At 43.1% G+C, this 72,089-nt stretch overlaps 1 protein-coding gene and 3 long non-coding RNA genes across 4 annotated transcripts; all 4 read right to left on the reverse strand.

Moving 5' to 3' along the window:
* Positions 1-9,452: 9,452 nt before the first annotated feature.
* On the reverse strand, positions 9,453-16,934 carry LOC138802055 (TATA-binding protein-associated factor 2N-like). Its single transcript, XM_069985192.1, has 4 exons — positions 16,835-16,934; positions 11,811-11,849; positions 10,239-10,615; positions 9,453-9,590 (listed from the first exon to the last, which is right to left on the reverse strand). The coding sequence occupies exons 2-3, from the start codon at positions 11,836-11,838 to the stop codon at positions 10,260-10,262; spliced, it is 384 nt and encodes a 127-aa protein (XP_069841293.1). The 5' UTR covers positions 11,839-11,849; positions 16,835-16,934; the 3' UTR covers positions 9,453-9,590; positions 10,239-10,259.
* A 7,620-nt stretch (positions 16,935-24,554) lies between these two features.
* On the reverse strand, positions 24,555-32,827 carry LOC138800897 (uncharacterized). Its single transcript, XR_011364538.1, has 4 exons — positions 32,747-32,827; positions 30,854-30,882; positions 27,359-27,599; positions 24,555-24,704 (listed from the first exon to the last, which is right to left on the reverse strand). It is a non-coding gene; the product is annotated as an uncharacterized lncRNA (long non-coding RNA).
* A 15,468-nt stretch (positions 32,828-48,295) lies between these two features.
* LOC138800898 (uncharacterized) lies at positions 48,296-53,249 on the reverse strand. The gene is made up of 4 exons (XR_011364539.1): positions 53,142-53,249; positions 52,595-52,623; positions 51,577-51,785; positions 48,296-48,435 (listed from the first exon to the last, which is right to left on the reverse strand). It is a non-coding gene; the product is annotated as an uncharacterized lncRNA (long non-coding RNA).
* Positions 53,250-67,262: 14,013 nt separating this feature from the next.
* On the reverse strand, positions 67,263-71,298 carry LOC138800899 (uncharacterized). The gene is made up of 3 exons (XR_011364540.1): positions 71,251-71,298; positions 69,918-69,944; positions 67,263-67,928 (listed from the first exon to the last, which is right to left on the reverse strand). It is a non-coding gene; the product is annotated as an uncharacterized lncRNA (long non-coding RNA).
* Positions 71,299-72,089: the final 791 nt, after the last annotated feature.

The following is a 72,089-nucleotide window of genomic DNA, read 5'->3' on the forward strand; positions in this document are numbered from 1 at the left end:
GCACCGAGTTTTGCGAATCTTTTTGTCGGTAGCTTTGAACATACTATCATTTACCAACATCCATTTTTTTCCAGATGTCAACTATATGGTAGATATATAGATGATGTTTTTATTATTTGGAGTGGCTCTGAGGAAGAACTCTCACAGTTCATTGCAGATATCAATCGGAATGAGTGGGGTCTTGAGTTTACACACAATATTTTTTCTAATAATGCTGAGTTTTTAGATATTTTAATTTTTCATGAACAACAACAGATTTTAACCAAAACTTTTTTTAAATCAGTGGATGGGAATAGTTACTTACATTTTGACAGCGCCCATTATAAAAAATGGATAGTCAACATCCCGTTCGGACAATTTCGCCGTATTAGAAGAAATTGTACTAGAGTAGAAGATTATAGGGACCAAAGTAAAGTACTCACTAAGAGATTTTTAGCTAAAAAATACCCACGATCGCTAGTCACCAACTCTAGGACCAAAGCAGCTGGCCTTAGTCAACATCAGTGCCTCTTACCAGGTAAGAAAAATGATCCTACAGCCAAAGATTTTAATCTAAATTTTATTACAACCTTCACATCAGATAATGCTAATATTAGATCTATTCTTGCCAAACACTGGCACGTACTGCAGCGAGATCCCTTTCTAAGGGACATTTTACCCACCCGCCCCGGGGTTACATTTAGACGAGCAGCAAGCCTGAAGAATATATTAGCCCCGAGCAGACTCAAACCCGTCAAGAAGAAAGGGAGTGAGGACGGTGGTTTCCTCGCCAACACTAGGGGCAGTTTCAGGTGTGGGGTCAGTAAGTGCAAATGCTGCACTAATATTGCCAATAAGATTACCAACTTTAGCTCTAGGGTTTCTGGTGAATCGTTCAATATCAAATCTTTTATGTCCTGCAGTTCTTCTTTTGTGGTCTATTTAATCACTTGCTCCTGTGGGATTCAATACGTGGGGCGCACTACTCAAGCACTTCGTGTGAGAATTAATAAACATAGGTCTAATGTCGAACGTGGTTTTCTACTACATAGCGTCTCTAGACATGCTGTCAACTGCAATAACTCTAAATTCTCATCATTTACTGTACTACCCATTGAACAGATACCAGTGGGTGGCCAAAGATATCAGAATCTTAAGAGACGTGAGAATTATTGGATCTACAAATTGAAAACATTGGTACCCGAAGGTCTAAATGAATATATAGAAAATGTATGCCAATAGACATGAGAATGATTTTATATGAAACGCCCCCCCCCCCTTTTTAAAACTAACTCAGTTATTGTGATTGATTTAGTTCTATATATATAATCATGTTTACTATATGTAAGACTAGCCCCCACCAAGGGTGTTTATAATTTCATTTTATAATGGTGTCTATTTTAAACTTGTTACTATATGTATTTTCCATCAGGTGTGAGGCTTTGTTCCAGCAAGGGTCTCTATATTTATACTTCTATTTATACACCTATAGTGTTCATTTTAGTTAGTTTTAACATGTATCCCTTTTTATCATATGTCTAACTAGCTCCCAATAAGGGTGTCTATAGTTTAATTTATATAATAACAATGTTAACATTGGCTAGTTACAGCATGCTCTGTTGCTGTTTAGTTAACATCATCAGTGGAACTGTGTGGCTGGGTTTAGACCTTGCGTCTTTTTGTAGCTCCCTGGAGGACATGTTCTGTTACCTGGACATCTCCGTTGTCCGTGCCTCCCCTGGGCGTCTTGATCCCGTGGCGATCCACCGGTGGTCCGGCCCGGGCCGTAATACTTTTCCTGTATTCTTCAGTTTGGTTTGTGTTATTGTTTTGACAATCTGGTCTCCCTCTGGAGCGACTGATTTGTTAGTCTGTGTAGACTCCTCCCTCAGATGTGTACGTAACCTTTGTGGGCTGGCTCCTCCTATTTTGTACAGCGCTATGGCGCTATGGTGATTCGTAGCTCCTGTGGGCAGGTCCCTCCTATTGTGTACAGCGCTATGGCGCTATGGGGATTCGTAGCTCCGGTGGGCAGGCTCCTCCTATTTTGTACAGCGCTATGGCGCTATGGGGATTCTTCTTTTGAAGCTTCCCGTGATATACGCAACTAGCGTACGCAATTTGCGTATAGAATGAGTTCTATCGATCCAGCTCAATGCTGGAGCCGCACTGAAGTTGAGCTCCGATTTACATAAGAATGATACACCTAAAGATTAATGAGATTATGTCTAAAACGTTGTTGTTCTAGTTTGATTATTTTTATAAAACTGTTACATCTACATGATTTGTATGCCCCTCCTCTCCCTCCCCCTCCCTTTGGGAAACGGGTGTGTTTGGCGGGTGTTTGTCTCCTTTATAAACCACAACACTACTGGACTATACTTTATGCACTGTTCTGATGAAGGGAGATTATGTAACTCCTGAAACGTGTAAACTTTGTGCTTCTTAATAAATATGTATTTGTTTTTCACCATCTTGGTGTAGCCTTGGATATTTTTGGAGACAGCGCTGTTTACAAGTATCGAAGTTTTTTTCTTTTAATTTTATTGTCTTCAACACGGGCCCCTGGTTGGGAGTATCCCGTTTACGATACACTTGGCTGCAGTCTTCAGCTTCCATTGCTACCTCATTTACACGGAATCCTGGATAACCCAGTGGGGTGATATGCACACAGCCCAAGGGGCTACTAGGTGAGTGCAATTGTTCACTCTTTGTCTGATCAGAGTCTGCCACAGTAAGACACGAGGCGCCGGTGCCCTTGTTTTTTTCTGTTTTATCTTATAGTCACAGCCCAGCAGGTCACTGACCACAGGGGAAAGGGCATAGCTCGCCACTCTAAAATAAAAGCAGGTGTGTCTTCATACTTGTGTGCCCACTTGGTACTGGCGCCACGACATTATACCATCTTGCTGAGCTATATCTCGACCAACCACCATAGAACGGAGCCTCCAAGGTCATCAGAAGGAATCAGACAGCACAGAAATATTGTCTTCTTAATGTTGCAAATAGAATAAGCAAAATTTTTACCAATCTTTAAGATTCAGGCATGTCTCTTCAGTGGTGGCTTACCTTCTATAGTGGCAACCACCAGGGATTGTGGTATAAGAGGAACTTCTTCTCTAGCTTTTCATAGCACTATTAAGCTTCCACTAGGAAAAGCTCTCTACATACAGATTCATACTGCTAGGCTGTTTTTACACCCCATTTGTGATGTATGTGTCAGGAACTGGCGTGGAGGGACACAGTCGGTGCAGTACTTTCAGGAACTGGTATGAAGAGACACAGACAGTGCAGTCCCTGATACTGAGCCTACTATAGCTGTCTGTACCTACTTGCCATACTCTGCCCTAGGCGGCAGCGAGCAACTGGGCAACGTTCCTTATACTACAGTCGGTGATAACACAAAACAAGGCAAGACAGTACAAACACAAAAAAAAAAATAAGAGGGTCAGCGGTCCAAGTCGGCAATGTACGGGAAGCTAAAGTTCAAAATCAGAATCCAGAGGAGGGGTTGAGGTCACGAAAGCCAAAGGTCAGAATACACAGAATACAAAGGTCAGGTAACACTAGATCAAGGCACTAGGAACTAGGCTCTATCACAGGCAAGGGACCAGTGTAGGGGAGGAAACTTTATAGGAGAAAGAGTGAATTCACTGACAACTGACTGGTCAAGTCAGCCGTCAGTCACAATCAAAAAACAGTCACAGCTGATGCCGATCGGCCGGGGGCAGTGAAACCCTGGCCGCAGCTTACATCAAAAGAAAGGGCCACAGCGCTACAACAGCAGGGCGGCTGCTAGGGACATCATTGGCGTGCCCCTAGCAACCGGCCCTGCTTATCACTAAGGACACTGTAGGTGTCTCTATCAGTCGAGCCTTGGCAGCACTGGAAGCCGGGGGCACGGGTGGCTCGCATCCTAACATTATGTTTGCCAAATATGTCAGAAAATATCCTGACGTGTACAGGACATGTGACCATTGACCTCCCCATCACCTGACGGTTGCCAAAAGAGTACTATTGGTGTTTCCCTTTAGTTGCTGGATGGAATAACAAAAACCAAACAGGATCCAGAAATAATAGTGCACTCTGCTTTTTTTTTTTTTTTACACAGAAGTTAATGAATGACAGATTCCCCTACATGACATTCCCATGGAACAATAAAACACAACAAAAATGCAACAGCTCATGGCAAGATACAGACCCACTACAAACATGAAAATAGTTAAAAGCAGCCCCCCCCCAACTGCCAAAAAAAACTTCCACAAAAATAATGAGGCTCTTGATTACCACTTGAAAATGGTGTTAACTACCCCACCACGTTACGGTGGCCTCATACGGGGCAGTCCTACACTGTACTATGCCCTCTTTATTAGTTCAATACTAGTTGTATAAATCCATTTGTAGTAGCTCCCCATAGCAGTTATGTGCCCCGTTTTTAGGTTAGGTAAGCAAGAATCTAGATGTATAAACCCATTTGTATTAGCTCCCCATAGCAGGTGTGAGGTTAGGTAAGCCAGAATCTTGACACCATTTCCCGTTTTGATTTACAGTGTGTCCAATGTAACACAAAACATTGGGGCAGATTTACTATTGTAAATGTACACAAGAAATTGGTGTACATACCTTGTATCAAAAGTATTATGCTTTTTAGAATTTTTTTTACCAACAAAACACAGTAATCACTGACCTCAAGGAGAACAGCGAAAAAAATTCCAATGAAGTACTCAATCAGGAGTCTCCACTGATGCCCCCAAAAATTTAAATATGCAAAACAAGAGTCCGTGGAGCCTCAGTTGCCAGTCTCAAAACACGGGATTGCCAGATATCTCTAGCCTGTTGCCGCGGGGTGCCTCCATGATGGGGAGAGCACCACACCACCCTGACAAATAGCCCCTTAAGTCCCACTCGGTTGCGAGTATTGGAACATAAACAGGGAAACAACAGGGTGGCCCCTTTTGTCAATGTCTAACTCAAGGTGCGAGTATTGCGATCATGACAAGGGCTTGCCAAGGCAGGCATCCACCCACAGACAGCCGTTTCGGGGCAACTAGGCGACGTTCCTTATACTACAGTAGGTGATAACACAAAACAAGGCAAGACAGTACAAACACAAAAAAAAATAAATAAGAGGGTCAGCGGTCCAAGTCGGCAACGTACGGAAGCTAAAGTTCAAAATCAGAATCCAGAGGAGGGGTTGAGGTCACGAAAGCCATAGGTCAGAATACACAAAATACAAAGGTCAGGTAACACTAGATCAAGGCACTAGGAACTAGGCTCTATCACAGGCAAGGGACCAGTGTAGGGGAGGAAACTTTATAGGAGAAAGAGTGAATTCACTGACAACTGACTGGTCAAGTCAGCCGTCAGTCACAATCAAAAAACAGTCACAGCTGATGCCGATCGGCCGGGGGCAGTGAAACCCTGGCCGCAGCTTACATCAAAAGAAAGGGCCGCAGCGCTACAACAGCAGGGCGGCTGCTACTGACGTCATTGGTGTGCCACTAGCAACCGGCCCTGCTTATCAGGACATGTGACCATTGACCTCCCCATCACCTGACGGATGCCAAAAGAGTACTATTGGTGTTTCCCTTTAGTTGCTGGATGGAATAACAAAGACCAAACAGAATCCAGAAATAATAGTGCACTCTGCATTGTTTTTTTACACAGAAGTTAATGAATGACAGATTCCCCTACATGACATTCCCATGGATTCTCACCATGTTATCTCCACTATTGCACTACACTGCAAAAACACATTTATGGTGCCTTCACACGTACCGTATCGCTGCGTTTTTAACGCTGCTTTTTTATTGCTGCGTTTTTGCTGCGTTTTTTACATGCGCGTTTTGATTTTCACATGAAAATCATGTGACAATCAAAACGCACATGTAAAAAACGCAGCGATAAAAATGCAGCAATAAAAACGCAGTGTTAAAAACTCAGCGTTAAAAACGCAGCAATACGGTACGTGTGAAGCTACCCTTAGGGTACAAACACACACACCGTATACTCAGCAGATATACAGCAGATACGCAGCAGATTTGATGGTGCAGATTGATGCTGTGTTCAGTTATTTAGTTCTAATCTGCTGCGTATCTGCTGCGTATCTGCCGCGTATTGCAGCAGAAAATACGCTGCATATACGGTGTGTGTGTGTTTGAACCCTTAGAAAAGAGCATTAGTTCAATACTCAAAAACACAGAAAAATGCAACAGCTCACCGCAATGGCAAGATACAGACCTACCTCATACCGGGGAAGTCCTACACTGTACTATGGCCACTCCATGGCATGAAATACGCCTATGCTCTGGGCATGCAAGATCCGTCCTATACCGGCAAAAGTAATTACACCACCTGGGTGGGATAGGTGGAGTGCACAACCAAGTAAAGGCAGCCACTCCCCCATCTGGAACACAGAAAAAAGACAAATTTGGTCAGCTCTCCTAGAACACCATTCACACTAGGCAGGAGCACGTTGCTGTGGCTGAAGTTGCAAACACACAAAAACACAGAAAAATGCAACAGCTCACCACAATGGCAAGATACAGACCCACTACAGACATGAAAATAGTTAAAAGCAGCCCCCCCCCCCCCAACTGCCAAAAAAACCTTCCACAAAAATAATGAGGCTCTTGATTACCACTTGAAAATGGTGTAAACTACCCCACCACGTTACGGTGGCCTCATACCAGGGCAGTCCTACACTGTACTATGGTTTCTTTATTAGTTCAATACTAGTTGTATAAATCCATTTGTAGTAGCTCCCCATAGCAGTTATGTGCCCCGTTTTTAGGTTAGGTAAGCAAGAATCTAGTTGTATACACCCATTTGTATTAGCTCCCCATAGCAGGTATGAGGTTAGGTAAGCCAGAATCTTGACACCATTTCCCGTTTTGATTTACAGTATTTCAAATGTAACACAAAACATTGGGGCAGATTTACTATTGTAAATGTACACAAGAAATTGGTGTACATACCTTGTATCAAAAGTATTATGCGTTTTAGAAATTTTTTTAAACAGTTTTGCGCCTAATAAGATCTGAATGTGCATAGTAAAACCAAAAGCAGTATGATCCTCTGGGCAAGGAAACTTTGAGTTCTGGCATTCATGCAGATGGTACGCTGACATGTGCCACACAACAGCTGTATAATATATGTGGTGTCCCACCACAGGTGTTGCTAGTAGTTACATCCTTCGTAAAAGCTTGTACTTTTTGGATGTAAGTGGTGATGTAGTAGTGTTAAAGTTTCGCCACAAGATGTCGCTATTAGAGATGAGCGAATAGCTATTTGATCGAATACTACGCTATTCGAGCTATTTGATAAACAATTGCAAACAAGATTGTTTATCATTAACCTGAAATCATTCACCATATTACAGAGAACTATAGTCGTTCAATCCCAGCAAAACAATGAACAATGTGCAATTACACTGAACGAGTAGTGAACTAATGCGAAACTTGAGCGAACAAATGTGGAATAACAGCAAACTATTAGCAAACAATTAGCAAACGATTAGCAAACAATAGTTAGCAAATGATAATCGTCCCGTGTAATAGGGCCCTTGGGTAGGAAGGGACCCCCCAAAAGTTAGATGCACCCAGGCATGCTTCCCCTGGTGTCCCAGATGCATTTTAGAGGTTTTGGCATCATTTCCTGAGGTGTCATTGTGGACTTCCAAGGGGTAGAATAATGATTTCAAAGTATTTTTCTCCCATAGACTATAATGGGATTCGATAATGAATCGAATATACGAATATCGGGGGCTTTTCAAATCGAATTTTGAATTTTCGAATATTTCACTATTCGCTTATCTCTAGTCGCTATTGTAAGTGTATGTACAAGTTTATGCACAGCTGTAGTATGCAAAGGATCATTGTTTATTTGTATGTCACATGGATCTGTAGGTCAATGAGCGTACTTTCTTCTTCTATCCTATCATTTCTCTCTTTTCTTCTCAAGTAACTCCACGCAACACTATGCAGTGCTTAACCCTTCACTAGAGAGGACAGGTCAGAGATCATCTCAACCCACACCATGGACAAGGAGATTCACAGTGCAGGACAGTATCCACAAAGCAAGGCTAGGAACTGATCCGGATAGAGCAAAGTTGCTAGAAGCCTATGAACTCTATCTTGCAGGGGAACCCTCAGCATTCCACTTATCCCAGGTAACAAGATCTGGGGCTTGTGACACCCACTAGGACGGGTCCCCCAAAACTGGTAGGGAAATAGGTGGTGCAAAGACCAAAATGTCAGAACACAGTCACAAGTATTCTCTCTCTCTCTTCTGAAGTATTCTTCTATTTCTACCTCCAACATCCCAGCAGAGCACAGTACTACTTGAGTTGGGACTCTCATGACCTCCTCCTCTCTACTCTTCTGAACTTCTTCTATAAACCTCTCAACTTGCAACTCAGTCGGCATGACTGTACCACCCCCTATTCGCTCACTACAAATTTGGATCCTAAGTTATCAAGTGTCTTATCAAGTGTAACATCTTTTGTCACTGCAAAGCTATATGACCTGCTGCATACAAGTATTCTCGGAGTAAAGCAGATTTTATTTATGATAAAGAGACTCTCTGATTCCTCGTCAAGCACCAACACAGTACACATACATTCCTTGGGTCATCTCCCCTTTCTGTGGGTGGCAGTACCGATAGTCCGGGTAGGTCACTACTCCACTCCGGACCACTGTGACAACAGCCCAAGGGACCCCACAACAATCTGGCAGGTCACTGTCCACAGGGGAACAAGGTATAACCGGCCCGCTAAACTAAAAGCAGGTGTGCCACCATTCCTCTGTGCCCAACCGACACTGGCGTCACAACATAACATCTCTGGGCCCAGCTGTATCTCGGGCAACCACCACAGGAGTGGCGTCACACTTCACCATCTGGCAAGTGACCAGCCGTTCCATATCCATACTACCGGGGGTGGACACCACATATACATCTGTGCAGGCCAAGTCTAGCCCTTCATGGCAGTGGTATTCCCTACTGGCAGGTACAACTTTCAGCAGCAGTAAAAAATTTCCAGAACAGTTTGAGAAATTTGACAAAGAATACAAAAAGTATCAATTGCCAAAATAGCAATATAATCAGTATTTGTGGCATTGATTGGGGAAAAAATTCTGATCAATGGAAGCCCCACCTTGGACTTAAAGGGTCTGCTGTTAATGTCTTGGTGTCAGATCCCACAGGACACCTTTAGGTCTGTTCTAGAGACACAAGGGCAATTTACACAACTTTAGGTAGGTAGTTTTATGTTACGAACTTACGACTAATTTAATATGTGGTTTACTATCTCTGCTACATCACACAAAGAAACGGCTCATAATGTAATTATCTGAGAACGCTCCAATAATAATAATAATAATAATACATATGTGTGGACACATATCCATGTTGGTTATTTGTTGATTTTTTGGGGGGTAGTCGTGCAATTAAATAAGCAAATAGAAGGCATGGGATAGAGTGAAACCATGTTTATTCTGTAACAATAAATTATTGTAGCCATAGAATTTGGTGAACATACATGTGTGTTAAACATTTCATATATTTGCATCAGGTATATCCAAATAATTTCTTCATGGTTGCCCGGGTTTCTTCTAAATCAAAGGTAGAAAAAAATATAGGGGTCAATATATATTTATGTATATTATTACAGTATATACACAATAAAAAGAGCACAGCACTGACTTCAGGATGCAGGTGAGGCGCTACTCTAAGTGCAAATGTGCAATTGTGCAAAGAGCTCTTCGCCATCTCCAGTATCTGTCCATAGAATGCTGTACTGTTGCATTGCATTGCTGTACTGTTGTGGTACTGCAGTGCTTTCAATGAAACAACGCAATACAGTGACAGTACCACAATGGTACTGCAAAGAAACTGCCATGTGTGAGCACAACCTGATCATTCACCTATACTTGCCCAACATGTGATATTTACAGCTCATTGCCTAGGTCTAAAACGAGTAATTCAACCTTAGCTTTCTGGTCGCACTGGCTTGGTTGCAGCACTAGGAGTACCAGCATAAGCTGTTTCTTTATGAGACAACAGGGAATGGGAACTAGGAGCTAATGTGAAAGCTTTAGTAGTAAGGCAATATGAACTGTACAGCAGTGTGGAGACTTGCTCTTTAGCAAGGGAATAGGGGAGGAGGAGGAGAGCCTGGAGTAGATGTCAGCAATGCATGGTGAAAGGCATAATTCGTCTTGATTTGTATGCTATAAAGGTTTATGTAAACTTATATTTACCATTTTTTGTCCATTCTAGTCTCAGTGGTGCCAGCGACCTCCATGATGTCCAAAGCGGTGACCATATCCACCTCCACGATGATTGCGAGAGCCATAGTTTGGGCGGTAAAAACCACCACCACGGTTGTATCCAAGCCCATAACCCCTGTTCATTCCATATCCTCCACCATATCCTCCGGGTCCTCCACCATATCCTCCGAGTCCTCCACCATATCCTCCGAGCCCTCTACCGTATCCTCCGAGCCCTCCACCGTATCCTCCGAGCCCTCCACCGTATCCTCCGAGCCCTCCACCATATCCTCCGAGTCCTCCGAGTCCTCCACCATATCCTCCACCAAATCCTCCTGGGTAGAATCCTGACCCTCCCAATAAACCTCCTGAAAGAAGAAGGAACTAAATCAGTAAAAGTTTCATACCTCGTGTATAGGACACATTAGTTCAAGCCTTTGTGTTCATTAGTTTAGCACATTTGTGTAATATCTAGTAGCATATATCTTTGGTTATTATATTTCAAATATAAACTATTTTCTGACTTCAAACACACATTCTAAATTGTAGAGAGGGGAAAAGTTATTTTTTCCTGGAATGCCCCTTTAAGTGATGAGCTGCAGAGTGAAGAGCAAAACATAGCACTTCTCCTAGTTATCTGTTTGGGGGGGCTCATCTCCATACAAAACTTTTGACATGTCTGTGATTGACATGGGATAAGTTTTTTTAAAATCAATGCTTTAACTGAAACAGTCATGTCAAGAGTGCACAGGTCCTTTTTACATGTATGAATTAAACACACTCTTAGGCTACGTTCACATCAGCGTTTTTCTTTTTTTCTAACGGATCCGTCCATATTAATTAAACGGATGAGCATAAACTGATGAGCAGACTGATGCAAACTGATTGCAAAATGTTAATTTTCATGTTCCGTTTGTATTTTGGCTTAAAAAAAACTGACTTTTGTACATCAGTTAGCATCCATTTGCATCAGTCAGCATCCGTTTTTCTATCCGTTTAATTTTCTTCTTCGGTTTCTTGCTGCTTCTGCGCATGCTAAGTGCAAAAACGGATGAAAACAAACGGATGTGAACGGAAATACCTTCCGTTTTAGATCCGTCCTCATTGACTACAATGTAAAAAAAAAACGGAAATGCACTTTCCGTTCGTGATCCGTTTTTTGAAACGGAAAGAAAAATACTGCAAACACTATTTTTTCCTCCGTTCAAAAAAACGGATCTTGAACGGATTGCATGCAAACGGAGCACAATTAGGGCAAACGGAGCACACTAAAATATCATGGGAGTCTATGGGGATTTTAACAGATCCGCCAGTTTCTGTTTTGCTTACTCCAAAAAGGAAAAGGTAGACAGAATGGTGCCGGATGGTCAAACGCTGATGTGAACGAACACTTAGGCTATGCTACCACTGCATAATAATATCTGGAAAGACATTAGTCTTGTTACATAGACAGGTGCTAATAATGATCGTGATCATTATTAACAACCGTCTATGTTACAAGATGGCCGCTAATATTATGCAGTAGGAAGATAGCCTTATAATGAAATGTTGTCAGTTACTCACCAACTGCTAAGTTGAGCAGAGAAGCCATGATGATTAATCCTGAAAAATAGAGGAACACAACTAAGTATGGTTTCAGGTATGTCAATTGACAGTATTTTAGGAATTTTATTTAGGGTCCATTTACACAGAAAGATTATCTGACAGGTTATCTGCCAAAGATTTGAAGTCAAAGCCAGGAATGGACTATAAACACAGATCAGGTCATAAAGAAAGGCCTGAGATTTCTCCTCTTTTCCAATCCATTCCTGGCTTTGGCTTCAAGTCTTTGGCAGATAATCTGTCAGATAATCTTTCTGTGTAAATGGACCCTTATGTATTCAATTTATAGCCATGTTTCTAGTCTACGTTGTGCCAGCCAGTCATGTGGCTGTATTTTTTATTAGATTAGTTCATTATACCAGCTATTATAGAGTAAAACTATACATTTAAACCTATATTCGTTTAAATGCTCATCAGATCTTCGGCTTTATAGTATGTACATTACAGTGAAATGTCCCTTTACATTTGATGTACCAGAATTTTCTGTCATTTTTTTTTTCTAATATTAAATTTGCCATTAAACCCTTCCATTATTTCCACTGTTTATAAATGCAAAGCCCTTCCTAATCTATAAAGTGGAACATTCCAGCAACGGCATAAGGAGTGGCACAACAAATTCTTAATGAATAACCTTTGATAATGCACGTTTTAGGCTTAAAAGGGAACTGCAGAAAAAAAAGAAATAATTTTTAAATGAACGTTTAGCAGAAAGTTATACCGATCTGTAAATTACTTCCAGTACTTCTCAGCTGCTGTAAGTCCTAGTGGTGTATTATTTTCAAATTGTTTCAAATTATTTTCAAATCTATATAACTTCCTGCCATCAGTTTATTATTTTCTGTAGAGTACCCCTTTTATTGTAAATAAGAAGGCAGCATGACATTCTAGTCATTTCCACTTTACTTGTCACAGGACGATGGAACTAGTCTGATCCAATTTCCCTATTCCCCCACAGACTACATACATTATTGGAAAAATGTCAGAATATAATGAGAGCACCGCTAAGCATAAAAAGTAAGATAGCGCTAATAATTAAAAAAATAATAGTTTTAAAAATTTACTTTGAATCGGCTTCAAGCTCCTAATATGTTTTATGAAATTAAAGTATTAGACTTAGCCTTTGATTCTGTGACTTGTAAAGTGCATCACTGTCCTACTATTACGCCATAATAGTAGGTCAGAAAACATAAGAAAACTAAAAACATATAAAATACATATGTATCCTGTCACCTTTAGTACATACAGTTCAAAAGTATATTATTACCTTTTGTTCCCCTAGAATAGTATACTTCAGATATATAGTACAAGAGGTTAATATAGCAGAAGTGTAGAATGAATAAAAGCATCTAAGCATCTACTTACCAAGTCCTACAACCTTCAAGTGCAATTAATGGGAATACTACCCCAAGAAAAGACGGCTACTTTTATTTAGTTAGATGGACGGGGAGGAGACTGTCAAATTTTAGAGGACGGATTTCCAGTTTTCTTATCCACAGCCTAATCTTTATAATTAGCTGAGTAACAACATTAGCAAAGCAGCCCACTGATATCATTGTGATAATACCAAACACACCTCTGAGATTTACTGTACGGCTACATAGTTACGGCTGTATTAATAGTTATGGTAATGGACAGATTCGCCCCATGCATATTTCAGCATTTTAATGTAGATTATGTTTGCATTTGTTCTTTATGACAGAGGCAACTATTAACATGTTTTGCCATTAGTTCTACAGTGTTGTAGTCTCCCAAGGGTACAGCCAGGTAAAGTTTTCTCCTATTGTCTACAGTTTAAAGGGGTAGTTCACAAAAAAAAATTAAATCAACTGGTGCCAGAAAGTGCTAGAAATTTGTAATTTAGTTCTATTAAAAAATCTCAAGTCTTCCAATACTTATCAGCTGTTGTATGTTTTGCAGGAAGTGGTGTATTCTCTCCCATCAGGAAAGCAGGAAAGATTTTCTATGGAGATTTTCTACTGCTCTGGACAGTTTCTGCATCTGATAAGTACTGGAAGATTTTTTAATAGAAATAAATTACAAATCTCTGGCACATGCTGAGACCAGGTGATTTAAAAAAAAAAATTGGGGGGTGGACTACCCCCTTTAACATTACAAAATTTAAAGCATATGGCTATGTTCACACATAATATTTCTGTCAGTCTTTTTTTCAACCAGAACCAGGAGTGGAACTGACAGGGCAAAATTACAAGGGAAAGATTTGCACAGCTTTCAACCCACTCCTGGATTTGTTTGAAAAAAGACCGACCAAAAGACTGACAGAAATACTATGGGGGAGTTTTATCAAACATGGTGTAAAGTAGCATTGGCTCAGTTGCCCCTAGTAACCAATCAGATTCCACTTTGCAATCCTCACAGACTCTTTGGAAAATGAAAGGTGGAATCTGGTTACTAGGGGCAACTGAGCCAGTTTCATTTTACACCAGTTTGATAAATCTCCCCTTATGTGTGAACATAGCCTTACTGTCATTTAAGGGTGGCATTACCAAGCATGTATAGTTTTTTATGTTTCAATGCTTATGCATGATAAAACCATGGGGGAGATCAAACATGGTGTAAAGTGAAACTGGCTCAGTTGTTCCTAGCATCCAATCAGATTATTCCTTTCATACCTCACAGACTCTTTGGAAAATGAAAGGTGGAATCTGATTGGTTGCTAGGGGCAACTGAGCCAGTTTCACTTTACACCATGTTTGATAAATCTCCCCCCATGTTTATGGAAAGTCATTTCTGCAGACATTTTAGATTTTTCCTTCAATGTAGTCGTATGAGGGCTTATTTTTTTGAGGACTGAGGTGTAGTACACAGAAACAGGGTTGACCATAATTTTCTGTACATTATAGGATCCATTAAAAGGACAGCAAAACCACACAGAGTTACTGACTAAATTTTACACATTCTTTGTGGAGATTAGTAGAATAAGACCCCTTCACACGTCCAGAAAATAAGAATACATTAGTCACTGACACCCTTTAGGATTTTCCCTCTCCCCCCCGGACCTCACCAGCTGCCCTCAGTCTGCCCCGGCCTCCTGCTGCATTACCCACTGTCTGTCCAAGCACCCCAGCCCTCCTGCTGCCTTCTCTCCCTCTCTCCCCCCGATTCCCCCCCCCCCCCCCCGACCAGCGTCTGTCACCTGATCCCCCATTCCGCACCCCCCCACCCAAGCACACCAGGCCTCCTGCTGCCTCCTCCCCCGGTCTCCCCCCAGATGCCCCCCCCCCCTGACCAGCGCCTGTCACTGACCCCCCCCCCCAGACTTCAGCGCCCGACCAAAACCAGGAGTGGATTGAAAACACAGAAAGGCTATGTTCACACACTGTTGTAATTGAGTGGATGACCACCATTTAATGGCGACTGACAGCTGTTATTTCAAAACAATGGCAATTATTTGCCATTAAATGACGGCTATCCACTCAATTTCAACAGTGTGCGAACAGAGCCTTTCTGTGTTTTTAATCCACTCCACTAGTTTTGGTTGCAAAATAGTAACCAAAATACTGAGCAAAAATACTGTGTGTGAACCTAGCCTTACATTGTTTATTTAATATATTTAATTGTCCCAAGAATTCCACCATCCTGAGCCTTTTACTAAGAAATGTTTTCCTTTACTTTTTTTTCCCCCAGTTAGAACCCAAGATCAAAACCAAATCATAGGTTCATAACCTCAATGGAATCACAACCATAACTTATTTTTATCATGCACATAAAAAGGCAGTGATATAGAAATGCATTTAACATGAGCATTTCATTACCATACCGATATGCATCTCATTAGTAAAGAATCAGAATGAGTAAGTTTAAGCTTCATCAAAGGGGATCTCCACCCATATCATTGAGATAGCCTAGCTGATAGTAAAATACCTTGCACATCATTGCTCTTATTTTGTTCTGACTCAGTAAAGATTTTCTACTGATAATTCTGAAGAAATCTGTATAACCCATGACTGACACAATGGAAATTTACTTCATACAGACTAGTTGCATATTACTTCAGGCTAACAATTAGCCTTTGCTATAACAAGATAGTTGTGGTCAAAATATTGTGTAGGTGATAGCTATTTCCCTTTTTTTGATACTCGTCGCATCAGTGACAGCCCGCTCAGCCAATCACTGTCCACTGCATTGTCCTTCTTCAGTCAGTGATTGGTTGAGTGGTCTGTCACTGCTGAGATGAGTCCATCTCAGAAGTAGCGGTGGGAATGTTCAGCAGAGGATCGGGCAAAGAAACTGGAGGACACCAGGGGAGTGTGGTTATTTAAGAATAGGATCTTCATTATGTTTTTGCAAAGGAAGCAATATATCAAACCTTTTTAAAGGCAGAAGTACCCCTTTAAAGTGTTGACTCACTACCAGCATCCTTTTAACATAAGAGCAAACAGCTACAGTTTTAATAAAGACCTTTGAGGAAAGTTAAAATGTTCTAACCAAAATTTTCTTTCCTTGAATCCGTAGGCAGCACAGGAAACAAATGCTGTGCTGCTGTAGGACAAAATGGAAAGCTAAAAATTACTCCCCAAAATAGTTTTTTTCCTGTGCTGCCGTAGGATGAAATGGAAATTAACACAATCCTGGAGAACACAGAAATGGCTGCACATTACACCCATGGTTGATAATGAAGCTTTTCAGTTACATTAAAAACCAACATCAGAAGTTAGTATACAATTTGATCAACCCATATTGCCTCATGTACCACATGCAGGTCTTCTGATACACATGATTCCCTACTCTAGCCATGATGCAGCGTTCGCCAGTGACCACCACCACCGAAAAGCCAGTGCTCACAGGGGGGAGCAGCCCAGCAGTCCAGCGACCCCAGTGTTGCAGAACCAAGCCACCCAAGGGACAAAGCCGCCCCGCAGACACGGCCAGCAGAGGCAATGGCCGGCAGCCAACACCTAGTGTGAAGAGATCTATAAGCCCACTCCATGTGCTCCCAGCTAGACTGGGAAAGAGGAGGTACTTACCATGCACATCACTTCCCGCTACTTGGTCACATATGGGTCTTACTGGGAGGACTGCAAAAACCACAAAGAAGAGGGACAGAATACATAAAATGCACAAGCCTGGATAACACAGAAATAGCTGCACATCACACCCATTATTGATACTAAAGCTTCTCAGCTACATTAAAAATTAACATCAGAAGTTAATATAAAATTTGATCAAACCATATTGCCTCATGTACTACGTGCAGAAAGAGGAGGACAGATACAGGAAGGACACCAGGGGTGTGTGGTTATGTAAGAATAGGATCTTCATTATGTTTTTTGCAAAGGAAGCAATATATCAAACATTTTTTAAGACAGAAGTACCCCTTTAATATTCGATTAGTGAATCTTAACAAATTTGTACCAAAATTTGCAAAGCTCACAAAATGAATTTCAAGCTGCTTCACTCATCTCTAGTACAAACCGACAGAAAATAAAAAGATGGCAGGTTCTCTTGAAGGAAAGTTCTAAAAATATTTGTCTATGTTTAAGGTGTACATTTGGTATCACATTATACTTGCACTAATCATGAGGTAAGTTGCATTAGAATATTTTTATTGTCATTGTGGAATACATTATGTATTGAACAGTAATAGTGCACTTGTCTATAGATGACTAGTGTCATCTTCTTTTACTCTACAAATAGAGAGGTTAGTGGCATTCGATCCATAATGTTTGATATACATCAGTATTTCAGTCTCCTGATTTGTCAATGAATATCACAAACTACTAGTCAGATCACTTGTGAACCCAGCCTATGTTTTGAGGAATATTCAGTACAGTACATGTACAGTGCTGGCCAAAAGATATTTATCTCTTCATTCAATTTGTCTTCAATGGAAAACCACAAAAAGAATTGTCAAAAATCCAAATTGGATATAATTCCACACCAAACATAAAAAAGGGGGTGGACAAAAGTATTGGCACCCTTAGAAAAATCATGTGATGCTTCTCTAATTTGTGTAATTAACAGCACCTGCTACTTACCTGTGGCACATAACAGGTGGTGGCAATAACTAAATCACACTTGCAGCCAGTTGAAATGGATTAAAGTTGACTCAACCTCTGTCTTGTGTCCTTGTGTGTACCACATTGAGCATGGAGAAAAGAAAGAAGACCAAAGAACTGTCTGAGGACTTGAGAAGCCAAATTGTGAGGAAGCATGAGCAATCTCAAGGCTACAAGTCCATCTTCAAAGAAGTGTAAAGCCCATGGCACTGTGGCTAACCTCCCTAGATGTGGATGGAAAAGAAAAATTGATGAGAGATTTCAACAAAAGATTGTGCGGATGGTGGCTAAAGAACCTTGACTAACATCCATACAAATTCTAGCTGCCCTGCAGTCCGAGGGTACAACAGTGTCAACCCGTACTATCCATCGGCATCTGAATGAAGAGGGACTCTATGGTAGGATACCCAGGAAGACCCCACTTCTGACCCAGAGACATAAAAAATCCAGGCAGGAGTTTGCCAAAACTTACCTGAGAAAGCCAAAAACTTTTTGGTAGAATGTTCTCTGGTTACATGAGACAAAAGTAGAGCTTTTTGGGAAAAGGCATCAACATGAGTTTACAGGAAAAAAAAGAGGCCTTCAAAGAAAAGAACACGGTCCCTACAGTCAAACATGGCAGAGGTTCCCTGATGTTTTGGGGCTGCTTTGCTGCCTCTGGCACTGGACTGCTTGACTGTGTGCATGGCATTATGAAGTCTGAAGACTACCAACAAATTTTGCAACATAATGTAGGGCCCAGTGTGAGAAAGCTGGGTCTCCCGCAGAGGTCATGGGTCTGACCTAAAACAGGACAATGACCCAAAGCACATTTCAAAAAGCACTAGAAAATGGTTTGAGAGAAAGCACTAGAGACTTCTAAAGCGGCCGGAAATGAGTCCAGACCTGAATCCCATAGAACACAGGTGGAGAGATCTCAAAATGGCAGTTTGGAGAAGGCATCCTTCAAATCTCAGGGACCTGGAACAATTTGCCAAAGAAGAAACAGAGCATTGTAAGAAACTCGTTGATGGTTACCGGAAGCGTTTTTTCCCAGTTATTTTGTCTAAAGGTTGTTTGTGCTACCAAGTATTCGGCTGAGGGTGCCAATACTTTTGTCCGGCCCATTTTTGGAGTTTTGTGTAAAATGATCAATGATTTGACTTTTATTTTTTCCATCTTCTTTTGTGTTTTTTCATTGCTAGCAAAGTAAATGAAGATATTATTACCAAAGCATTTGTGATTGCAATCGTTTTCTGGAAGAATTGCAGGGGTGCCAATACTTTTGGCCAGCACTCTATTTGCATACAGTAAATACAAATGTAAAGAAATGGATTGCCCTGGAAACTCCCATAACAGCATACCCGAGAAACATAAACACATTCCTTACATTACTCTCATATGTCATTCATGTCCATGCATCACAGAAATTCCATGTGTGTATTATTTCCTCAAACTGAAAAGCAAATGCAAATTGTAAAAGGGAACATAGACAATGTAATCTGTCAATTTAAAGGGGTACTCCTGAGACAGGAAGTGTGCAAAGCTGGATTGATTTTCCATGGGGATTTGCTATTGTTCTATACAGTTCCTGGTCTGGGGGAAGGGGAGGGGGTGTAAAAATTAGAGGCTGATGATGATTTGGAATGGAAGCTGACGGGGGGACCATAATTTATCATGATAAATGGTGGATGAGGCCCTTCCGGGAGTTTATTTGGGTGTATGGAGCACGGGTGGTCTACCTGAGCGGGCTTTTGTAACGCCTGGAGTAGTGGATCCACTGAGCCGACACTAGCGATGGCACTAAACCGCACCAGGGAGCGGAGTCTAAGGGGCCGCTGGTTTTCACCAGAGCCCGCCGAAAGGCGGGATGGGCTTGCTGCGGCAGGCGACCCCCAGGTCGCTACCCCTGGTTTGGTTGCTAGTGACAGCAGGCGAGGCGAGGCAGGAGCAGTAGGCAGGAGATGGTGCTGGCAGAGGTCTGCAGGCGTAACCGCAGGTGACAGGCTGAACACAGGAGCAAAAGTGTGACAGAGGAGCAGGAACCAGGAACAAGAACTAGGGACCAGGTAGCGGACAGGAATCAGGAACAAGGACTAGGGACCAGGTAGCAGACAGGAATCAGGAACAACAGGGAGCTGGCCCAAACGCTATGGGAAGCATGTAGAGGCTCCAACACCTGGAAGGGGGCAGGGCTGAAACTTATAGGGGAGTGATTAACATACAAGCCAATTAGGAGCGCACTGCCCCTTTAAATCTGAGACAGCCAGCGCGAGCGTGCCCTAGGAGACGGGGACGTGCGCGCCGGCTGGCACAGTGACGGGCAGGAGCGCGGTGAGGTGAGGTGCCCCTCGGGGCCGAAGCAACAGCAGCGCCGGGTCCCTGCATATGGACACCGGCTGCTGCAGAAGTGGGAGAGAGGGTGCGGCGGCGGTCCGGAGCACGGGACGCCGCCGCGGCCCTAACAGCTTTCCTGTGCTCCAGGAAGGAATGGTTGGTGGGAAGGGCTCTGTTGGGCAGAACGGCTCCAGAGATGGGGCGGTTTAGCCAGAGAGGGTACCCTGAATGGATGGAATTACCAGGTGGATAAAGAACAGAAGTATATCTCTGTAATCCTGTAATTTCGTTTATTTTTATTTTATTTATTTATCTTTTTTTTTTTTTTTCCTTTTCTCTTTCCCCTTCTTTGGGGGGTGAAATGTAGGCAAGGGGAGCGGAGCTCTGCTGAGGGACAACCGAGTCTGCTGGCTAAGTGTTGACTTTATAATTTTTCAGTTTGTTGTGCTCTCCCGACGGTGTCGGGATTCTGTGGTTAGTATAGTGGTAAGATATAGTGGTGGTGTTAGTAAACTGGGATATACTGTTGGTAAGGGGAAGAGTTTAGATAGTTCCTGGTAAAGGGATGGATTGAGCTCCCTGGTGAAATCCCCTCCGGACCATAATGCTGTTTGGTTATGGTTTATAATGGATGGTAATGAACTAGACGGGGTATATTTAGCTGATGGAGAGGGTATGGGGTAGGATGTGGATCATTGAGGTTTTTACATGATTTTGTACTATTGAAAATTTAATAAAGAGATATTAAAAAAAAAAAATTAGAGGCTGCTATTAGAGGCTCTATGGAGGGGGCTATACTATTAGGGGGTCTTTGCAGAGGTCTTGGAGGAAGAGTTATACTTCACATATTCACATATGCATATACATTAGATTTAGAGAACTCTATATAGCACTGACATGGTTTTCTGGTTGGTTGCAACGGCTGTGATTTCTACAACACATACATTGTGTGAACATAGCCGTATTATGAATCATTTTGTCAGTTTCCTTATCTTAGGGCCCCTTTTACATGGCCTGATGTGTGCCGCAAACAATCTCACAATCAATGAGATTTGCAGAGCTTTTATGATGCATCGATCATCTTCGCCTAATAACTTCATGAAAGTTCCCCACTAGAGATGAGCGAACCGGGGTCGGGTTCGAGTCCATCCGAACGATCGGCATTTGATTAGCGGTGGCTGCTGAACTTGGATAAAGCTCTAAGGTTGTCTGGAAAACATGGATACAGCCAATGACTATATCCATGTTTTCCACATAGCCTTAGGGCTTTATCCAACTTCAGCAGTCACCGCTAATCAAATGCCGAACGTTCGGGTTCAGATGGACTCGAGCATGCTCGAGATTCGTTCAGCTCTATTCCCCACACATTTCTATACTCATAAGAAGATGTATGGGCAAATGATGTCTTTTGCACAGTCTGATTATGGCCAGTGAGGGTTCCTGCCTGCTCATAATCAGCCCGTGAAAAAATTATATTTTACTATATAATCTCTGGTTTGATAAGTAACCCTTATCATATCGCAACTGAATCGGCCGTACTTTCTTTACTATCATACTGTATGTTAGGCTCAATTGCCATCTAGCTATATCCCAGTACAGGGTGACATGATTGTAATTATAACCATTATACAGTTCATAGTAATTGCTGCTAATGTGTTGTCACTGTTTTAGGCATTCATCAATCCACCATGAGGCAACCTGTCACCCTTAATTACAGACCGGAGGAAACAGAGACTCTGTTATCACTCTTTTTAGTGCTACTTTTTTTTAAATACTTATGACTTTTTGAGGAAGATTAACAAAATACAGCAATTCTAGGTTTTTATAGCTTTTTTGTACTGTGTTCACTGTGTGGGATAAATAAAAAAATTATATTATTGGTCAGGTCTTCATGGACATGGAGACACCTAATATGCGATAATACACTGCACTAGTTGCCTCTCAGTATAATGCTGACAGGCTCTGGGTACTCACAAGGTACTAAGTAAAGTGCAGCTGGCTCTTTTCATGTTGCAGTCACAATCTAACTGCAGCATGTAAAGGGTGAATCTACTAGGTTAATCTACCAGAAACATTTCCCCGTTCCTGGTACAGCTGGTACTGGTGTCATACTGAGCTCCCGCATTTCCTGCATGGGGGACCCACAGTGCCTTATTCCAAACCCGCTGCAATAAACACGGCAGCAAACAATAAGTATTTAATGACCACCATGAAAAGGCGTATTTATATTTATGGTCAGTAAGAGGTTGGATAAGGATAAGGTTGCATAATGCTTGGACTACATAGCAGGACCAAGCAGCTCGACACAGTAATTTCTGGTCACACAACCATGAATAACTGTGTAACCCCAGCCTAAGTTAAAGGGGTACTCCAACAAAAATCTTTATCTTTCAAATCAACTGGTTTCAGAAAATTACATAGATTTGTTTAAAATCTCCAGTCTTCCAGTACTTATCAGCTGCTGTATGTGTGGTAACCCACTGTGGGTGTTGCTATTCTTCACACCCCTCGTAAAAGTCTGTACTTGTTTGTGGCCTTGTTATAGCTGTAGTATTACCAAAGATGACCACTAGATGTCGCTGTATTGTATAACTAAAGCCTAGAAGCTGCACGGCGGAAGTATCTCAAGGGTTATTTGTATGTGTATGTACCAAATTCTGTTAACCAGAAGGATCACTCCTTTCTTCTGTCCTATCTTCTCTTTCTTTTCTCTTTCTCTATTGCACTCTTTCCACCCAACCACAGTGCATCTTATATGCTGGTTAGGAAGTTAGTCCCTTGGGTGAAGGAGGAGTCTTAGCCAAGTTTTTGTTGAGAAAGGTAGCTCTCTGTGGTTCTACCTGGGCCCTGGCCCTCTGCCAGGTCCCCTCTGCAAGTTAGTTCTTAGTCAGTACCCCGCATGGGTAGGACGCTGGAAAGAGCCCTCTTACAAACTTCTTTCTAGAGGCACCACACACACTGTGTGATGCACTGTTAAGCCCTTCAAGAGAGGACTAGCCTAAAGATCACCTCAACCCACGCCAAGGACTAGGAGTAACTACAGTGCAGCACAGTCTCCGCAAAAGAGCCAAAGAGCTAAGAACTGATCTGAGTGGCGCAAAGTTACTAAAAGTCGATAAACTCTATCTCGCAGCGCGGGTGTACTTAGGAAACTCTAACCATTCCGCTCATCACAGGTAACAGGGTCTGGGGCCTGTGTCACCCATCAGTACGGTTCAGCCAAAGCTAGTGGGCATAAGGTGGTGTGAAGACTATAGGAAAGGTCAAAACACAGGCACAGGTTGTTTCTTCTTCTTCTACAAGTATTCTTCTATGCACTTCAACCTCCCCGCAGAGCAGATTACTACTTGGGTATAGACTCTCACGTCACTCTCCTCTCTACTACCTCAGTACAACCTTATCAACTCTACTACATCCTACTACGTGTTTTTATTGGAACTGTATCAAGTGTATTTCAAACTTTGTTGTATTTCCTGCTGTACATTTACAAGAAGTAAACCCAGTCAACATTACCAACTGAGTCTGTGTTTACTCGCTACCACCTGCACAGCACTTACACCGCAACCTTGGGACATTTCCCCTTTTTGTGGGTGGCGGGTCCTACCACTATTCAGGAGGAGTACTACACCACTCTGACCACCTGTGACTACACTATCCCAAGGGATCCTGCAGCAACCCAACAGGACACCAACCACAGGGGAGAAGGGTACAACCGGCCTTATACTCAAAAAGCAGGCGTGCCAAATCACCTGTGTGCCCACCAGGCACTGGTGTCACATGACAAAACCCTTAAGGTATCTCGGCCATCCACCACCAGTAGTGGCGTTACACTTCCATCTATCAAGTGACCGGCCGTCCCACCACTACAACATCATCCGGGGGCTTACCACCAGGAAGTGGTGTTTTCTTTCCAGTCTGACACAGTGCTCTCTGCTGCCACCTCTGTCCATGTCAGGAACTGTCCAGAGCAGGAAAGGTTTTCTATGGGGATTTGCTACTGCTCTGGACAGTTCCTGTTAGGGACAAAGGTGGCAGCAGAAAGCACTGTGTCAGACTAGAAAGAATACACCACTTCCTACAGGACATACAGCAGCTGGTAAGTACTGGAAGAGTAGAGATTTTTTAAATAGAAGTAAATTACATATCTATATTTGTAAACATTGGCATACCTTTTTTGATAGGATGCCGACGTATACCTAGGATGGAATCAACTATCACTTTGTAAACTAGGCCATATGTGCATGGACCGCTCAAGGAGCTCATGCTAATAAAAAAGAAAAAATATTTCTATAGTTCTGCTTGTGTCTAATAGGCAGGTAGATAAATAGATTCATGTGACATGAATTCGGATAGAATATGTAACCACAAAGTCTTTTAGTGACATAAATCTAATTTTTATTATTATTATCAGCTTTTGTCTACAAAGACAACAGGTGAATAGAGATCATTGTTAGGGGTCAGATAAGGGTATACTGGACTGAAGTCATCTTGTGGGTCCTGTTCTCATTCCACAAATGGCATGCTGCAATACAAAAGAAAAAACTGTAAACAAAAATAAAACAATAGACAGTAAGAATTATGTTATCATTTCTATCTCTTTTTCCCTTAAAGAGAAACTATGAGCAGGTTAGAAGCATCTAACCTGCTGATATCTCCCTATAGCTCACGGGGTGCTGAGAATGAAGGTACATTTTTTATTTTCATCCTCTGAGCTGTTTTGGTGTTATTCACAGTTTATCTTCTATGCTAATTAGACTTTTTGGTGCATTGGGGGCGGGACTACCATCCCCAGTGCACTGACCCACCCCGGGCGGGCCGCTTGTCCTAATGAATAACAGTAGAGAGGGCAGGCCAGTAGCCACGTCCCCAGTATGCCAAAACACCTCATTGACATCAAAGATAAACTGCTAATATCATGGAAACAGTACTGACGATGAAGGTAAGAAACTTACCTTCATCCTCAGCGTCCTGTGTGCTCTATGGACATATCGGCAGGTTAGATACTTCTAGTTTTATTGGCAGGGTGCAAACAGCAGAAGATGGTGCACAGACATGCACCATATTTATACAGTGATTTGCCATAAGTTGTGCATGTTTATGTGGTTGGCAGTTTCTTGCATGTATGTAACACACCAAGTGCTAGCATTTTCTTAACTGGCTAGCTAACACCCGGTCAGATCAGGAATACATTTTCTGCTAGGTAAATTGCACCCAGACAGGAATATTTCTAGTGTTCCAAGGGGGAAAATATCTACATTAGAGATAAGCGAACCTGGAGCATGCTCGAGTCCATCCGAACCCGATCGTTCGGCATTTGATTAGCGGTGGCTGCTGAAGTTGGATAAAGCCCTAAGGCTATGTGGAAAACATGGATATAGTCATTGGCTGTATCCATGTTTTCCAGACAACCTTAGAGCTTTATCCAAGTTCAGCAGCCCCAGCTAATCAAATGCCGATCGTTCGGGTTTGAGTCCATCCGAACCCAAACCCAGTTCGCTCATCTCTAATCTACATACTTAGGCTATGTTCACACTACTTATGGGACCGGACGTTCCGTGACCCCGGCTGGGTCACGGAACGGCCGGTCTCTGGACGGATCATCTTGGCCGGTACTTAATTACCGTCCGGATGATCTTTCCGGTCGCAGAGCTCTGATGTGGGCGCATCAGCATGCACCCGCATCAGAGCTTCCCATAGCACACAGTGAAGTGAGTGGCCGGAGCCGCTCGCTTCACTTTGTGAACTGACAGGTCTTTCTGCGGCCGGAATTCACTGAATTCCGGCCGCAGAAATCTGACATGTCAGTTATTTGCGGCCCCGTATGGGATCCCGGCCGGAGCGTATACGATGTGTATACGCTCGAGCCGGGATCCCATACCAGATAAGGTTATGTTGAGCTCCGCAAAAAGTAAGGCCGTTGTTGCCGATGGCACTTTTAAGTAGTGTGAACATAGCCTTAAGCTGGGTTCACACGTTTTTGCAATCTGTTTTGAGATGTAAAAACTGATGCATTTGTGTGCGTCTGTTTTTTTTTTTTTTTATGTACACAAAAACGTACTTGACCTTATTTTTATGTACTTAAAAAAAAGCATCCTTTTTTTGCAAAAACTAATTGCAAAAACGTAGTGTTAACTCCACATAGAAACATGTAAAGCCTGATCGAACTAATGCTTAAATACATGAGCTATAGCAAACATTTATGTAATGAAGTGTAGATAAACAGTTTTAAAATGTCTCAATCATGATTATTTTTCTTTTCTTTTTTTTTTTTTTGCCAGAGGCTGTCTACAGCTAAATAGAGAAGTGTTGCATAAAGTCAGTATAATACATTCATATTAGTAAGAAGTCATGAGCTGATGATTCATACGATCCTGCACATACGCCGTGACTGAGAAGCAACTCTCTACAGTAGATGTTAAGGCAACTGTAGAAGACTGTAGAAACAGTAACATATTGTAAGTCTCATGAACAATGTAACTGTGTAACAGTGTAACTGGTCTTATAGAGCTTTAGGGAAAATGTACTGGGCATATTTAGGATCTGTATATTAAAAGATGCTACTGTACCAGTCTTTGACTTAAAGGCAAAATATCAACAGGTTAATGGAAACGTATCTGATGTTTTTTTGTCCTTTTTTCTGTAGATCTGCTGTTTTTGTACAGTTTGCATTTTCATATGTGCAGAATCATGGTGGTCTTTGATGCTTATGTGCATGTACATGAATATACATAGGGAAGAAGTCACTGTAGGAGGCAGCAGGCAGGCCAAGGGGGGGGGCTCTGTGGGGCCCAGGACCCCCCCCCCCCCCCCCCCCCCAGTGTTTCTACCAAGCAGATTTGCATGCTTGCATATTTCTAATAAAACTGCACAAAAACATTCGGACCAACAGAAAAATGGAGGACAGTGGCGCAATGATTTCTCAGTGACTGGGGAAGAAAAATCGTTGCCTGCTCCAAAGAAGGTTATATTAGTTAGGGTATTGAAAATATGATTCCTTGAAGAGGTACATGCAGGTAAACTGGTGTAAAAATAATTGAGTATATGTATCTAGAACAAAGCTTACTTTGATATCTTACACTTTGATTTATAATTATGTACAATATTCTAGATATCACTAAAGCAGACTCACCATTCATTATTTTGTACTATTTTAAGATATCACTAAAGAAGACTCACCTTGTAAAACCATGTTAACAATGTCCATGATGTCCATGGTGGCCATGATGTCCGTGGTGGCCATGTGGTCCATGGTGACCATGATGATGGTGGTGGTCATGAGGATGGGGGTGTCCATGAGGATGGTGGGGTCCATGATGAGGTCCATGGTGAGGTCCATGAGGGTGATGGGGAGGACCACCGTGATGGGGTGGACATTGACCAGGGGGTGGGTTACATGGGGGAGGACATGGAGGTGGACCTGAAATAGAATTTCATTAGTTGTATTACAGCATTATAATAGAATATCATAATAGAAGCGTTTGCAAAAGTAAGTATTGTAAAAGAAGCTGAACACATTTGAATTGAAATAACTTCACAAAGTAGAAACCATTGTACCATACCCTAAACTAAAATACGTGGATAAATCACAAAGTTTAGACCTTTTCTTTCAATGTTAAACTGCAACGGGATAGTGGGAATAGGGGTATTACATATGAGCACCTAACACAGGGGTAGAGAACCTTGGCTCTCCAGCTGTTGCAAAACTACAACTCCCATCATGCAGTTGTAGTTTTGCAACAGTTGGAGAGCTTAGGTTCCCTACCCCTGACCTAACGTATAACAAGTCTAGCATGAGAGTGGCCATTTTTACCTGCTGCTAAGTTTTATTAGAGAGAACTAACAAGATTGGAAACTCATAAACACACAGTCTGTTCGGATTCAAACTTTGGCAGATTTGAATTTACATATATATTTACATACTAAATATTTTAAATATTTTATTATTAATCTATTTGCCGGGACAGGTATACATTCTTTACTTCTTACATTCTTTACTTCCTATTAATCACATGTTTGCTTCAATGGAATTGTTTTTAGGTTATGTGTAGCTTAGTGTATAACAGATACTAATCTATGTGACAATCCATGACATATGTGACTGCCATGTAAGTTATGCCAGAAGTTATCTGAAGTACTGTATGTATGTTTGTGTGACAAATAGAAAAAATATTTTTCTATGTCTTTTCTAATGCAGATAATACAATATTAGGTGTCAGATCGAACTTCAACATGTGACATATGAGTCAAGTGACAACATAATGATAAGACGCAGGTATGTTAAGCTGGTCAAACAAAATCCAATACTCTTTCCTATTATAAGTGTTGGACCACATACAGTAGCCCTATACTTGCCATCAGTGAAAAGGTCAGAAATTTAAAGGATTCTGCCTTAAACTGCGGATGGCTGCTACCAAGTACGGACCCTTTTACATCGGCCAATTATTGTCAAACAAACATTGGCCAGCAATTATTTGCCCTTGTAAAAAGACCCTTCTTTTGATGATCAGATTTGTCCCCCGCTGTTAGGAGCAGATTTAAGGGGAACTATTTTGAAGAAGACGCCTGAACAATGACTTACTTTCAATGGAATCCCGGCCAGAGCATATACAAATCGTATGCGCTCCGGCCGGGATCCCGTACGGGGCCGAAAATAACTGACATTCAATGAATTGTGGCCGTAGGAAACCCTGTCAGTTCACACTATGAAGTGAGCGGCTCCGGACGCTCGCTCCATAGTGTGCAGGGGGAAGCTCTACGGCCGGACAGATCATCCGGCCGGTACTTAAGTACCGGCCGCAATGATCCCGGCAGAGACCGGCCGTTCCGTGACCCGGCCGGGGTCACGGAACAGCTGGTCTCTCACACCGTGTGAACACAGCCATAGAGCGGAAAGAGTGACAACTGATATAATCAAACCCACATAGAAATATCGCGTTTCTGCAAAAGTATGCAGGTATGTTTCAGGTAGATATGTACACGATTACAGGTGTGGTCTGATTTGATACTGGATCACTGGCCACAAGAGGCTACTTTTGGCTAGTGTACCTCTTGGTGAGAGACCTTTGGCTGCTGGACATGTCTCTATGGTGCATTCTAAGATATTTTGCCCTGACAACAGATTTTAGGAGGAGCACATTATTGATCTGAGATAAGCAGAATGATCATTTCAACAAACTGCCTGCCGTCTAGGTCACTCTGACCAAACTGTTAGGTAATGGTGAGAGCAGTGGTTACGTGGGAGGACAGACAGACCACCAGTAGAGAGGATCATTTGATCTGCAGACATGCACAAACAGCTCCCACAGTCTCCTTGTCCACTATCCAGACATAGGTAGCGCCTGTATTACACTCCCACGTCTCTGACGATTTCCAGATGATTGGCAGAAGAAAAATTGGTGTCACAATGCACATTACGTGACCTGTCAGGGTTTGCCAGAAATGTGTCCACCAGAATGCAACACTTCGTTGGACTGCCTATTTACCAGACCTATTGCTTATCATGTATTTACGGGACTAAGTGGGATGCCAGCTTTGGCAACATACATGTGTGCAGAATCTACAAGCCTAGCTGAAACCTCAGTAGGCAAAAATTTCACAGGGCGCCATGCAGATCCTATATGCCTCCATGACAGTGGCGTAGCTATCATAGAGGCAGGGAAGGCAGTTGCTATGGGGCCCCTGAGGGGAGGGGGGCCCGGGGATGCACAGGGAAGATAAGAGCCTCCTGTGTCCTTCGGCTTAACCCCTTATTTACTGCAGTGTGTAAGTGACCCAGTGTTCTCTTACATGCTGCAACACAAAAAAGGGTTAATAAGCTAAAGACAATTAGCTCTCTGCCTCACTACTCTGATAACCTCTGACCTCTGTTCTCTGAGCTCCTGCAGAGGTCAGGGGTTATCAGTGCAGGAGTAGTGAAGCAGAGAGCAAATTGTCTTTAGCTTATTAACCCTTTTTTGTGTTGCAGCATGTAAGAGAACACTGGGACACTTACACACTGCAGTATATGAGGAGCTAAGCAAAAGGTAGTCTGCTCCTTCACCTATGTATATAACCATGAGGCTCCTAATAGGCTGTTATAGTTAAATACAGTGGATTGACAGAACAAGTAGACATTGGCTCTCTCCTCTGCCAGTCACTGTTGTGGCTTCAAGCAGGATTCTGCCTCTGGCCACAAGGGATTTATTTTTTGGCCACTTTTCCCCTATAAGGATCCCTTCACTATAATATTATAATCACTTAGATATATCATCATTACATTTACACATATAAGGTTTCATTTAATTCTTTCTTATTGTGTTAGTTATTTTTAATTTTTTTGTGAGGGAAAACTCCTTTTAACTTGTATTTTATTAATTCCATTCCCTGCGCTTTCTACACTTAGGAGTCCAGTGGGCGGTCTTATCATTGATTGACTTCCTCCTGTTTATTAATGTACATGCAGAGACTGCTGTCATCAAATAAAACCATCCAGTGTTCTCCCAAGCATAGAAACAGCAAGAATAGTATTGAATAAAATGAAAGTTACTTTTCCACCAAATCCCACCCATTTTGAAAGGCAAAACCCTGATAGAAAAGCAGTGCAAGTGGAGTAATAATATAGTGATAAGAGAGACAGGTAATTTATATGGATTGTAAGAGATTCAGAGTACTGTAAATCAATATAAAACATACCGTGGTGTGGATGATGCATGGTTGAGATCCTAAAACAAGACAATAAAAACCATGACATATGTACACATATCATTTATTAGATCAATATCTTTATACAAGATTGGTGAGACCACTGACTACAGCCCCTATTACACGTAGCATTTATCATTTAAAGATTCATTATAACAATCGATCACTATAGTGATAACTAGCAATTTTGTATTAAACGATTCTGAGGTTATTCTATTCACCGATTACTGTTATGAACGATTGTTTTTACATCGTTATATGGTCGCTAATGGTTCCTCAGGACAACCCACACAACATATTTTATCTGCAAACGAGTTATTACACAAACAGATATGTGAACGATCGACGAACTATCAACGATCATTTTTCAACATGTTGAAAGACAAAAATGAACGATTTTTTGTTCGTCGTTTGATCATTAGTAGAGATGAGCGACCCTGGAGCATGCTCGAGTCCATCCGAACCCGAATGTTCGGCATTTGATTAGCGGTGGCTGCTGAAGTTGGATAAAGCCCTAAGCCCTTATGTGGAAAACATGGATATAGTCATTGGCTGTATCCATGATTTCCAGACAACCTTAGAGCTTTATCCAACTTCAGCAGCCGCCGCTAATCAAATGCCGAACGATCAGGTTCGGATGGACTTGAACCCGAACCCGGTTCGCTCATCTCTAATCGTTAGTTATTATTACATGGACAGATAATTGCTCAGTTTCGATTGTTATAATAAATTTTTAAATGATAATCACTCTTGTAATAGGGCCTTAAAGATCCCCGTACACCTTAGACTTTAGCTGTCCCAACCCACCACTTACAGCACATTCAGACGTCAATTTAAGGTGTATGGGGCTCTCCCAACCGTCCACAGACAGATGACATCAGTGGGCATAAGGGGTGGACGTGATGGAAAATCATGCCCGACCCCTTTGTTTCGAGAAAGATAATGAACACAGAAATGCTTGGCTGTGCTTGAACGTTCCTGTGTATGGGAAGGATGGGGGCCCCCTTGGGAGAGATCGGTCAGCCTCCAATTATTGAAGACTTCCTCTTCATGCTCTAGGAATGCCCATGGTACAGAACAATGACAATGACTAATACAGAAAGTCATAGTCTGATATACAGGCTAAACTATAATAGTGGTCCGAATCACACTGGTTACCTCATTTAATGGACAGGCAGCCTAAAAAAAAACTTTAAAATATACTTTTAGGCCATGTTCACACAGTGTATTTTTTAAGATAAGAACGAGGATTAAAATAATGACCGTTCTTGTCTTAAAATAATAAACTGTATTGAACTTTTTGGGTACAACGGCCATTGTTCGCACAATATATTGAACAACGGCCGTTGTTCGGTACGGCTATGGAAATAATTGACATGTAAATTATTTCTGGCCTCCGGAGTGTAAATGATGGTCGTGGTTCTGCTTTGTTCACACAATGTAGGGCTGTTCTGACGGCCGTACATTGTATAGAGTTCAATGTGCACGCAATCCAAATAAAATAAAATTCTATTTCTGCGGCCAGTATGGCAGTATCAGCCACAGGAACATGTTAAACAGCCGCCATTGTTTATTTATCTATGTTTTTAACATTCATAATACTATATTAATAATAATCCGAATGATTGTCATACTCATAAAGAATTCTGGGGGTTATTCACTTTTTTATTCCTTTTCTTTGTTGTTTACATAGTGTCACTATAGTCTATAGCAGAGTGCAGAGATTATTGTCACTTATTAACATAGCAGGTTAAATAGATGAGAGATAGATAGATAGATAGATAGATAGATAGATAGATAGATAGATAGATAGATAGATAGATAGCAGATAGATAGATCTTAAACCTATGTAGCAAAAAGGTAACAATCAGGTTCTACCCTTACCTCTAAGCTGAATACAGGTTTCTGGTAGAATAGTCCAGATTTTGTAAGTGAATGACAGCAGTTTCCTTTAAATGAAAATACGAGTTTTAGGGAGGGCTTTACACTGCATTGTCAACAATCCACTCCCTTCCACATCATGAGACACTAAACACTCCCTGCAAATGAGGTTTTATGGTCAAAGGTCGATAATACAAATTTTGCAATACAGGATTTACCTCAATCAGACTGTTACTTTTTGTGACCTATGTCTGAATTTTAAATAACGCCTGTAAAGCGGCTAAACATTAATATATCTATAATAAAAGCAAGTTACAAAGTTATGATCTGTTGGCACTGTACCCAGACTCTCTTTGTATTGGAGCGGCAGAGTGAGTTTAATCACATGACATTTTGTTTATTCATTACTTTCCTCTATTTGGATTGTGAAAAAAAAATGCACCCGGTATTGTGAATTACAGCAAAAAAAGTCACATAAATTTTGGTCCTTGCGGATTAGCCAATGTAAGTAATATACCGTATATTGCATTCTAGCTTGCCTTGAAACACTGGGGGTCGAGATCCCAGGGACTGCACTTTGTACAACACTTTTCTTTCATACTGTTTAAGCACACTCACTTCTATTTGCTCAGCTATCTGGCTTAGCTAATATGATGAATTTTTATGATTGTTGCTGATATTTAGGCTGTCTTCACAGCACACATCCTTATTCATCTAATTATAGTGCTTGAAAAAGCACTATATTGTAATCCATATTCTTCTTCTTCTTCTGCTTCTTCTTCCAGCCATTTTTATGCAATTAATACAGCCTGAACCGCTTTGCGCACAGATCCCATTCAAACTGCGCTTTGAAGCCCTTGGCAGTGACAGGTGTGCTATTTTTGGTTCCGATCGGATTTGTCGTTTTTAGGAAATTTTACGTTTAAAGACCCCTAATTTCCTATAGGAAATAACGGCCCATTGGAAATAATGGGCACACTGTAAACGCTAACAGCCAATCACAGCACATATGCAAATAGCTGCAATATAGCAGCCAATAGAAATTCTAAGGTCTTCTCAGTCAATGCCTCACAATATCTAGGCAGTCACATGTTTACTATTGGCCAATAGAAGATGTAGAAGATGGAAGGTCCTTAATGATTTTGTTTCACTGACATGAGTAAGATTGTTATGGTAACCGAGCAATGATCTTTACCATTATAAGTAGCAGAGTTCAGTCAGTAAAGTAGCAGAGCCGAGCCAGCCATGTAGCAGAGCCTGTACCCAAACTACATAGCAGAGCTGAGCCAGCCATGTAGCAGAGTCGATACCCGCACTTCCCAGCAGAGCTGAGGCAGCCATGTAGTAGAGCCGATACCCGGGCTACGTAGCAGAGTTGAGGCAGCAGTGTAGCAGAGCCAATACCTGCGCTACATAGCAGAGCTGAGCCAGCCGAGCAGCAGAGCCGACATCCGCACTTACTAGCAGAGCTGAGCCAGCCGTGTAGCAGAGAGGACACCTGGACCACGTAGCAGAGCTCAGTCAGCTGTGTAGCAGAGCCGACACCCGCGCTCCGTAGTAGAGCTGAGCCAGACGTGTAGCAGAGCTGACACCCGCACTACATAGCAGAGTTGAGCCAGCCGTGTAGCAGAGCTGACACCCGCGCTATGTAGCAGAGCTGAGCCAGCTGTGTAACAGAGCCCACACCCGTGCTACATAGCAGAGCTGAGCCAGCCGTGAAGCAGAGCCGACACCCGCACTTACTAGCAGAGAGGACACCTGGACAACGTAGCAGAGCTGAAACAGCCGGGTAGCAGAGCCGACACCCGCACTACGTAGCAGAGCTGATCCAGCCGTGTAGCGGAGCCGAGTCAGTAAAGTAGCAGAGATGAGTCAGTGAGGTAGCAGAGCTGATACCTGCATGATGCAGCAGAGCTGTCAGTGAAGTAGCAGAGGTACCAAAGTCGCTCTTAAAGGGACAGTACCCAAGTCGCTCTTAAAGGGACAGTACCCAAGTCGCTCTAAAAGGGACAGTACCCAAGTCGCTCTTAAAGGGACAGTACCCAAGTCTCTCTTAAAGGGACGGTACCCAAGTCGCTCTAAAAGGGACAGTACCCAAGTCGCTCTTAAAGGGACGGTACCCAAGTCGCTCTTAAAGGGACGGTACCCAAGTCACTCTTAAAGGGGCGGTACCCAAGTTGTTCTTAAAGGGACAGTACCCAAGTCTCTCTTAGAGGGACGGTACACAAATCGCTCATAAAGGGACCGTACCAAATGCGCTCTTAAAGGGACTGTACCAAAGTCGCTCTTAAAGGGACTGTACTAAAGTTGCTCTTAAAGGGAGGGTATCAAGGGTTAAAGTTTCTCTTAAAGGGAAGTCACTGTTAAAGAGGCACTCTTTTCAAGCACTGTGTATTTCCCTGGAAATGGCAATCTAGTTGTTGATGTTTTTTTTGTTATGGAAAACCCGAAACTTCCTGTATTCTGACTTTTTTTTTTCAAAGAGTCTAAGCACAGGAAGTCCCTTGTTTCCCAGGTCATTTGAGCGCTCACAGAGAAGGCAGTCGTGATCGATGGACACATTGAGCTTGTGACTCTCTGTACGGGACAGGATTTATGTGTTTAGTCTCTTTTTTTTCAACCAGCACAAGACTAAAAAGCTTCGGGAGACTGGACCTGGGTACAAGTAGGTACAGCTTTGTTTTTACAGCATGATAAATGAAAAAATATTTATGTATTTACTTTATTTCCCATCTACAGTTGATTTACATTTTAAAAGTTTTAAACGACAGCTACACTTTAAGATACAGTCAAAGGTTCACTATTTGCCCCTTGTTAGGCAACTTTTTTTAGACATTTAAGTCTAATCACATGACTGCCTTTACTCTTTGAGCGCTCAGATGGCCTGAGATACACAGGACTTCCTGTTTTCTGACCCTTTGAGAAAAAAAAGTCAGTCAGAAAACAGGAAGTCCTGTGTTCTTCATGATAACAAAAAAAAATAATGAATGTAAATTGCAAACTTGCTTTATATCACATCTACTATTGATTTAGATTTTGAAAGGTATAATGACAGGAACACTTTAACCATTGCATAGTGGAAACACCTCACAAGATGCACCATTTTGGAGCTGTTCTGACCCTGTCGTCTGCTGTGACAGTTTGTCAAAGTAACTCTGACAATGGTTTTAATCCATGAATTTTGTAAACTTTTGCAAACATTTGTATTGGTATTACGCTATGTACTTTATCTCACTGCCACTACCTGTATTCACTTGAAAGTGATTATGGATGGCACAACCACCAAGGGAGGCAGCACCAAAATTTGAGGTCAAATTGTTAGGTAGGATACTATTCTTTTTTAAGGGCACTCTAAGAAGAATATAACTAAAGAGGACACAAAACTTTACTTTTTGTGAACAAATACCAATTACTCCTGTAGGATATGAATTGTTTTGTATGACATTTTGTATGTTTTTACCCTTTGTCTATGAAAGGTGACACTTCCCTTTAGATTATCAAAGGTTAAGGGAAGTCATATGTCTATGCCGGCTGATGTAGACTCATGTGTCTCTAGATCTATGACGTGTCTCCAGTTCTAAATTCTACCACGGCAACATAATATTTAGCTCCTGGAACTCCCTTTTTATAATTTTCTTAATGACCATATAGAAAGGAGAGGCGAGGCGAGAAATGCAGAATTTACAGTTCCCAGCCTCTGGGCAAATACAAAAAAACCTTGTGAGAGCAGAAAGAGGAACTAAGCAAACAACACATACTAACTGGTAAAACTTGTTATCTATCATACAGTATGGTCCTCCGTATTCACATGGTGAAGCCTATCTGTCATCATCAAAAGAAGATATATGTTTGTGAGGTTCATGTATGTCTACAACCAAAGGTGGCGGAAATATGTGATACATAAAAAGTGTAAACGTGTAAATCGAATGCTGTGGAAAATTACCCTGTGGTGCAGATTTATATCTGCAGGTTGTGTGGAATCCACTTTGGATTTATTGCAGATTTTCCCTATTGAATTCAACAAGGAAATCAAAATTCTCAATAAGTCCACAGGTATCACAAAACTGCTGTAGATCTGCTGTATTTTTGTACATGTACTTCTTTAGCTGTTCATTTCGCTGCTAGATGACAGTGTGGCTATAAGCCCTGACTCTAAAGGTCCTATTACAAGGTCCGATGTTTAGGAGGAGGAGAACACCTCGTTCCCCGCTCACTGTCTGTGCTATTACACGCAAAGACATCAAGCAGGTAGGAGCGGGAGGGGCGGGGCAGGAAGCTGCAGGGGGGGGGTGGCCTGGGTAATCTTTAGATTTTTCGGGTGGCCCATATGAGAGGCTGCCAGTTTGATGATCGTTCTGTTTCAGCATGTTGAAAGAACACAATATGCCAACATTGTGCATGTCGGCTTATCATGACCTTTCATCAAGCCCTATTATATCAAGCAATTATCGGATGGAACAGTTGGTAAATGGTACGGACGATAATTGCTTTGTGTAATAGGACCTGAAGAGAGTTCAATCTCATGGTAATAGCTACACAGCTCAAAATAACTTACAGAGTTAATCAAGTATAAAGACTGATAAACATCTGCTAAGTTAGAGCTTTCCCACTATAGCCCTATGATTCACTCATTGATGCTCTAACACTGACAGAGGCACGGCCTCATATATTTATATTTTATATATATATATATATATATATATATATAATGGATAGTTGTGGTTGCGGTAATACAAATTTTGTATGAAAAAATTATATATGTATTTTTTTTTCTATTTATAACCAGTAGTACTACAACCATAACTATCCATATGTTAAAATTAACATATTTATTATTATTACTATTATTATTATTATTTATTCCTACAAGTGAATGCCATAAAAATAATAGAAAAAAAGTCTTCTGTAACCCAAAAATGTATGAATGAAAACTCATCCCATGCACAACAAGCCATGATACAGCAGCATTTTTTTTTTCCTGAGGAAAAGTAGTAATACATAAGTAATACTTTAGTAGTAATATCTTTGATCTCTCCATAATCGTAACAAACAACCTGATGAATTATTCTAATGTGTCATTTATACTGCAAGTGAATCCAGAAAATCAAATCCCAAGAAACAAATATGTGGTCAAATATTTGGTCATCATTGGTATGTGCTGGTTACAGGGCCGGTCTCTGTCATATCACACTTATAACTACCTGTGTAATCTCTAAAGTTTTCATTTGGTGTTCACAGTGTTGGGTCCCACCACAGGTGTTGCTAGTTTGAACACCCCTTGCAAAAGCCTGTATTTCAAAAGTGAAGTGGTAATAAAGTCATGTATAGGTTTTTCCAATAGATGTCAGTAGTATGTATATTTGTACAGTTGCACAGCTCTAGTGAACTACGGGTTATTGTTTGTTTGTGATCTGTACACCAATGAGAGCTGCTCTTCTCTTCTACCTATCTCTATCCTCCTTTTTTCTTGCACTCTCTTCTCCACCACTAACAGAGGTTGTTACATACACCCTGTAGTAAGTTGTCACATGGGGAGAGGAAGTGTACACCCACACTTAGTTAGTTCTCATCTGTTTCTCAGAGGAGCAAGGCACACAGATCAGGCATCCCTGCTGAGTTAGCCAGGGACCTGGCCCTGCCAGGTTCCCCGTCCAGGAGCAGGTGAAACCAGATAACTTTGGGCACCTTGCTCAACTCTGGTAACAAGGTCTGGGGCTTGTGTCACCCTGATAGGATGAGTAACTTGACACTGCAGGGCAAAAGGTGGGATAGCGACAAAGGTATCACAAGTATTCTTCTTCTTCTGAAGTTCCGGCAGAGCACAGTACTACATTGTGTTAGGACACTCGCTACCTACTCCTCTCCACTACTCTGAACTCTTTCTACTCTTCTCAGCACGCAACCAAGTCAGCACTGCTATCTTTACCTCAACCGTTATCAGTACAGACCTAGTGAGTCTGTATCAGTCAAGTATTATTCACCTGTATCACAGAAGATTCCTAACCCCTTCAAGGCAGAGCCCTTTGATGCACGGATGTCCGCGTCAAATTAATGCAATGTTTCACCTCGCCTACTAAGAGTCATATCGCTTTTTTTTTCCACCTACAGGGCTGGTTGGGGTGTCACTTTTTGCGCCATGATCTCTAGATTTTATTCATATCATATTGGTGTAACAGAGAAATTTTGATCGCTTTTTATTTTTTTCTGATACATAATTTATTAAAATAAGCAGTCCTGTTTTGTTTCTCAATTTACGCTGTTCACCGTGCGGGAACAATAATGTTATATTACGATATGTAATATGTTTATTTTTTATATATATTTTTATTTTTAGAATGAGCAAGGGGGTATTTTAAACTTTTATTGGGAGGGGGGTTTAAAAGGGTTTTTTTTTAAACACTTTTAAAAACTATTTTTTTTTATTACACTTTTTTTACTGTAACACATGCAATCAATAGATGTATGCATGTACTGATCTATGCTATACCATAGCATAGCATAGATCAATATTATTGGCGATCTATGTATAGAGCCTGCCTGAGAGCACACTCTATTCATAGATCGCCGATCCGACAGGACGGAGGTAAGTGACTTACCCCTGCCCATCGCCACAACGTATATGTACATTCCTACTGCATGGGGTATGTACAGTAGTAACGTGTATATATATGTATTACTGACGGGAAGGGGTTAAGTAAAAAGAAAGTTTATTTATTCTATCCAGTCTCAGTGATCATTATACAAGCACCCACACACAAGCCACACCATCCTTGGGTCATCTCCCCTTTCTGTGGGTGGCGGTACCGACAGTCCAGGTGGGTCATCACTCCACTCCGGACCACCGTGATAAGTGCCCAAGGGACCCATCACAACCCGGTAGGTCACCGACCATTGAGAAAAGAGTATAGCCAGCCACAAAAACTAAAAGCAGTTGTGCCTCCATACTGTACCTGTGTGCTTAGTCAGCAACAGCATCACGACAACCTAACACCTGGCTGAGCTATACTCCATCGACCAACCACCACAGTAGGGGAGTGACAGTACAAACTAGCAAGTAAACGGTCACAGCTGCAATACCACACTAGCAGCCAACCACCACAATAGTGCCCTAACCATAAGCTGCTTGCTTGGTCACAAGTGTGTTTATTGACCATTGTAGTAAAGAGCATAGCCAGTCTTTAACCCCTTGCCTCTTCAGCCTGTTTTGGCCTTAATGCCCAGGGGCCTATTTTTCAAATCCGACCTGTCTCTTTATGTAGTTATAACTCTGCAATGCTTTTAATTATCATGGTAATTCTGAGATAGTTTTTTCATGACATGTTCCTCTTTATGTTTGTGGTATACTTTGTAAAAAACATGTCAGTTTTCTGCGGAAAACCATGTCAAAGCATACTGTGGAGCGAGCTCCAGACGCGAGCTCCATAGTGTGCAATTGATCCGTGCATCCCTGTATCAGAACTCTGCGGCCATAAAGATCATCCGGCCGGTACTGCGGTACCCGTCGGGATGATCTTTTCAGAAACCGGCCGTTCCGTGACCCGGTCGGGTCACGAAATGGCTGGTCTCTTACAATGTGTGAACATAGCCTAACTATGAAAACATGGAATTAAGGAATTGAACAATTTTGCACAGAGCACCTTGAAGCCTACTGCCAGCACTGATGACAAATACCCTTCCTTATACAAATAAACCTGGACCTGCCTGAGTTGTATCTATCTCAAGTTTATTAGACGTCAAAGCTGCATAAACCAGGGCAGGGATGGGAGATCATTGGCCCTCCAGTTGTGTAACGCCTGGAGTAGTGGATCCACTGGACCGTCACTAGCAATGGCACTAACCTCACCAGGGAGCGGAGTCTAAAGGGCCGCTGGTTTTCACCAGAGCCCGCCGCAAGGCGGGATGGACTTGCTGCGGCAGGCGACCCCCAGGTCGCTACCCCTGGCTTGGTTGCTAGTGACGGCAGCCGAGGCGTGGCAGGAGCAGTAGGCAGAAGATGGTGCTGGCAGAGGTCTGTAGGCGTAACCGCAGGTGACAGGCTGAACACAGGAGCAATAGTGTAACAGAGGAGCAGGAACCAGGAACGAGGACTAGGGACCAGGTAGCGGACAGGAATCAGGAACAAGGACTAGGGACCAGGTAGCGGACAGGAATCAGGAACAACAGGGAGCTGGGCCAAACGCTATGGGAAGCATGTAGAGGCTCCAACACCTGGAAGGGGGCAGGGCTGGAACTTATAGGAGAGTGATTGACATACAAGCCAATTAGGAGCGCACTGCCCCTTTAAATCTGAGACAGCCGGCGCGCGCGCACCCTAGGAGGCAGGGACGCGCGCGCCGGTCGGCACAGCGACGGACAGGAGCGCAGTGAGGTGAGGCGCCCCCCGGGGCCGAAGCAACAGCAGCGCCGGGTCCCTGCCTATGGACACCGGCTGCTGCAGATGCGGGAGAGAGGGTGCGGCGGCGGTCCGGAGCACGGGACGCCGCCGTGGCTCTAACAGTACCCCCCCCTTTGGCCTCCCCCTCTTACTGGTCAGCAAGAATTCCTTGATGAGATCCCGATCCAGGATATTAGATTCGGGTTCCCAGGATCTCTCCTCTCCAGTCCACTAGGAAGAAACGTCTTTTTCATCGCTAGGATGTCTTCAACAATGTATACGTCGTCAGAGACGGCTTGTGGAGTGGAGGACGAAGCTTTACTGGAGAATCGGTTGAGGACCACTGGCCTCAAGAGGGAGACATGGAAGGAGTTCGGGATTCGCATAGTAGGGGGTAGGGTTAGTAGGGTTGGTCTCCTCTTCTTATCAGCCTGGTTCTTCATGCGTTCAGAGGCTCTGAGTAAGGACTGTCGAGTCTGTTCCCAGATCGACTGAAGGTCAGAGATCAATTCCTCCACGGCAGGAACCTCAGATAATGGAGAGAGAGTCAGAGGAGGATGAGGGTGATGCCCGTAGACCACATAGAAAGGAGACTTGCCTGTGGAACTCAAGTCCAGATGGTTATAAGAAAACTCTGCCCATGGAAGTAGATCGGACCAGTTGTCTTTACGGCTGGAAACAAAATGACGTAGGTAGTTACCCAGGATCTGATTGACTCTCTCCACTTGCGCGTTGGTCTGGGGATGATAGGCAGATGAGAAGTTCAGCTTCACTTGGAGCTGCGAGCAGAGGGCACGCCAAAACTTGGAGACAAATTGAGAGCCTCGGTCGGACACAATGTGAAGAGGAAGTCCATGCAGGCGGAAGATGTGTTGGAAGAACAACTGAGCCAGACGAGGAGCAGAGGGTAGTCCAGGAAGGGCCACGAAGTGAGCCATTTTAGAGAAGCGGTCAGTCACCACCCAAATGACTGTATTGCCCGCAGATGGAGGTAGGTCCGTGATGAAATCCATCCCTATGTGGTGCCAGGGACGGTCCGGGACTGGCAAGGGCAAAAGTAGGCCGGCAGGTCCTTGACGGGGTGACTTATTCCTGGCATAGACTACGCAGGAAGCCACAAAGTCCTTGACATCCTGAAGGAGATTGGGACACCAGTAGTGACGGGAGATCAATAGCCCAGTCTTTTGAGCTCCTGGATGCCCGGCCACCAAAGAGGAATGACCCCACTTCAAGATGCGTTTTCGAAGTGCAGGGCGCACATAAGTCTTACCGGGAGGCAGTCTCTGCAGAGTAGAAGTGGCAACTGGTACTAGGCGATCGGGAGGTATTATGTGACAAGGGGATTCCTCTTGCCCCATGTCATCGGATGCTCGGGATAATGCATCGGCCTTTATATTCTTCTCGGCTGGACGGAAATGAATGGTAAAGTTGAACTGAGAGAAGAAGAGGGACCACCTGGCCTACCGGGGATTGAGGCGTTGAGCCGATTGGAGGTAGAGGAGGTTCTTGTGGTCCGTGTAGATGTTAACGGGATGTCTAGCCCCCTCTAGGAGATGACGCCACTCCTCCAGTGCCAACTTAATAGTCTCCAATCGTATAGTTCCTCTCGGCAGGAGAGAAAGTCTTAGAAAAGAACCCGCAGGTTCTGGTCTTGCCTGATGTGTCCCTTTGCGAGAGGATGGCTCCTGCGCCCACAGAAGATGCATCGACTTCAAGAGAAAACGGCTTGGAGACATCTGGACGGACTAGAGCAGGAGCAGAGGCAAAGGCAAACTTTAGGCTATTGAAGGCTTGTTCGGCCTCTGGAGGCCAACGTCTGGGATCCGCTTTCTTCTTGGTGAGAGCCACTATGGGTGCGACCAGGGTAGAGAAGTGAGGGATAAACTGCCGATAGTAGTTGGCAAATCTAAGGAAGCGTTGGATAGCTCTAAGTCCCACAGGACGTGGCCACTGGAGAACAGCTGAGAGCTTGGCTGGATCCATCTGTAGGCCCTGGTCGGAGACAATGTATCCAAGAAACGGCAGGCTGCGCTGATGGAAAACGCACTTGTCCAGCTTGGCATACAAATGGTTGGCCCGTAGTCTTCGTAGAACCTGCCGTACATGGGACACGTGGGTCTGCTGGTCGTGGGAGAAGACCAGGATGTCGTCAAGATAGACAATGACCCAGACATAGAGGAAATCGCGGAATATATCATTCACAAATTCCTGGAAGACCGCTGGGGCGTTGCATAGGCCGAATGGCATGACCAGATATTCGTAGTGCCCATCTCTGGTGTTGAAAGCGGTCTTCCATTCGTCTCCTTCACGAATACGGATCAAGTTATACGCTCCCCTGAGATCCAGCTTGGAGAAGATCCTAGCTCCACGGAGACGGTCGAATAGTTCGGGGATTAGCGGAAGAGGATAGCGGTTCTTGACAGTCACCTTTTTCAAGCCCCGGTAGTCTATGCATGGGCGGAGGGAACCGTCCTTCTTCTGCACAAAGAAAAATCCAGCGCCAGCGGGAGACGTGGATTTACGGATGAAGCCCTTCTGTAAGTTCTCCCGGATGTAGGAGGACATGGCTTCAGTCTCGGGCACCGAGAGAGGGTATACTCGACCACTTGGAGGAGAAGTTCCTGGAAGAAGGTCTATAGGGCAATCATAGGGCCGATGAGGTGGTAGAGAGTCCGCCTCCTTGGCCGAGAATACATCAACGAAGTCTTGGTATTCCTCCGGTAATCCGGATAGAGGCTTGGCGTAAACAGGTGACCTCGTAGAGCACTTGGGTTGAGGAGACCTCAGACACCGATTTGGACAGTCCTGACCCCAGCTGAGAACCTCCCCAGTTCTCCAGTCCAGCTTAGGGGTATGTAATTGCAGCCAAGGAAGACCCAGCAGGATGTTGGAAGAGGAATGGCACAAGACGTAGAAGGAGATCCTCTCCTGATGTAAGGCACCCACCTGGAGGACTAGAAGTGCAGTCTGGCAGTGCACAGCTTCGGTAAGAATCTCGCCCGTGACCGAAGAGATAGACTGGGGTTGGGCTAGCTGGATCACGGGTAGCCGCCATCTTTGGACCAATGAAGCAGAAATGAAACTGCCAGCAGCGCCAGAGTCGATGAGGGCAGTAGTCTGGAGAACTTGCCCAGAGGGTGTCTGGATGGAGACTGGCATAGTCAACCTTGGAGAGGTGGCATTCACACCTAGGGAGGCCTTTCCCACCGGACCTAGGTGCGAGCGTTTCCCGGACGCTGAGGACATTGGGGACATCTCTGCCGATAGTGATCAGCGCCACCGCAATAGAGGCAGAGATTCAGCTCCAGTCGACGGGCCCTCTCATCAGTCGTCAGGCGAGCTCGTTCCACCTGCATAGGAACTTCTGGAGACGACTGGGGCATAGGAGCAACGGGATTCTGGAACACCGGTGCCAGCCGGGGATGGCGACGGGGCAGACTCAGACGCCGTTCTTGCCGGACCTCCTCCTCCCTCTCCGAAAACCTGGTGTAGACTCTGGTAGCCAGTAGAATGAGTTCGTTCAAGGAGGTAGGAAGGTCTCGGGCAGCGAGCACATCTTTCACTCGACTGGACAGGCCCTTTTTAAAGGTGGCAATTAGGGCGGCCTGCGGTGCGGAACTGGATGGCGTAATCACCAACGGAGGATGTTCCTTGAGATAGATTGAGGAGAGCAGTCTCAGCCGAAGACGCACGGGCAGGTTCCTCAAAGACAGAGCGGAACTCAGCCAGGAAGATTCGGAGATTAGCAGCAACAGGGTCATCACGGTCCCACAGCGGTGTGGCCCAAGCCAGAGCTCTACCTTCCAATAGGCTGATGATGAAAGCCACTTTAGAGCGCTCGGGGGCAAACTGACTGCTTAGAAGTTCAATATGCATAGTGCATTGGGTCAGGAATCCTCTGCACAACTTGGGGTCACCTCCATATTTATCTGGGAGAGCAAGTCGTAGTTTTGAAGAGGCTGCAGGAGGTGATGACTGCTGAGCTGCGGTATGCTGCTGTACGGCTGCAGTCAGTTGTTGGATCAGCTGTGACTGTTGCTGGATCTGTTGAGCCTGTAGGGCGACCACTCGGGCTACTTCACGGATATCAGGCACCTCGCCGGGATCCATGGTTGGAGCCTACTGTAACGCCTGGAGTAGTGGATCCACTGGACCGTCACTAGCAATGGCACTAACCTCACCAGGGAGCGGAGTCTAAGGGGCCGCTGGTTTTCACCAGAGCCCGCCGCAAGGCGGGATGGACTTGCTGCGGCAGGCGACCCCCAGGTCGCTACCCCTGGCTTGGTTGCTAGTGACGGCAGGCGAGGCGTGGCAGGAGCAGTAGGCAGGAGATGGTGCTGGCAGAGGTCTGAAGGCGTAACCGCAGGTGACAGGCTGAACACAGGAGCAATAGTGTAACAGAGGAGCAGGAACAAGGACTAGGGACCAGGTAGCGGACAGGAATCAGGAACAACAGGGAGCTGGGCCAAACGCTATGGGAAGCATGTAAAGGCTCCAACACCTGGAAGGGGGCAGGGCTGGAACTTATAGGGGAGTGATTGACATACAGGCCAATTAAGAGCGCACTGCCCCTTTAAATCTGAGACAGCCGGCGTGCGCGCGCCCTAGGAGGCGGGGACGCGCGCGCCGGCCGGCACAGCGACAGACAGGAGCGCGGTGAGGTGAGGCGCCCCCCGGGGCCGAAGCAACAGCAGCGCCGGGTCCCTGCCTATGGACACCGGCTGCTGCAGATGCGGGAGAGAGGGTGCGGCGGCGGTCCGGAGCACGGGACGCCGCCGTGGCCCTAACAAGTTGTTGCAAAATTACAAGTTGTTACAATTCCCAAAGCTTTGGCTTGGGCTTTCCAGGCATAATAGAAATTTTAGCATTGCAGTAACTGAAGGGCCAAAGCTCCCCCATGCCTGCACTAGGGGCAGATATAGTGGGACCGTAGCCTTGAGTACAAGAATACATCACTTTACATTATATTAATGATTCAATATGGGTTCTCCATTTTGCCTGTAAAATTGTTTAAATAGGTTTCTCAAAAAAAAGGGGCTAACAGGTGATGAAAGAGAAATTGAACTGTCCAATGTATTTATTTACAGCGGTTATGATTAAGTTTAAATTATTTATAGTCACTATTAAATGATTACATCTAAGCAATATGGTAATCCATGACCTACATGGATGACTCAGTAACACTGCTTACATACATTATGGTAGCCTGAGAAGTTGTTATGTTTTTCTTAAGGATCTGTGTATTGATCTATGATAGGTATATAGAAAAAAGATCTGTCAAGGATTATCTCAACATGTATCAAAATGCATGTACTGTCTATAGGATAGGGAGTAACTAGATCTTAGGGGTCCAACCGCAGGGACCTCCACTGATTTCAACGTAAGTTTTCCACAGGGGCAAAATGAAACCAGAGAAGGGTCAGATAATGGTTCTTACACAATAATTGACCCAATGATTCAGCAAATCATTTATGGATTTACTCACCATTCGTCTGCTTCTTGTAGATTTATTCATGATTAACCTGTTATATCTTATTGATAATATATGAGAGAGAGATGAGTGCAGCTCAAGCATGTTTGAGTCTGATCGTTCTGTATTTGAATACCAGTGGCTGAAGAAGTTGGATGCAGCCCAAGGGAGTCCAGGTAAACATGGATACAGCTTATGGCCATGTTCACACAAGGCAAGTTCCGTACTAATCACGGCCGTTGTTGCAACAGCCATGATTGGTACGGAACTTACGTTGTGCTGCAGGCAGAGGGAATCTTGGCCGGAGTGTATACACATGGTATACACTCCGACCGGGATCCCTAGCGGCGCTGTAGAAAACTGACTATTCGTTAAATAGCAGCCGAAGAAAAGCCTGTTAGTGCACACTATTGAGCGTGGGAAGTTCTAATGCGGGCGCGCACTGATGCACCCGCATCAGAACTCAGCGGCGCAAAAGTACCAGCCGGGATGATCTTTTCTGAGACCGGCCGGGTCATGGAACGGCCAGTCTCATACCAAATGTGAACTTAGCCTATGGTTGTATCCATGTTTTCCAGGGATCCCTAGGGCTGCATCCAACAACTTGAGCTACCTGTATTCAAATGCCAAACGGTTGGACTTCAGAATTCTTGAGTTGCGCTCATCTCTAATAATATGCCCTGTGTGTGGGATCAACAAAAGTTATGGTTCAATAAATGCATGTAGACATCCCTATGTTTTGCTTAAAAGGACACAAATTATTTTCTCTGTTGGCCAATGAACCCTAGGCAAGAAGAGATGTCTGACATTGGCTAATGTCCACTGTATAAAAAAATATACTGTATTTACATGTGTATAGTTGGCTAAATTCCTGTCTATAGTAGAACTCATAAGTAGTTGTCATGTGTTCTAGAGGGCAATATTTTGTGTATAGCTCCCTTAAGAGGCAGTCATCTTTTATTACCGTATTTTCTGGCGTATAAGACAACTTTTTAACCCCCAAACCCCAAAGTCAGGGGTCGTCTTATACGCTGGATATGGTTGCCCCATATGGTAAGGGGGGCTAAAAAATGTCCGCATCCCCACCCTATGGGTCAACCACTACAAAAAAACAATTCCACTCACCCGTTCCCGGCGCAGGCAGTGTGCATCATGCTTCGGGGACCTCTGGCGCAGGCAGTGTATGTCACACTGCCTGCACTGGGAACGGGACAGGAGACGCGCAGATTGATTGTTGTTGTTTGGGGTTTTTTTTGTTCTTTAGCTGCAATTAATCCCTGCCTGACTGCAGCAGGGCTCCAGCTAGAAAACTCTGCTACGGCTAAGCAGGAGTTAACATTTTTTAGCGTATAAGGCGAACCCCTGACAATCTTCCTAAAAGTCAGGGGTCGTCTTATACGCCCATTCGTCTTATACGCCAGAAAATGCAGTATATAACATTTTTTTATTCAGAAGCGTGTTTTCACAGTATGACAAGTAATATGGACTAAATGTACATAGGTCAATGCAGGTTTGGTAAAAGAGAGAGAACAGCGAAAAGAAAAAGAATCAAAAGTTTACATAGGAACACAGGCAGTCATCTTGATAGCAAGGTTTATGTCTATTATTCTGCTTGTACATGGTGTTATTCAGACAGGTAGATAAATACATTGACGTGACATCAATCTGAAGACACAATAAGCAGCTGGTTCAATGACAAACCACAACGTCTTTAGTAACATAAATTTATTTTTATTGTTATCAAAAAGTTTAGTCTACAAAGACAACAAAAAAGCAATCATTTTTAGGAATCAGTGTGAATATAAAGTGGAATAGCTTCATCTTCATCGTCTTGTTCCACAAACTATGCTGTAACAATAAAGGGAAAACCTGTTAAAGAACAGTATTGACAATATGATCATTACTTTCACATATTTCACTGTGAAGACCAACACCCTTTTCCCTGGCCCGAAGTGCACGCCTCTTAGTAAATGCGTCTGGCCGGGCACACGTCTTTTAGTGAATCCATCTGGCCGGGAGCACGCCTCCCGGCCAGATGGATTCAGGCCAGCTAAGGGCCCGAACATGCGTACTAAATCTACACCTGTAGATTTGGGTCATGATTTACAACTGCGAGCAGGCATAAATGATAATAAATAAGGCGCAGGAGAGGGGGACATATTGCATACATGACTATATATCAACAATGCATGTAATACATACAGAACTATATAAGTGCATACACTACACATGTTGGTGCCAGTCTTAGTGGTGGTGACATATGGGGACCCCAGTCTCAGACACCCCCTAAAGTTTCAGACCGCCTAATATTGCCATTTTCAGACACCCAATGATACTGTTACCCTCAGAGACCCCTTAATAGTGCCAGCCTCAGAGAACAGCTCTGTAGTTGTTGTTCACACTAATATAGAGCCCCCTATGGCCCCCAGTCTCACATATAATTCCCTCTATATGCTGCCCCCCCCCCCATACAGTTTTTCCCCACCCCCTACCCTTTCCCTATTACGTCTTTCTCTTTTGTGTGTGCCCAGTGTGCACAGTCACAGGAGTCAAACCTCTTGTAGTTCCTGCCTGTGCCAGGAGAGGGAGGAGCCAGTAAGCCCAGCAGAGTGCAGAACCCGCAGAGGCTAGGCTTCATGGCCCACAAAGTTCCTGAACTAGATTAACCTCAGCTGTGAGGCCGGCCAGAGTGAAGTCGTCGCTGCACACATTGCATTCAGTCAGCCAGGCCCTGTCATTTAGATAAGTCAGACTTACTTACCGAAATGACAGGGCAGAAGTTGCCGCCCCTCAGGGACCAGATAATTTGCCGCCTGAGGTGGAATCCTCATTTTACCTCCTGGTAGAAGCAGCCCTGATCCTGAGTTACAGCAAACCATACAGAATTTCTGCAATGAAGTGTAGTGTGTATTCAGGAGACTATGGGAATCCCAAACAGTGTATAAATAAATTTAACAATCTCTGAATGATGATGTGTTTTTTGCTGGAGGCTGTTTAGAAATAAACAGGGAAGTGCGGCATGAAGTCAGTGTAATAAAGTCAAAGGAAGTCATTAGAGGTGTATCAATAGCAGGTTAGGAGCTGATGAGTATTGTGCAATCTGACACGTACACCTTGAATGAAAATCAGCTCCATATATGTTGAGGCAACTTAAAAAGACTGAAGAAACAGTAAAATATTGACCCTGATGTACTAAAATTTTCTATGTGCAAACTTAGAGTAGGTAGTCAATGCAACAGATGTATCAATATGGCGCTGGCTGCTTGATAAATCTGTTGCGTCTATTCTAAGTTTAGGCTAAATATTAGTTTGCCTAAATTAAGTCAGATTTTTGAGCCAGAGTTTAGCTCACATGAAGAAACCTAGGCCAAGTGTGGTGTCCCACTGTGGGTGTTGCTATTCTTTACACCCCTCGTAAAAGTCTGTACTTGTCTGTGATCTTACTATAGCTGATGTATTACTAAAGGTGACCACTAGATGTTGCTATAGTGTGTAACTAAGGTCTAGAAGCTGCACGGCTGAAGCATACTAAAGGGTTATTGTTTGTGTATGTACCAGAGTCTGTTGTCCAATAGGATTTTTCCTTTCTTCTGCCCGATTTTCTCTTTTCTATCCTGTTTCTCTATTGCACACTTTCCACCCAACCACAGCGCAGCACACTCGCTGGTTAGGAAGTTAGTCTCTTGGGTGAAGGAGGAGTCTTAGCTGAGCTTTGGAGGAGTAAGGACGCAGCTTAGATAGCTCTGCTCAGTGGTTCTACCTGGGCCCTGGCCCCTGCCAGGTTCCCTCTACAAATTAGTTCTTAGTCAGTACCCCGCATGGGTAGGACGCAGAACAGCCAGCTCTCACAACTCTTTTTCTTGAATCACCAAAATGCTGTATGATGCACTGCTAAGCCCTTCAGGAGAGGACTAGCCTACAGATAACCCTAAACCACGCTGAGGAATAGGAGTCAGTACAGTGCAGGACAGTCTCCGCAGAAAAGCCAAAGAGCTAGGAACTGATCCGGGTGGAGCAAAGTTTATGAACTCCATATCGCAATATGGGTGTACTTAGGAAACCCTAACCATTCCGCTCAACCCAGGTAACAGGGCCTGGGGCCTGTGTCACCCATCAGTACGGTTCTACCAAAGCTAGTGGGCATCAGGTGGTGTGAAGACTATAGGACAGGTCAAACCGCAGACACAGGTTGCTTCTTCTTCTACAAGTTTTCTTCTAAGCACTCCCACCTCCCGACAGAGCACATTACTACTTGGGTTGAGACTGTCATGGTATCCTCCTCTCTACTACCTCAGTACAACCTTATCAACTCTATTACATCCTACTCAGCACTTATCCCACAGATCTAGTGGTTCTATGTTTGTGTATTAATTGGAACTGTATCAAGTGTATTCAAGATTCGTTGTATTACCTGCTGCACATTTACAAGTAGTAAACCAAGTCAATGTTATTACTGAGTCTGTGATTACTGACTACCACCTGCACAGCACTATACTGCACCCTTAGGACATTTACCCTATCTGTGGGTGGCTGGTCCTACCACTATTCGGGAGGGTTACTATGCCACTCTGACCACCTGTGAAGTAATCCCAAGGGACCCTGCAGCAACCAGGGTCATAGTTCATAGTAGAATCCGTTCAAATAACTGCAAAAAAGTTGCATGCACTATTTGTAATAAAATGGCAGAAACAAGTGGAAAATCTGACCGACCCCATTAAAGTCAACAGGGTTCGTCAAATTTTGCTTGTGTTCCCCATGCAGTGAACCAGCCGCCTTTATTTCCCTACCCTGAATGGACTTTATGACAGAGGCCCAAAAAGAAGCATGACTTCCTCTTGACCCTGTATTGCTCTGTAATGCTGACACATTCATATTGTGGATCTAAACCCATTGACACCAGCTTGAACAAAGTTCTGAGGCCCAGTTCACATTACCATCTTAATACCTGACTTATGCACTATATAGGTAACATCAGTGGAACAGACTCACCATGTAAATAATATGCTGCTAATGTTTCCCATGGTGGCCATGTGGTTGTTGGTGGCCATGGTGGGGGTCATGAGGATGGTGAGGATGATGAGGATCATGATGTGGTCCTTGTGGGTGAGGGGGATTACCATGATGGGGTTGACCATGACCAGGGGGGTGGTGGTGAGGATCAGGGTGTGGGTGACTTGGGGGAGGGCAGGGTGGTGGTCCTGAAATCAAATATCAACAGTTATATGTTAACAGTAAGTATAAGAAAAGTAATTGAACATCTTTTAAATATCAATAATTATACCAAGTATTTCATTTTATGATACATTGTTTACCTCAGGTTTATTACATACTCATATATAATACAATTAGACAAATGTTTATCAAGTTCCACCAGAATTGTATATGTTAACATAATTATTAATGTTATTTTGCAGATTGGTGATAACGCTGATACTGTACTGTACGTGTAACCTTTCACATAATAGCAGCATCTAACCTGTTAAATAGGAGAGTGCTGCCCCCCCCCCCCCCCCCTTAATTTGATGTTCCCCAAGGTCTGCCATGCTACTGCTGCTCTTAATAGTGAAATTAAGTGTGTGTGTGTATATATTATAAAAAAAAAACATAACTAGTATCATTACATAAGTAAAAGTCTCAACTAATAAAGTACACAATGCAGGAGCCCACCAACTTTTTGTCACCTTGCTTCACATAAATAGTTATGAGAAATTCACATGTACTTCAAAAACTGCAGCCCACTCAGTAAAGAACAAGGCTAATTTATCAACAGAACAAACATTAAAACAAAAACTGTATAAATATGGTATTACAGTAATAACCATACATTGACCCACATAATAAAGCTAACATGTCATTTATACCGTATTATTCAAAATATATCTGCATACTGTATATTTAATATGTGTAAATAGGGAAGAAAAAGTAGTGACAATTGGAGTCAGAATATAGAGAAAAGGGACAGGTCACTTAAATGGATTCTAAGAGGCTAAGGTGTTATAAGACATACCATGGTGTGGATGGTGCATGACTGAGAACCTAAAACAGGAAAACAAAATAAATAACATGTATACATTATACACATATTATTTACTAAATCGTTACCTTTATACACAATTACCAAGACTTAGGACAGCGTTTTTGCTGTCCGTTTAATAGATCCGTTTAATGGAAAAACAGATGAAAAATGGGATCCATTTTGATCCGTTTTTCCATTGACTTCCATAAAAAAAAAAAAAACGCATCAATTTTTTTATCGTACACAAAAACATGGTTGACTGCGTTTTTGTGTACGCTAAAAAAGGATGCCTTTTGATCTGGTTTTTAAGCCTTTTTTTATAATGTAAGTCAGTGGAAAACAGATCAACAGATGCACACAAATGAATCAGTTTTTGCATCCATTTTTTTTCCATTAAACGGACAGCAAAAACACAGTGTGAACCCAGTCTAATCCACAACTGGTTTCTAAGGACTACCATAGGAGGCTGCTCAGTGGACTGGAACTCTAAATGACCTATGTAGCAAAAGGTGGTATAAAAAGTAAGTTTTACTCTTACCTGTAACTTGAATGGAATAAATGAAAGTATCAGTAACAATAGTTGCGTTTGACCGAGTAAATGAGAGCAGTCTGCTTTATAGGAAAATACTAGCAAAGATGAATGACGTATCCTCAAAATAAACATTTAAGGCTTCATTGCCACCAGCCCACATATTTCACATTATGAGATACAAAACACTTACAAGTAAAAGACAAACCTTGTTGCTATGGGTCTATAGTCGAAGGTCAATAATATAATTAAAAAAAAAAAGCTAAATACAGTGTTTTATTTGATGAAAATGTTACATATTAACTTTTGACCTTTAGATGTCTAATTTTATTTTATTTCTAAATGTAAAAGGTCACTTTTTAATGTGGAACAGACAGACATAATGCTGATGAGTCAGCTGTACCCGCCAGTCACGGTGCGTTTGGCTGACGATATAAGGTGTATAGGGCTCTCCCGACCATCAGCCTACAGATGATATCGGTGGAGATAGAGGCCAGGCGTAATGAAAAATCATTGACCAACCTAGCTTTTCTGGAGTTGCGGCTTTACCCTCCCATCCTTATAGAGAACACAGGATCGCTTGTCTGCTCTGTGTAAGGCCCCAATGTAGTATAGACCACTGTGTGCTGCCCCAGCAGTACATACCCTTTGTGTGCTGCCCCAGCAGTACATACCCTTTGTGTGCTGCCCCCAGTAGTATAAACCCCTTGGGTGCTGCCCCCAGTAGTATATACCCCATGTATGCTGCTCCAGTAGTACATACCCCTTGGGTGCTGTTCCCAGTGGAATATACCCCTTGGATGCTGCTCCCAGTAGTATATACCCCTTGGGTGCTGCTCCCAGTAGTATATACCCTTGGGTGCTGCCCCCAGTAGTATATACCCCTTGTATCCTGCCCCTAGTAGTATATACTCCTTGTGTGCTGCCCCTAGTAATATATACCCTTTGTGTGTTCCCTCAGTTGTACTTACCCCTTATGTGCTAACCCCTTGTGTGTTAGTCCCCCTCCCATATCCCCCTGACAGGCATCCTCCATAAAAAAAAAAATTACCTTGGTTCTGCATGACTCCTCTTCTTTGCAAGCAGTGCTTGAGTGACATCATTCAAACGCAGGGACGGCAGGGAGAGAGTGGCCTCTTGTGACCACAGGCCAAACACTGCCTGCGGCCACAAGAGTGGCTGACAGGGAGGGAGCCAATGGCTCCTGCTCTGTTAGTGTTGCTCTCTTTAACTATGAGTGTTGGCTACGAGTGCTCATAGTTATAGTGCTGGGTGCCCCCCCCCCCTCCGACAGTCTGGAGGCCGGCGCCACATGAGACCGCACTGGTTAAACATAGATAACATTGGCCCTGGGAATACTCCTTTAAATGTATCAGCTGTTTTTGTGCACATATCCCCATCAACAATTCATCAGTTGTGCTTCCTTGGACCACTTTGGTAGATATTAACCACTGCATACCAAGAACACCCTACATGACCTACCATTGTGGACATGCTCTGACCCAGTTGCCTAGCCATCACAGTTTAGCCCTTGTCAAAATCTTTTTTTAGTGTCTGTGGTTTTAATATTATGACTCATGACTGAAGGTGTTTGGTTGTCACCTGCATATACATACATCAGAATTATACTATGCCACATCTTTATCTAGGCAGTACTATTTGTACGTGTAAGTGTCTATTCCAAGACAGTAAGTGTCCAGTATCAATTTATTATGGATTCTGCACAGTTTTGCTTTTGTCTAGATCCATTCACTCCCACCAATCATCAAATCTCAGTCCAACCTGACACCACTCCCTGCTCCTGGCCCCCACCCTCCGTGTCGGGATGACGTGTCCTCCGTATCTTCAACGGGCCGGGTTAGCACTTCTAACCAGGCTCGGACTGGCCCACAGTGGAACAGGGGAATCTCCCGGTGGGCCCTATCCCTTGGTGGGCCCCTGGCAGGAGGTGGGCCACCCAGTCTGACTCTTTCTACCAGAGAATAAAAACATTTTTTATAGAATCAAAGATAAATAGATTTAAGGTACCACGTTTCTTCTTGACCTAACAGCATCTAATAGTGTCAGCGGTTTGGAACACGAATTACAGCTGACAGAAGTCTCGTAACAAATGATAGGCAGGGAGCGGAGTGTGGAAAGATAATAAAGAAACTATACTCACCAGTCCCCGTGCCCCTGGATCGCCCTCTCTCCCACAGTTGCTGGAAGTCATTTTTAGTCATTTTCGACCAGGTTCTCTGTATGTCACGGCCCCAGCTCAATATCACATACTTGGCTGATGGATTGCCTGCTCAGCCAGTCAATGACTGCAGCAGTTTCCATACTCAGTCAGTGATTGGCTGAGTGGGCAATCCATCAGCCAAGTATGTGATGTTGCAGCTGGAGAAGCTGGAGGAGGCCGTTGGCTACTGGATATCATAAAGGAAGAGCTTCGGGGGCACAGGGATGGGTAAGTATATTCTCTTTATTATATTCCTGCACCCCCCTACATACCTGAGATTTGTTAGTATCATGGGATTTCTCCTTTCAAGAAACGTATGCTGTCTGCATAGAGTGACTAAAGAGTTACTAGTAGTAAGCTCTGTGCAAAGTTGCTATAGTAATGTGAAAGGTTTGGTGCTTGTTATATCTGGTGTAAGCAGGGTGGGCCCCAAAAATCTAATTCCCAGGTGGGCCCAAGGTACCCCAGTCTGACACTGGCCAGCTGGTGCTCCTCCTAAAATCCATAGGATAGGGGATATTAAGCTTAAAAAAATTCTTTTAAATTAACTGGTGTCAGAAAGTTATATAGATTTTAATTTACTTCTACTAAAAACCCTCAAGCCTTCCAGTACTTATCAGCTGCTCTATGTCCTACAGGAAGTGGTTTTGGTAGTTTCCTAACAGGAGCTGCCCCTTGGCTGGGTCCTTCCCGGAGGGATATCTGTCTAGTCCTGTGTTTTGAGACTCTTCAATGAGGCTCCACGGGCTCCTCTTTTGCATATTCATGTTTCCCAGGGGGCAATGCACCTAGGACTTCACTGCATTGAGCGCTTTCACTAGCAGCCGGCAGTGTTGTCATTTGGCTGGTCTCCCTGAGTTCAGCAATCTGTTTCTCTTATGGCTCTACTAGGCATTGCTCCCACCTAGCCAGAATCCTGCTCCACACTGATGAGGGGCAACACCCCGAAACAGCTGTATGTGGATGGTTACCTAGCCTTGGTTTATCCCTTGTCATTACATTGACTTATAGGGCCACTTAATATGGTGGTTTTGGTGGTTTCCTAACAGGAGCTGCCCCTTGGCTGGGTCCTTCCCGGAGGGGTATCTGGCTAGTCCTGTGTTTTGAGACTCTTCAATGAGGTGCCACGGGCTCCTCTTTTGCATATTCATGTTTCCCAGGGGGCAATGCACCTAGGACTTCACTGCATTGAGCGCTTTCACTAGCAGCCGGCAGTGTTGTCATTTGGCTGGTCTCCCTGAGTTCAGCAATCTGTTTCTCTTATGGCTCTACAGGAAGTGGTGTATTCTTTCCAGTCTGACACATTGCTCTCTGCTGCCACCTCTGTCCATGTCAGACACTTACTTTAGGCAGTTCCTGACATGGACAGAGATGGCAGACTGGAAAGAATACACTACTTTATGCTGAATATACAGCAGCTAATAAGTACTGGAAGACTGGAGGTTTTTTTTATAGAAGTAAATTACAAATTTCTGGCACCAATTTATTTGAAAGAATTTTTTTTTGAGTACCCCTTTAATACTGTGGAATATTTTACTTTTAGGCTGCGTTCACACTACGTATATTTCAGTCAGTATATGTATATTTCAGTCAGTATTGCAACCAAAACCAGGAGTGGATTAAAAACTCAGAAAGGATCTGTTCACACAATGTTGAAATTGAGTGGATGGCCGCCATTTAATGGCAAATATTTGCTGTTATTTTAGAACAACGGCTGTTATATTGAAATAATGGCCGTTATTTACTGTTATATGGCGGCCATCCACTCACTTTCAACATTGTGTGGATAGATCCTTTCTGTGTTTTTAATCCACTCCTGGTTTTGGTTGCAATACTGACTGAAATATACGTAAAGTGAACGCAGCCTCAGGGTAGCTTAATACACTGTACCGCATCGGATTTTCGGCTGCGGATCTGCAGCAGATCTGCTGCAGATTTGATCTAAACAACTGAACACAGCATCAAATCCACACCATAAAATCTGCTGCGGATCCTGTACGTGTAAACAGCTTTTGTACAGTCAAAGCAGTTTCTCCATTGATTAACAAATCAGGTGATCACCGATTTCCTATCAAAGCCTGGGAAATGTAGTTTTACATGCCACCCATTCTGTCTTTACTCTGGAGGATTTCCAGGTTGGGATACCCTCCTCTATTCATTTCAACAGCTTTATTTATAATACTCTTTGGCAGCCCATTCTGGTTCAATAGTATTTTTTCAAAAACACATCGACATACAATTAAATCAGATTCTCAGCCGCCTCCTTCATGTTAACAAATCCGCCGTATATACAGTAACCGTATACCAGTAGATGCTAAACTGAGTGACTGGAAAAACTGGGAATTGTAGTGTATAGAAATGTCTGTGAACCACAAGTGTCCCTCCAAAAAGTTGGGAGGTATGGAGGAAGGGCTGACTGCAAAGCATTATGAGGAAGCTTGATGTCCTGTGTTTTCAGTTTATCATCATCATCATCATAAACTTTATCAACCTGTCAGAGACAAAACACAGTCTAATTTGCCCATAGCAATCAATCACAGCTCACCTTTTATATCTTAACAAGGCCGTCTAAAATTAAAGCTGAGCTTTGATTGGTTGCTATGGGCAAGTTAGACTGTCTAAATTGCGCATGGCAACCAATCACAGTTCAGCTTTTAATTTGAAAAACAAAAGCTGAGCTGTGATTGGTTGCTATGGGCCACATCAAACCTTATTATTTAGTGTTCTTAGTGTGGCCTAACCATAAGCTGTTTGCTTGGTCACAAGTGTGTTTAGTGACCTCTGCAGTAAAGCACATCACCAGTCATTAATGGGTTAATGCTTCAGATGTGTTTACCTGCAGTAACCATGGAAACCGTGCACTGTGATGACAAGCGCTTATGTCATAAAGAAGGTTCCATAAAGCATTGCACGGCGCCCTGATCAGTGCCATCTTGGATGCGCCAGAGGACCTTGAGCTTGACTACTTTACTACCCCACTACCCTTGATGTAATTTGGAGGTTCTAGCAGGGGAAAAGGGGTGGTCTACTTTAGACTACTCTTTCATCGAGTCTCCCTCTTCTTAAGTGGACCTGGATCTGTGAAGGAGAAGGGATACAGCCGCCTAGACATCAATAAGGTGACAGATATTGCAGCCAGATTTCTCTCTCCATACTATTTATAGTATGGTATTACCCTCTAAGCCCAGGGGAGGGGCAACTCTCCAGCCATGGCTCCCTCGAGGTTTCCCCCACAGGGGTTTTTTCCTCGCCTGAGTGCTGGAGGGTCACTCTTTGTGAGTCGGGGGTCTGCCATTTTCAGTGTCATGTAATTTTAAATAAAATTGGGACCCTTTGACATCTGATTACAATGTGTTGTGTCTTTATTTTGCATTCTTTGGTTTACCTTATTATGCTTGGGAGTTGGAGATCCATTACATATTGCAGAGTCATAAAGCTGGACATCTGCCTGCTACACAGATCTATCACCTGCACAATGACCAGAAGTATGATGGAGCCGTGGCTACTAGAACTCCTGCATGTATGTGCGCATCCCTGGATTGAAGGCACACTGAAATCTTGAAGAAAAAACATGCATAGCAAGGTTTATACCTACATCTGCAAGGTTTGTCAAAAGGTTTTTTCAAGTGACAGGGTGACACCAATGATAGCAACATGGACACCACCATAAATATACATCATATATACACAACCCAGTGGCTCTTGTGTGTGTGGGCAGCATGAGGGGCAAGGCAAGGTATTGCGCCCCACCACAATCATACACGCAGGTGTGGCCTAGGTAGTTGCCCCCTCTCCCTGCAAAATCCACATGATAGGGGACATCAAGCTGATTGGTGGGGGGTCCCAGTGGTCACGAGAATGTGAGGAACGTGTCCCCCTCAAATAAACAGTGGGGACAGTGCTCCATTAATTCTCTATAGGTCTTGTTATCCCTTATCCTGTGAATAACTTTGGGAGAGGGGTATGGTCTCATGTACTATATGGCTGGACCCAGTCTAGGGTTTTTTCAGAAATATGGCATATGGCATTTTGGGTGTTCAAAAACGCAAAGACTAGATGAAAAGCGAAACGCAATACCCATAGAACATTTTTCTGCTATTTTTTTTGTGAAATCATAGCAGGCAGTGTGTTTGGTGTTATTCTTATTCTTGGTTCAGATTTGTAGTGAATTTGTAGCAGAATTAAATGGGCACTCCGGCAATTTTTTTTTTATTTTTTTTTTTATTTTTTTCAAATTAGCTGGTGTCCGAAAGTTATAAAGATTTGTATTTCACATTTTTTTAAAAAAATCTAGTACTTATCAGCTGCTGTATGTCCTGCAGGAAGTGGTGTATTCTCTCCAGTCTGACACAGTGCTCTCTGCTGCCACCTCTGTTCGTAACATGAACTGTCCAGAGCAGGAGAGATTTTCTATGGGGATTTCCTTCTGCTCTGACAGTTCCTGTCATGGACAGAGGTGGCAGCAGAGACTGCACTGTGTCAGCCTGGAAAGAATACAGCACTTCATGCAGAACATACAGCAGCTGATAAGTACTTGAAGACTTTTAAATAGAAGTAATTAAAAAATCTATATGACCTTCAGACACCAGTTGGTTTGAGAAGAAAAAAAGGTTTTGCCAGACTACCTGTTTAAATTAAATTAAAAAAAGTCAATTAGCTTGACAGTGGAAACTTAGACTAGACAGTTTAAAAAAGCACCATATTAAGGTCTCGTTTTTATTCTTTTCGCGCCCTGACAGATACCTTCCAATATAGTTATGATGGACTCCACTTATACCATCTGTTCTACATAGACTCCCATATATTCATACTGCAATACCTCCTGTTCTTGCCTTTTGTCCCCCACAGGGACTTCAAATTTATATGTGTAAAAAGGGGAAAAATATATAGTTTAATTAAAAAAATCTTTCCCTAATAAAAGTTTAAATCACCCCCCCCCCCCCTCTCCTATTGTATGACAGCTGCTGCTGATCACTGCCTCCCTCTCCCCAGGTCACCAGCACTGTGTGACCCCCCCCCCCCCCCTCACCTCACCCTACATTGTGCCTGATTCTGGTAAAAAAAACATTTAGTACATACAGTTAAGTAGAATGTGTATGGTGTGGTGCAGGTGATGTTGCCTGGAATGCTGTAACCCTAGTTTTCTTATTACTGTCCTATAACCTTTGTGAGACACAGTACCTATTTTGGGTGAGCCATAATAAAGCAATTTAAGCATGACTGAGACTAAACATTCCAGTATTTCAGCATTGTCCCTAGTCACGGTAGCATGGAGCCTTTTCAAAATTCAAAAACTGCATCTACACTTATCAACTATGATGTATTTTCCAAAAATAGCTGTAAAAAAAACATTGTGTGAACATAACCTGAGGGAGCTGTATAACTAGAGTATATCATTATTCCATATAGAGATTGCAGTATATAGATCTAGGTGGGTAGACATTTGTAAGCAAGAAGAGATCTGGTAGGTGATGGTGTCATCTTGTACTTCACAGGATGTCAGCTGACCCAGGACAGACCACTTCCTCGGACACATTAAACACTGTGATTTTCTGTGGGTCAGGCTGGTGGTCACATGACCGAATTTCAGTAATAAAATGCATGAATGCATCTACCCTGGAATGGCGCTGGAATGGTGACAGATGGCGCCGTAGGACTAGTGGTGGTAAGTGTGTATTTTATGGGCAAAACATAAATAAAAATACATTTCTTTTAATATGTATGTTCTTTACAGTGTTTGCTTTAGTTTTCTTTCACCCAAGCTTTATGTAGCAAGGTGATGTGTCGTCAATGCTTGGCAACAAACACAAACCTTCAAATGAGTATGGCTGTCCAATCCCCAGCAGACAACTGTCTAAGCATATGCATGAAAAGGAACTCAGCCACTTCCCAGAACCAAAGACTAGACGCTCTAGGTTTTTTTTTTATTTTTTTATTACATATTGTACGTGGTATTCCAAAACAACATGACGAATTACATTGTTTTGTGAAAAATCGCTTCTATGCAATCTATAGTGAAATCTCTGAAAAGCTTTTTCATGGCGTGTGAATCACCAGTCAGTGTATTTCAGTCAGTGAATTCATGTTCAGGTGCTGTAAACATTTTTTTAAAAAGACAGTAAAGCAGCACAGAACTACAAGTATGCGCTAGCACACACACATAGCATACAACTAGCTGGACAATACTGCCCCCTGCTGGAATAAAGCACAGAAAATTACTTTGAATATACATAAAAATATTAAAGGACAACTCCGACCATGTAAATTATTTTTCAAAATGCAGATCACAACTCACCTCTCCCCATGCCTCTCCAGTGTTAGATCGCCCCTCAGCGACCCTCAACCAGAGCCAACATCACAACCCAGTTGAGGTTGAGGTGGCATAATTTACGTCCTTCTGGATAAAATATGCATTCTTAGGCCGGGTTCACACTACGTAAAAAACACGGCCATATTTCATACAAACCGCCGTAATTGCACAAATAACGGCCGTTATTTTACTAATTGTTTTTTACGTAGTGTGAACCCAGCCTTTTAGTTTTTATTTCTAAGACTAGGTTCACACTGCAATTTTTCTGTCCATTTAACATGTACATTAGAAGGAAGAAAACGGATACAAAAACAGATGGTAAAAACAGATGCTGCTGTATGCCCTACTGTAGAATCCTTTTCTTATTGACTTATATTATCACAAAAAAAAAAAGATTATTACGGTTAATTTTTTGGGACCGTGTTTTTTCTCTATATTAAAATTAAATGTTTTGAAACAGTGAAACAGATGGGAAAACACAGTGTGAACCTTACTTGTAGGTCTGTTTTACGTCACAGCAGCAGTCTTAAATGAGTTATTTAGAATTAGAAAAACAGATGTTTCTTCCAGGCCAGAAACATAACCATGTTTGTATTTAGTTTGTGTGTAGTTCTGCAGTAAATAGAACTTAATGGTAATACCACACATAACCTGAGGATAGGTGTGGAGCTGTTTTTGGAACCCTTCAAAAACCCTTAGTGGCAGATTCTCATGTGTGCCTGGAAGAGGACAGTCACCCTCTCCTGCACCATCACCTTCTACTCCACCCCTGTCTTTTTGGAGATTGTTTGGAGAGAAGAGCAGGAGTGGGACATCAGAAGGCATCTAGAGCACCTGGACATGGGTGAGTAGTGTCCTGAGAGAAGGCTAACCACTGTGCAGGAATTCTATAAGTACAAGGGGGACGGTTCCTAAGGGATGTCCAACATGGCCATAACCTATTTATATGCAGGAGCTCGGTTAAAGCTGAATGTTGAAGCCAGTGAGAAGGTGGAGTACACCCCTATGCAAGAGCTGCGTGGTCGGAGGAGTGGGAAGAGAATCCTCAGCACCTATGTCAAGGCTTGATTAACACGCCTGGGCCTGAGACATTCTATCAGGAAGTCAACAGTCAGAAGCAGAAACCACACATGCAGTGGCAGTTTCCACCTCACCAGGTTCTCCTACATGCTATGGAGTCCCCCAACTGGCCAACACCATTCCACCTTCATCCATAGTCGTTCCCCTGGAACCAGAGTTGGTGTCTTCCACACCTCTACATCCACATGTGCCCAACTGCCTGTGCCATCACAGGTGAGGTATCTCTTGGCCCTGCATCAGTGTCTTGCTAAGCAAGGATATTTATAGAGCCTCTGTTGTATGCCCCCTTTAAGCAGTTCTTTATGTTATGCAGAGAGCACTGTGTCAGATTGGAAAGAATAACAAACTTCCTGCAGGTCATACAGCAGCTGAACGTTTTGACACCAATCGATTTGAAAGAAAACAGAGTACCCTTTTAACTTCACTAAGGAGAGCGGTGGACAGTAGGGATGAGCGAACTTTTGAAAGGTTCGGTTCGGTTCGATACGGCGAACTTTCATGAAGTTCGGCTTCGTCCAAACCGAACCTAAAACGAACCTTGCTGTAACGGCTGAATAATTGCAGCTACAATTGTGGGAGTCTGATAGGGTATAGTTTCGTTTAGTTGCAGTTGCTATTACAATAAAAAAGTGGAAAAAATCTAAGTGCAAAAACAATGAAAAAAATATATATAAAAAAATAAAAAATATAAATAATAATAATAGTAATAATAATAATAATAAAATATAGTGAATAAAAGTGCAAAAATAGTAAAAAAAAAAAATATTGAAAAAAAAAAGTTGAGGAGGAGGATGCGGCAGCACTTGATTGCACCCAGGCCAGTATTGTTGAGAAGAGACAAGTTGAGGAGCAGGAGGAGGCAGCAGTTGATTGCTCGCCTCTCAGGCCAGTATTTTTGAGAAGAGACAAGTTGGGGAGCAGGAGGAGGCAGCAGTTGATTGATTGCCTCTCAGGCCAGTATTGTTGAGAAGAGACAAGTTGAGGAGCAGGAGGAGGCAGCAGTTGATTTCTCGCCTCTCAGGCCAGTTTTTTCGAGAAAAGACAAATTGAGGAGCAGGAGGAGGCAGCAGTTGATTGCTCGCCTCTCAGGCCAGTATTGTTGAGAAGAGACAAGTTGAGGAGCAGGAGGAGGCAGCAGTTGATTGCTCGCCTCTTAGGCCAGTATTTTGGAGAAGAGACAAATTGAGGAGCAGGAGGAGGCAGCAGTTGATTGCTCGCCTCTCAGGCCAGTATTGTTGAGAAGAGACAAGTTGGCGAACAGGAGGAGGCAGCAGTTGATTGTTTGCCTCTCAGGCCAGTATTGTTGAAAAGAGACAATTTGAGGAGCAGGAGGAGGCAGCAGTTGATTGCTCGCCTTTCAGGCCAGTATTGTTGAGAAGAGACAAGTTGAGGAGCAGGAGGAGGCAGCAGTTGATTGCTCGCCTCTTAGGCCAGTATTTTGGAGAAGAGACAAATTGAGGAGCAGGAGGAGGCAGCAGTTGATTGCTCGCCTCTCAGGCCAGTATTGTTGAGAAGAGACAAGTTGGCGAGCAGGAGGAGGCAGCAGTTGATTGTTTGCCTCTCAGGCCAGTATTGTTGAAAAGAGACAATTTGAGGAGCAGGAGGAGGCAGCAGTTGATTGCTCGCCTCTCAGGCCAGTACTGTTGAGAAGAGACAAGTTGAGGAGCAGGAGGAGGCAGCAGTTGATTGCTCTCAGGCCAGTATTGTTGAGAACATACAAGTTGAGTAGCAGGAGGAGGCAGCAGTTGATTGCTCTCAGGCCAGTATTGTTGAGAACAGACAAGTTGAGGAGCAGGAGGAGGAGGCAGCACTTGCCTGCACCCAGGCCAGTATTGTTGAGAAGAGACAAGTTGAGGAGCAGATGGAGGCAGCAGTTGATTGCTCTCAGGCCAGTATTGTTAAGAACAGACAAGTTGAGGAGCAGGAGGATGCGGCAGCACTTGATTGCACCCACACCAGTATTATTGAGAAGAGACAAGTTGAGGAGCAGGAGGAGGCAGCAGTTGATTGCACACAGGCCAGTATTATTGAGAACAGACAAGTTGAGGAGCAGGAGGAGGCAGCAGTTGATTGCTCTCAGGCCAGTATTGTTGAGAACAGACAAGTTGAGTAGCAGGAGGAGGCAGCAGTTGATTGCTCTCAGGCCAGTATTGTTGAGAACAGACAAGTTGAGGAGCAGGAGGAGGAGGTAGCACTTGCTTGTACCCAGGCCAGTATTGTTGAGAAGAGACAAGTTGAGGAGCAGAAGGAGGCAGCAGTTGATTGCTCTCAGGCCAGTATTGTTGAGAACAGACAAGTTGAGGAGCAGGAGGATGCGGCAGCACTTGATTGCACCCACGCCAGTATTATTGAGAAGAGACAAGTTGAGGAGCAGGAGGAGGCAGCAGTTGATTGCACCCAGGCCAGTATTTTTGAGAACAGACAAGTTGAGGAGCAGGAGGAGGCAGCAGTTGAACCTCACCCACAGAATCCATGAGGTGAAGAAAGGACATTTAAAAAGGCACAGATTCAAGAAGGCTTTACCCCAGTTCCATTATCCAAAAATACATGTCCAATTCTCATGAAATGGACACCTAACTGGCACTTGCTTTACAAATTGACGCAACTACTCTAGTGTCAAACCTGTTGAATCTGGGCCTATGGCTGTTGGCGAGACACATATATATATATATATATATATATATATATATATATTATTTTATTTTTATTTTTTTTAACACCAGTTTGATGTCCTAACCAAGTGTAGCACCCAATCCAATGAATGTATGCTTTTGCGTTTTTTTAGTACTATCACCAGCTGGCCTAAAGGATAAGTCCGGGCAATTTATACGTTTCTGGGTCAAATAAGGGCACAGAAAGTTATTGATTGCCTGGACTTATCGCTTTTGTCACTCCCAAAAAACCTCACCCTATGGGTACCTTCACATGTGGCTGCGGGTCTGCTGAGTAAAATCCACAGGGCATTTTTGTACCGTTCACCAAACGGCGTTCAGTACTATGGTGCCGTCCGGACATACGCAGTTCTGCGCTGAACTGGGTATTTGCGTCCGGTCCTATAGTACTGAAGGTGGCATAAAATCAGCCAACAATGCGCTGTGGATTTTAGGCAGCAGAGAACCACAAAAAAGCCTCCCATTGTAAAGGCACCCGTAAATAAGGCAAGTTAACCTGCCTTTCAGCAACTGTTTGTTGCTGTTACTAACTGTGGTGGTTTTTTATATCACAGTTGAAGGACAGTAGCCTCCGTGATATATACCCCATAGACAGCCTTATTCCACGCGTGACTGCATAAGAGGCGTGAAATCATTCGCACACAGAAGAACCCCATCGGGATTTGCGGTTCAAGATTTTACTACTCTCATGATATCCACAAAATACCTCAAGAACAGTTAGTACCAGCTCACAAAACGGTAAGTAGTGTTCCTTGGCACGGGTGCCAGGGATAGAACCCCACAGCTATAGTTCACAAAAGGTGAAATCCCCACTTTGTGAAGCATAGTCTTGGGGATTATTTTAGGGTTGCTACTGTTCTTGGGGTATGGGTTGGACGGTGCATCGGTGTGAGGCATTAAGCTGGTACATCCTATTTAACCTAAACCCACTGATCGAACGGTGCCGGCACGGGGAAGCCGGTACCGCGGTCCGTTTTTCGGACTGAGGTACGGTTCCCGTGCACGGCGCCGTTCTATGCATTGGAACCGGAGGGAATTCCCTCCCACTTGGGGCGGCTCGGCCGGCCTCCAGTGCTTGAGCACCGGACGGTTCCGGTGCATAGAACGCCGGCGCCGTTCGATCAGTGGGTTTAGGTTAAAGAGGATGTACCAGGTGGTACATCCTCTTTAAGGACAGTTTCTTGTTCAGACTTGCCAGTAAATCTGGTGTCTTATTGCGGTGTTATCCAGTCACAGTATGGCAATATTTTTCAGGTCTGGTGTGGCGGTGTTATTCAGTCATAGTATGGCCTTATTGTTCAGGTCTGGTATGGCGGTGTTATTCAGTCACAGTATGGCGGTATTAGTCAGGTCTGATGTGGCGGTAGTAAATGTGACGCCTGGAGCTATTACCTACCAATCTACCAATCCTGCGGTGAGAATACCGTCAGACAGTATGCAGACTGCTCTAATCATTGATTCAATGTGGACATTTGTTTATGTATTAAGCCAGGGGTCCCCAAACTTTTCACACAGGGGGCCAGTTCACTGTCCCTAAGACCATCGGAGGGCCAGACTATTAAAAAAAAAAAAACGCAATTCAATGAACAGCGACCACACAAATTAGGCTGTGCACACAAAGTAAAGTACGGCTCCGTACTTTACATTGTGCCCTATGGCTAATTAAAGAGCGGGCACACCCTAATGTGCCCGCATTCCAATTAAGATGAAGCGATGTGAACATGGCCTGAAGGTGCTAGTAAAAGATAATCTTTAGGTAATAATACTAATTAATATTACAGAAAGGCAACATATCCTGCAGCACTTTACAGTTCTGTGGGAAGCAATGCATAATACCATAAATTGCATTATGTGGCATTTACACTTTATTTAGATTTTTATATCACCATCCACATCACACAAATACTACAATGAAAAAAATGACATTTTTTGCTAGCCACTTTATGTCACATTCAGCACACAGGTAGACATGTTAATATGCCATAACAGTATACAATAAACAGAAATGTTTCATCATGGTTTCATCACAATCAGGTTTCACCCTTTGGTCGATTTACCATGTCACTTGTCATGATGCTTTCGGTCTCTAATACGCCCTATAGGACCACGATGTCTATGGTGACCACAATGACATTGATCACAATGACCATGACTATGTCTACGGTGTCTTCGGCCTACCAGAAGTCCCACAGGCCCAAGCAAAACTGCCCTAATAATTCCACGGCGCCGTTGTGAAGCTTCACATGATTCGCAGCGTTCCTGACAATCTGGACATCCATTCACTGGAGGACAGGAGTTTGCTGTCGAGGAATATGGACTCTGCAAATTGGACTCGCTGTATCCTTGACCAGGAGAGGCTGATGGTAGGTGGTTATTTTGGAGGGTTGCAGAATAATTCTGACCAGGTGGTGATAAACCAGGTGGACTCTGACTGTAGGGTGGAGGAGCAGAAGGCATGGACTGGACCATATTATATGGTGGAGGCACAGGTGACGGCTTTTCACTGTCTTTTCCTTTAACAATACATGAGTATGAGTATTGCAGTATTACAAGCAAGTAAAAGCATACATATAAGTATCTATAAATCTATTAATGCAACCAAATATGTAGAGCTTAGATATCTGTGACAGTCTGTGAGCATGTCCTTGCCTACCAGACACACCTCTGTATATGTGGCAGTAGCTGTACCTGATATTGCAGCTCATCCTACTGTATTACCTGATATAGCAGCTAGGTCCTAACATCAATATTAAAATCCAGGAAAACCTATTTAGGTTCCGTTCACACGTACAGGATCTGCAGCAGATTTGATGGCGCAGATTTGAAGTTGCAGATTCAAATCAGATCTTGGCCATCAAATCTGCTGCAGATCCTGTACGTGTGAACGCACCCTTACATAGATTTCTATAACTGGTGAAAATTGTACTCTAAGGCCACATTCACACGTTCCATGTTCTGCACAGAAACGGAGTCCCCCCACCCCACCCCAACCCAACCCCTTGCCCGGGCAGCATCTGTCATAAGATGTTGGGTGCAGTGGAAATATATACATATGTGCCGCGCTGTAATGTCATTACAGTGCGGCGCATATTCATACAGTTCCCCCGCACCCAACATACAGGCATTCCACGTGATCCGAGCGGAACACAGAACATGTGAATGCGGAAATACTCATTATCTGTTAAACTGAAACATTGTAACTCCGACTTGCCCTGCTGTATTTTATGACCAGTAGCATCCAGTAAGCAAACAAAATCATTAAAAGTAGGTAACGTGTAACTGTATCGTTTTTTATTACATGTGATCTCTGCCAAACAAAATGAGCTATTATACATAAACCACTACCTTAAACTAAACTTTACCCCTTCACGTCAGCAATACGTATATAGGTGCAGCACCATAAATGTATAAACGCAGCTGGCATAATGACAGGCAGCAGTGATCATGCTGCTGTCTGCTATTTACACCTTAAATTCTGCAATCTATAGCGACCTTGACAATTAAGGGTGTCAGTGATAGGACCGGTTCCTGTTACTGACTGATCAGAACCCCTGGTGTGTGACTGTGGGGGTCCCAATCAATTTCCCTGATAGACGGAGGAATAATACTTACCTCTGTTCTGCTGGATTGGTGATCTGCCTAAGGCAGACACTAAATGAAGATTACAGCTCTCACTGATCAGTGTTATGTAATGACATAGCATTGATCAGTATAGCAAGTTAATTATTGGTTATATAAGTCTTAAAAAGTATAAGGCTTAAAAAGTGTAAATAAAAAAAAAGGTTTAAAAATATTACAAAACACCTCCTCCAATAAAAGTTCAAATCACCCCCTTTACCATTTTCTTGTGGATCGTGGAATTGTCCGATCTATTAAAATACAGTATAACAATATTGATCTCGCATGGTGACCAATATGGTTCACATGGTCACCATATGGTTCTCGCATCAATGACATTTACTCATGAAGGGGTTAAAGAACTTTTGAGATGTCACACATACTGGGTGTACAGATCTTCACCAATTGCTAAATAGAGTCAGGAGAAGCACTCAACTGGGTGCTTCTCCTGGCTCTCTCTAGCAATCAGTGGGGTTCTGAGCACCCAGACCCTGACTGATCACACAGTTTGACATGTCAAAAGTTAAAGCAACATTTAAGATAAAGCAATTAATATTTATTATTCCGATATAGGACAAGCAGGAAAAGGTCATAAGAAGAACTGTATGGTGGTTAGTCATAACCAATTACTAGCTATCTCTTCTGACCAGGCTATAGACACGCATGCTCAGCTGAAAATACATGTGAATACATATATTCACATTAGCTTGTCATTAGCTTGTCAGCAGCTATCCAATGTCTTTGGGCAACCATTGACTACTGCTAGCATAACCTTTCTTAGCTCTGATAATGAAGCGCTGTGCAAAATAGGCCAAGCAAAGCACTGCAAAATTATGTATAATGATAAAGAATAATTTACATATTTTTATATAAAGGCCACTTACCTTTGCTTGGGTCCCCCATACTGCAGTCTAAAATAAATAAGAGGAAATCACATGAATTATTTATATGTGCATCATCTATCCATACTGACGACTGGACTGACTAGTGCTCATTTAACTTGGATTGAGAGTGTTTTGCAAGAGGAGCTCACAGTTTTGAAAAATTGTAACTTGGTTTAAGAGCATTGCTTTGGTGTAAGACCTCCCTGTACTTGGGAGGGAGAGTGGGGGGAGGGGAATGGTCTGCATAGCGTGGTCTGTCAGTACTGTACTCTGACCCAGGAAGTCTCCCTCAACTTCCAAATAATAGCAGGTCTACTTCAGGCTGGGGCTTGCATCAGGGGACAGGACTGTGGAGGTCATCTCTCCATAGCTATTATCCCTTTCTCCCCAGACAGAGAACACTGTATTTATGTGCCCACATCTGCCCTGCTCATTCCTTCATGCTCCCTGCAGTCTCTGTCAGCCCTTGTGTTTCCCATCCTCTCCATTACTGTACAGTAACTCATAATATCACATATTCTGCTGTTTCTAAATGTTTGTTTCATTTGTTTTACCTATTATTCAGAATACAAAATCATTATTTTGGAGTGTGGAACCATTTGTCAGCATTTCAATTGTTTTTTATGAGAAAATTTTCTTTGGTTTAAGAGTGGATTTGGATTACAAGAGCGGTCCTGGAATGAATTATACTCTTAATCCAAGGCACTACTGTGTGTTTTATTTCTCTATCCATTCCTATACAATAGTGTGCAAATGGTTTAGGCAGGTGTGGAAAAATATTGCTTGGTAGAACAATGACCCCTGATATACAGCAAATATTAAGATTTTTGGTGTCAAGAAGAACATGGGGTGCTAGAAGTGATCATATGGCCCCCAAAGATCTGTGGAATTACATGAAGAGAAGGTTTTAAGCAAATCTGCTTGCACAAAAGATCTCTGGTTAGTTCCCCAAGATGTTTGGAAAAACCTACCCGCGGAGTTCCCTTAAAAACTGTGTACAAGGGTAGCTAGAAGAACGAGACCTAAGAACTTCTTATATACCTGCCTAAACCTTTTGCACAGTACTGTGTATGTTTAATCTAGTTATGGCTCACTTGAGCTTTTCTATAGGAAACAAAATTATATATTTGAAGATATTCTATAAACCTAGACATAGTGATGAATTATAAAATAAACCTAACAATATACTAAAATTATACAAAGAGTCATATAATTCTTCATACTCAGCGGTGTACTAGCAGTAATACAGTATTTTACTGACGGAAATTCACTGTTCTGAAAGATAAAAACTGGTTAGTCATAGACATACAGTACACAGCCTGTACATACTTACTTTTCCTGGCTATAGCTGGGATAGCTTTGGCGTCACTAAGTCATTTGTACCTAAATTTATGAGAAATTAAAAAAAAAATGGGAGGGAACATAATCATATTACATACACGCCTGGTTTCCATGACAGAGTAGTGACATTGTTTGTTCTCGCTTACAAATTGTGTACACAGGCTTTCCACTTTGTTCCAGTCTATCACTACTCATTATACTGACCCATACTGACCATACCCTGAGGAAACCAGATAACATACAAATCATGTACTGTATGTCAAAAGAGTAACAAAGCAGTGACTTGATCTGACTCTAATTTCTGCATGTCTCATAACACGTTGTAGGTATATGTTCAATATCATAATAACTAAATATGTAAAAAAAAAAAAAAAATTTGCTATGATCTTAACACACTAAAAAAATCACAAAAATCCAGAGTTCCATATATTCGATAAAAAACTAAATTGCTGTGTGTTTAACTGAAGGCGTGGCCAATTGTCATGTTTTCATTCAAGGAGTCGTATAGAAAGCAAATGCCATGCTATTATTGCTATTTGGGTTTCATTCTTGCACCATTGTATTTGCGGTAAAATTGACCCATTAATTTCATTCTGCAGGTCAGTAGAATTACGATACTACATTTCTGTAGTTTTTGTTCTGTTTGCTGGGATAAGGTGACAGAGGGGGCCTTCTACCTATGTGTAGTATTTCACCTCTCCAAATGGGCTCTGATTAATTTGGTGGCTTGGACCTGAATATCCTCTTATCCCAACCTCTGTACGAAGGTGTCATCCAAATAACACAGTCATATACGGACTAGGCTGAGCTCCTGAACCCCTGACATATCGT

Source organism: Dendropsophus ebraccatus, chromosome 9 (assembly GCF_027789765.1).
Source record: "Dendropsophus ebraccatus isolate aDenEbr1 chromosome 9, aDenEbr1.pat, whole genome shotgun sequence".
NCBI classification, from domain to species: Eukaryota; Metazoa; Chordata; class Amphibia; order Anura; family Hylidae; genus Dendropsophus; species Dendropsophus ebraccatus.

What these genes read in the sequence shown, in the direction of transcription:
- LOC138802055 (XM_069985192.1), bottom strand. Translation starts at nt 11,838, where the DNA reads ATGGCTTCTCTGCTCAACTTAGCAGTTG. An exon ending in TCTGCTCAACTTAGCAGTTG is followed by an intron (nt 10,616 to 11,810) that starts GTGAGTAACTGA and finishes TTCTTCTTTCAG; the next exon opens with GAGGTTTATTGGGAGGGTCA.